We start from the raw sequence: 72,089 nt of genomic DNA on the forward strand, positions 1-72,089 counted from the left end.
AAGTGTCAACCAAAAGGTTGGTGAGTTCATTAGATTAACATAAATAATCATTTCATAATTTTAATAGACCACAAGATTTCATATTTCCATTTCTCATAAACATACGTCCCATACATAGAGACAAAAATCATTCATATGGATTGAACACCTGGTAACCGACATTCACAATATACATATAAGAATATCCCCATCATTCCAGGATCCTCCTTCGGACATGATATAAATTTCGAAGTACTAAAGCATCCGGTATTTTGGATGGGGCTTGTTGGGCCCGATAGATCTATCTTTAGAGTTCGCGTCAATTAGGGTGTCTGTTCCCTAATTCTTAGATTACCAGACTTAATAAAAAGGGGCATATTCGATTTCGATAATTCAACCATAGAATGTAGTTTCACGTACTTGTGTCTATTTCGTAAAACAGTTATAAAAACAGCGCATGTATACTCAGTCCCAAAAATATATATTGCAAAAGCATTTAAAAAGGGATTAATGAAACTCACCTAATGTATTTTGTAGTGAAAATACATATGACAAAATTTAACAATGCAGGGTTGGCCTCGGATTCACGAACCTATATCATTTGTATATATATTAACAAATATAATTGTAATCGAACAAAATTGTATATTTATGTATTATAATATATTATTAAATTGTAGCTTATTGTTATGTATATATGATATTTTAAAACTAATTTTTATATTTTTATATGTGTTAATATTATTATTTATAATATCTTATAATATTTTATGTACTATATATAATTTAGTTATTATTATAATTAATAATGTTTCATATAAAAATATAGTATGTATTATACTTATATATATAAATCTCTTTTGGTGATAAGATTAATAATTATAATACTGTTAAAGTAAAAATGATAATACTAATACTTAGATATAACATTGAAACATGATAGTTTTACTAAAAATGATACTTTAAATAATAATATATTTGTAAAAATAATAGTTTTTAATAATAATAATACTAATAATGATAATATCAATAGTCTTTAATATAATGAAGGATTTAATAATAATGGTGATAAAAATAATAATTTTTGATATTAGTACTTAATATCTAATAATAATAATAATTATAACAATCTTGTTACGAATGGTGTTCTTAATGATAATACTTTTTGTTAATAATAACAATACATCTAAAATGTTACTAATACTAATATTAATGATGATAATAAATTCTTATTACTTTTATAATACTAATAATAATATTATTACTTATAATAATAATAATGATAAAGTTTATAATACTTATACATGTTATAATAATAATAATGTTTATAACTTTAATGACAACTATAATAATAATACCAATAATAATAATAATAATAATAATAATAATAATAATAATAATAATAATAATAATAATAATAATAATAATAATAATAATAACAACAATAATAATAATAATAATAATAATAATAATAATAATAATAAACTCATAATAATAACAATAACAATAATAAAAGAAAAGAGAACTACCTCATAAAGCTTAAAAAAATATTAAACCGTCCAAGCCGGGATTCGATCCCACGACCCCTCGAATACTCGTCAACTTACTAAACCATTACTCCATATTCTGATTTCCTGAAATTGTATCCTACCAATTCTATTTAAACTGTTTTAATTTAAATCTCCTTCTTATCCTCCTCTTTAATCACAACTGGAACAACTCATACCCCAGAATCATAATCACGAAAATACAATTTGAATTAAGACTTGTATTTTAATTATAAATAAATAAATGACCTGTGTTTGTAGTGTTGAATTAATAGATAAAAAAAAATAAAAAATATATATATAAAAGCTGCTGCTTCTGTTTCGTATAAAAAAAATTTTAAAACTCAATCGTCCAGAGTTCAATCCACAATCATACTAACAATTTAATTTGTAGTTTTAAAACGTTAAACTGAAATAGAATTAAATGGTTTTGATCGATTAGATAATACAGTGAAATATATAAAAGAAAATAGCAGCAACATACCTCAAAATACGGTTTTAAACTCCATCATCAATCTCAAAATTTAGGATGTTATAGATCACGATTCCTAAATGGAATATGTCCTAAATCAATCCTATAAACTACCTGGACCATTAATTTAATTCAAAACATCATAACCAGTTCCAATTTCTTCATAAATAAATCGTTTGACTTTTTGCTCAAACACTTTGACTCCAAAATTTATACTCGATTTCAAGAATTGAAAACCAAGATTTTGCAGATAGTATCAATAGAGGATTCCTAATAAGACTACACTTTTGAATTTTGAAATTTAATTCGAATTTGAGTTTTTCAAAAATTGGAACACGAACAGGGCAGTTTTGTGTTCTTCCCTATTTTATTTTTCCAAATCACGAATTGCAGTGGATATTTGTATATAATGTGATAGACAACTAAGGTAGAAAACATGAAGAATCATTTGAGATCGACTTGTAGCAAATTAGACATATAGTACATAATTTTTTTCTCAATCAGACAATTAACTGAGTAAAAAAAATAAAAAGGACGATGGTTTTTCAACAGATTCTGTTTATAATTCCATTTGAAGTCGACTTGTGGATAATTTATAGATAGAAACAAAAATCCCGTACGTTTTGATGTTTACATGAAACTGATTCTTCTTTTGATTTATACATTCTCATTAATAACTAAATAGATATATAAAAAAATAATAATAATAATAATTATCTAAATAATTAATAATTATTTTAACAACTATATTAATAATAATCAAGAATGATATTATTAGTGGTTTATGATAATTTGTATTATCTTTATGATAATATTTATAACAATTTTTACTAATATTTGTAATTATAATCATAAAAGTAATAATATTAATAGTAATGTTATTCATAATGACTAATAACTTTTAACTTGCAACTAAATAATAAATGTAATCATTCTTGTAGTAATATTTATATTTTAAGTATTTATTTTGAATTTGTGATATTCATAACCCTAAAGGAATTTTATTACTTAATATTACGAATATTGGTTGATATTAATAATAATGAAAATAGTAATGATGTCAATAATTTTAATAATTAAATGTATCCAATTGTATGTATGATATTAATAATACTGATATTAATCTTATTAATAAGTAATAGCAACTATCTTTTAATTTGTAAACATATTAATATTACATATTACTAATTATGTAATATTTAATAATCATATAATAAATATAGTATTTATATCTTTCATTTGTATATATATATATATATACATATATATATATATATATATTTTCAATATACATATCGTAATAACTAATTATAGAAATCATATTTATATATAAAGCTTCATTTTAAATTACAACTTAATTATTTGTATCATATTTTATATATTTAATTCTTATGTTTAAATTATATTTTATTATTTTAATTTATTATATAAACTTATATATATATATATATATATATATATATATATATATATATATATATATATATATATATATATATATATATATATATATATATATACATACATATTTATTTACAACAATTGTTCGTGAATCGTCGGAAACAGTCAAAGGTCGAATGGTTTTAGGAAACAAATTCAAAAGTTTTGAAATTCAACATAACAGACTTTGCTTATCGTATCGGAATCATACAAAGATTAAGTTTAAATTTGGTCGGAAATTCCCGGGTCGTCACAGTACCTACCCGTTAAAGAAATTTCGTCCCGAAATTTGAGTGAGGTCGTCATGACTAACAATAGGAATGTTTTCATGACGAATATGAGTTGATAAAAAATAATTTTATCACTGTTGAGTAATATGGATAAGATAATTCGATTATTCTAAAAGTATAAGTGAAGCTATCACTAAATAGTGAAATGAGAAAGACATATTTCATCGTAACTTTTGACTAGTCATTGTTGAATTTAGAAAATAAGGTGCATCTTAACTTTTGTCATTGTTTTGATTGAATTCAAGAATTCAAGGGATTTATAGAAGATCTTCGAAATCGAAAAGATTTGATTCTTCGGTGAGTAAGAAAATTAAGATCTCTATAATTAAATACGGTGATCTGCCTCGATTACTCTGTCTGATATTTCCATTATAAATTAAGCTCTTCCGTTACATTATTCTCACCATTCCTATACTTTCTTTCTTATCTCCTACATCCAAAAGATTGTGAAAATGCTTAATCCAGTTCTAATCCTTGTCCTTATCCTTACTATAGCAACAATCATTCTCCATTTCCAACTTCCACCGGAGGAATCTGTTTTCTTCTACGTCGCCCTTGGGATTATAGTATTTTTACTTCTCCCGTGTCTTTATGTTGCGATAAACATTGACCTACATAGTTTGTAATTTCTGCGTTGTTGTTGATTTTATATATATTCTCTTATATTTCAATGTCCCTGCTTTGGTCTCCTATAATCATTGTCATTCGCTGTTAATGCTCTCTCCTGTTTGCTGCGATTTATACCCCTATTTACACTTCGAAGCTTCATGCTCTGTTTTCTCTTCTATCCAACCAGCACATCAAGTAATTGTTCAGAATTCGCAGGTATGGAGTTTCGAATGAACATGACTATTATTCCAAGAGAGAGCTTGTAATAGCACGATCTTGATTGGTTAAATTACCAGAATATCCGGAAAGATAGATCTATCAAGAAGATATATTCTTAATATGTTTGGAGAATGAGTAGAATGTAAGAGTCGTGTAAATGGAATATGATGACGGTATGTTCTGTGAATCATCACGTTCCATTAGAAACTCAGCATGAATTACTGTAACATAATCACGTTGATCAAGTGTCATTATATTATACTAACTCATGCATCAGTTCCCAACATTACTTCAATAACATTCATATTTTAAGCTCGAAAGTTTACAGAATATAGAACTAACGGCTTCTATATGATGTAATACTGATAGCACGAAGAGATTAATGATTTCAGATAAGAATAGTTATAAAAATATCTCCAGAAATATGGAGGTTATTTATAATGAAAGATACGATAATATCTCGGAATATCTAAGATCAGAGGATGATAGAAACTATTGTCTGCAAGGGTTTAGAGTAAGGAGCAAGATATTCACTAAAGACTTTAGCAGACATTAAATCATTCGAATTCTTTGAAGTTAAACTTATTCTTTGTGATTTGTCCACGGATTTCTTCATAGTTTCGCATAATCTGTTTTTCGGTACTAAATTTTCTATTGAATGTTTCCAATATAATGATACACAGGAAGCACGAAGAGGTATATAATTTCGGACGAGAATATTTATGAAAATATCCTCAGAAATATTGAAGATATTGATGATGATATTTTGGAATTTCTACGTTCGATGGTTGATGGAGAAAGATTTTTCGTAAGATTTTAACATGACTTCGAAGCAAGATATTCTCTAGAGATTTCAACGGATCCAGAATTACCTGGATTCTTTGAATATAGGGTATGGTCCTTGTATTTATCCTTGGTCTCCTTCGTGGTTAGCTCAATCCGTTTTTCAGTTCCAAATTTTCTGAGCTTTACCAACATACTATTCTTTATCATTAAACTTCTGATGATCAAGGTCGTTTACGGTTGTCTACGGTTTCTGCTGCTTCATTCAGCTTTTTCAACATTCAGAGTATTGATTCGTAGACTGAGTGCTTTTCAGAATTTCAGAATGAAAGATCATAATTCTAAGATATAAATGTTATACATATAACTGTTGATGTAGATATGCTGTGAGTTTTCAAAGTACTGATTGCTGATTCCCGGTAATTGGTATGGCAGTTCTCGTTACAAGATGCGGATGAGTATATGATAGGGTTTCTATGAATAAATATAATGATTTATCAGAGAAATTTAAGCCAAGAAGCAACGAGGTTGCTGGTATGTCTGCTGGTAATATGGTGGAATATAAAAGGTTCCCTGATAATAATAAAAGAGCACGCATTTATATCAAGGTTATAATAAGGTTGTTTCGAACGAAAAGTCGAAGTTGACTTGCTGGAGCTGTGACAAAATTTACTACTTTGAAAAGGGATTGTAAAGTTATTTTTGGGTAATAATAATGCTAAAGGAGCTAACACAGATACAGGTTAAACGTTTTACTCAGGTTTCGAGTATTTTCAGGTGCATAACTATATGCGTCAATCTCTTCTTCCGTAGAGGATGTGCGGTTGGTTCACACTCTCGATTGAGGTGTTTTTAAGAATCATGAAAGGTTTGAACGCTGATGGTAATCATCAAGATATAAATGAGGTTTAAGATGAAATCAAGTGGCAACTTGAAGAATTGTTTAGTTTCATATGTTATAATCAATATCTTAATTCATTTTAATTGTCCAATGTCATTAGTCTACAGTCGATAGTCCACAATTAACAGTCCAATAATTTATATATAATTTAATATGTAATATTTGAATTAATTAATACGTATCGTGACCCGTATTCGTCTCAGAACCGATCACAACTCAAAGTATATATATTATTATAGAATCAACCTCAACCCTGTATAGAGAACTCGATCATTACTGCATATAGAGTGTCTATGGTGATTCCAAATAATATATATAGATGCGTCGAAATGATATGTCAAAACCTTGTATACATGTCCCGATATTTAAAGTGCGTAAAATAAATAATAGAAATTAAATAACGATAAATAAAGTGCGTAAAGTAAATAACAGAAATTAAATGACGATAAGTAAAAGTGCAAGAATGTAAATTGCGATAATTAAATTGCGATAAAATAAAATGTAATCAGTTAGCTAGGAACAATTAACTAGGAACAGTTAGCGTGGATTCTTAACAAAATTTCTCATAGTTAATTTGTTTGTTTCTAACAAATTTTATTTTGTCCAATGTTTTCTTCATTATGCCACTTGTCGGATTCTGATAGGTTAAAATTCAAATATGAAATTGAATGAAAATGGTTATTTCGTGGTGAACGGATTTGTATATCGATGGATGTAAGTAGGATAGTAAATGATTGTTGAATCAGCTTCGTCGAATGTACAGTGTAACTTATTAAAGTGAAATCTAAATATTCCTCGGGTATTACCTACCCGTTAAAATATTTTCACCATTAACAGTTTGTACGAAAGAATTTTTAATTACAATCTTTATAAAAATATACTTGTATATATATTTTCTTCAGATGCAATCATGGATTTAATGAGTTAATATGATATTAAACTCATTTGATTTACGTTGGAACAAGAATAATAATCTCTAAAATATTAGAGATTACATATTAGCCATGTTGAATGAAGATAAATGATGCATAACGTCATGTAGAACGATAATTATGCTCGGGGTACCAATTGTGATGTTGAGGCGTGTGTTGTTGCTGGTGGTACAGTTGATACCGTTGATATTGTTGAAGCTGGTACATTTTGCACCATATTTTCCAAAGCTACAACTCGGGCGCAAAACTCGTTGACTTCTTCTATTACTCCGGGATGATTGTTGGTTGGAACGAGTGGATGAATAAGGCCTAAAATGTGAGACAGTATATAATCGTGACGAGATACTCTGAGAGAGAAGATGATGTTTCAAACAGGTTCACCGGTAAGTGTTTCAGGTTCTTCGCCAAGAGCGCAGGTTGGTGAGTGGAAAGGATCTCCTTCTTCTCGTCTCCATTGATTAAGTTGACTATGAACCCATCAGATGAATTGGGGATGGCTGATTGATGGATTCATTCTGATGACACCGCTTTCGAAGCTTAGGTGAATATCCATGTCGGAATAGCTGTCGGAATAACTATCGGAATAGCTATCGAAATCTGAGGGACTCGAATTGGTTGAGGGATTCAACTCGTACGATCAGATGAAGGATTTTTGATACGAAATAGATTATAGGATGTAGATTAGTACTCTGCAATACATAATTTACATATGCATATATAATACTAAAATCTCATAAGTTACGGAGGAATCTACAGAAAATGTCAGACAAAGTTTACAATAACAGATACGCTAAGATATGAATTAGCAGATATGCTAAGATATGAATTTTGTCTATACACTAATCATGCGATCAATGCAATAAGATGTGTCTAGACTAAGGATGATAAGCAAATGATTCTCTAAGAATGATAAGCAGGTAATTTTCGACACGAAATGATAAGCAAAACTTTTGACATGCAGACACGGTCGAAGTCCAGACTCACTAATGCATCCTAACGACTATCAGTTAGACACACTAATGCAAGACCCGATTCGCTAAGACCACCGCTCTGATATCAACTGAAAGGACCCGTCCTAATCCATCTGGACGAAGTCTTCAACAGCAGGTCCCATTGCGAGGTTCTAACCTCTATATGCCATGAACGACTCCATGTAATACGAGCAAATGCACAGCGGAAGATTTCTTTCACACCTGAGAATAAACATGCTTTAAAGTGTCAACCAAAAGGTTGGTGAGTTCATTAGTTTAACATAAATAATCATTTCATAATTTTAATAGACCACAAGATTTCATATTTCCATTTCTCATAAACATACGTCCCATACATAGAGACAAAAATCATTCATATGGATTGAACACCTGGTAACCGACATTCACAATATACATATAATAATATCCCCATCATTCTGGGATCCTCCTTCGGACATGATAAAAATTTTGAAGTACTAAAGTATCCGGTATTTTGGATGGGGCTTGTTGGGCCCGATAGATCTATCTTTAGAGTTCGTGTCAATTAGGGTGTCTGTTCCCTAATTCTTAGATTACCAGACTTAATAAAAAGGGGCATATTCGATTTCGATAATTCAACCATAGAATGTAGTTTCACGTACTTGTGTCTATTTCGTAAAACAGTTATAAAAATAGCGCATGTATTCTCAGTCCCAAAAATATATATTGCAAAAGCATTTAAAAAGGGATTAATGAAACTCACCTAATGTATTTTGTAGTGAAAATACATATGACAAAATTTAACAATGCAGGGTTGGCCTCGGATTCACGAACCTATATCATTTGTATATATATTAACACATATAATTGTAATCGAACAAAATTGTATATTTATGTATTATAATATATTATTAAATTGTAGCTTATTGTTATGTATATATGATATTTTAAAACTAATTTTTATATTTTTATGTGTTAATATTATTATTTATAATATCTTATAATATTTTATGTACTATATGTAATTTAGTTATTATTATAATTAATAATGTTTCATATAAAAATATAGTATGTATTATACTTATATATATAAATCTCTTTTGGTGATAAGATTAATAATTATAATACTGTTAAAGTAAAAATGATAATACTAATACTTAGATATAACATTGAAACATGATAGTTTTACTAAAAATGATTCTTTAAATAATAATATATTTGTAAAAACAATAGTTTTTAATAATAATAATAATACTAATAATGATAATATCAATAGTCTTTAATATAATGAAGGATTTAATAATAATGGTGATAAAAATAATAATTTTTGATATTAGTACTTAATATCTAATAATAATAATAATTATAACAATCTTGTTACGAATGGTGTTCTTAATGATAATACTTTTTGTTAATAATAACAATACATCTAAAATGTTACTAATACCAATATTAATGATGATAATAAATTCTTATTACTTTTATAATACTAATAATAATATTATTACTTATAATAATAATAATGATAAATTTTATAATACTTATACATGTTATAATAATAATAATGTTTATAACTTTAATGACAACTATAATAATAATACCAATAATAATAATAATAATAATAATAATAATAATAATAATAATAATAATAATAATAATAATAATAATAAAAATAATAATAATAATAATAATAATAATAATAATGATAATAATAATAATAATAATAATAATAATAATAATAATAATAATAATAATAATAATAATAATAATAATAATAATAATAATAATAATAATAATAAACTCATAATAATAACAATAACAATAATAAAAGAAAAGAGAACTACCTCATAAAGCTTAAAAAAATATTAAACCGTCCAAGCCGGGATTCGATCCCACGACCCCTAAAATACTCGTCAACTTACTACACCATTACTCCATATTCTGATTTCCTGAAATTGTATCCTACCAATTCTATTTAAACTGTTTTAATTTAAATCTCCTTCTTATCCTCCTCTTTAATCACAACTGGAACAACTCATACCCCAGAATCATAATCACGAAAATACAATTTGAATTAAGACTTGTATTTTAATTATAAATAAATAAACGACCTGTGTTTGTAGTTTTGAATTAATAGATAAAAAAATAAAAATATATATATATATAAAAGCTGCTGCTTCTGTTTCGTATAAAAAAAATTTTTAAAACTCAATCGTCCAGAGTTCAATCCACAATCATACTAACAATTTAATTTGTAGTTTTAAAACGTTAAACTGAAATAGAATTAAATGGTTTTGATCGATTAGATAATACAGTGAAATATATAAAAGAAAATAGCAGCAACATACCTCAAAATACGGTTTTAAACTCCATCATCAATCTCAAAATTTAGGATGTTATAGATCACAATTCCTAAATGGAATATGTCCTAAATCAATCCTAAAAACTGCCTGGACCATTAATTTAATTCAAAACATCATAACCAGTTCCAATTTCTTCATAAATAAATCGTTTGACTTTTTGCTCAAACACTTTGACTCCAAAATTTATACTCGATTTCAAGAATTGAAAACCAAGATTTTGCAGATAGTATCAACAGAGGATTCCTAATAAGACTACACTTTTGAATTTTGAAATTTAATTCGAATTTGAGTTTTTCAAAAATTGGAACACGAACAGGGCAGTTTTGTGTTCTTCCCTATTTTATTTTTCCAAATCACGAATTGCAGTGGATATTTGTATATAATGTAATAGACAACTAAGGTAGAAAACATGAAGAATAATTTGAGATCGACTTGTAGCAAATTAGACATATAGTACATAATTTTTTTCTCAATCAGACAATTAACTGAGTAAAAAAATTAAAAAGGACGATGGTTTTTCAACAGATTCTGTTTATAATTCCATTTGAAGTCGACTTGTGGATAATTTATAGATAGAAACAAAATCCCGTACGTTTTGATGTTTACATGAAACTGATTCTTCTTTTGATTTATACATTCTCATTAATAACTAAATAGATATATAAAATAATAATAATAATAATAATAAGTATCTAAATAATTAATAATTATTTTAACAACTATATTAATAATAATCAAGAATGATATTATTAGTGGTTTATGATAATTTGTATTATCTTTATGATAATATTTATAACGATTTTTACTAATATTTGTAATTATAATCATAAAAGTAATAATATTAATAGTAATGTTATTCATAATGACTAATAACTTTTAACTTGCAACTAAATAATAAATTTAATCATTCTTATAGTAATATTTATATTTTAAGTATTTATTTTGAATTTGTGATATTCATAACCCTAAAGGAATTTTATTACTTAATATTACGAATATTGGTTGATATTAATAATAATGAAAATAGTAATGATGTCAATAATTTTAATAATTAAATGTATCCAATTGTATGTATGATATTAATAATACTGATATTAATCTTATTAATAAGTAATAGTAACTATCTTTTAATTTGTAAACATATTAATATTACATATTACTAATTATGTAATATTTAATAATCATATAATAAATATAGTATTTATATCTTTCATTTATATATATATATATATATATATATATATATATATATATATATATATATATATATATATATATATATATATTCAATATACATATCGTAATAACTAATTATAGAAATCATATTTATATATAAAGCTTCATTTTAAATTACAACTTAATTATTTGTATCATATTTTATATATTTAATTCTTATGTTTAAATTATATTTTATTATTTTAATTTATTATATAAACTTATATATATATATATATATATATATATATATATATATATATATATATATATATATATATATATATATATATATATATATATATATATATATATACATATTTATTTACAACAATTGTTCGTTAATCGTCGGAAACAGTCAAAGGTCGAATGGTTTTAGGAAACAAATTCAAAAGTTTTGAAATTCAACATAACAGACTTTGCTTATCGTATCGGAATCATACAAAGATTAAGTTTAAATTTGGTCAGAAATTCTCGGGTCGTCACAAACATCATCATCTTAGTTAACATCATCATCATCTTAATTAACATCATCATCGTCATAAACGGTCTCGTTCATCTTCTTTATCATTAACTATTGTGAAGTCCAATATCAATTTAATAACCCAAACAAATAAGAGCCCATCATGATTTAAATGGCCCCATGAGTGAAGTCCAATAAGCAATACAGGAGGTTTTCGATCTTTTGTTTATAACCGAATAGAAACCTTAGCAGTAGAAGCAACAAGAAATCGACTAGGGTTGTTTTTGTGGTGACGTTGGAGCTCGTCAAACAGAAACAAGAAAGACATATCGATCGGACCTTAACATCACGTCATTCGTGATTCATCATAGTCGCCATCTCCTTCAACTTCTATCATCATCGTCTAATCACCATATCATCATCATCATCATCGAATACATCATAAACCGTTATCACATCAACATCATCTTAACCTTATTTAACAATCGTAATCATCATTAATCATCAACATCTTTTTCGTTTCTTAAACACCATCTTCATTTAATTAATGATAGAAACAGAAACGTACAACAACCAAAATAGTTTGAGCAGTGGACAGGAATCCTGATTCGAAGGAAAAAGAGAAAAGAAAGAAGAAAAAGGAAATTCGAACTGAACAGTAGCATCGTGTAGCTACTGTTCATCATCTTCTTTGTTTTGTTGTTACTGTATCAGGAAGACAGAAACGAAAAGGAGCAGTAGCAAAGTAGTCTGTTTTGGTAGAAGGTAGTTCATGAAGGGTTTTGACGATTGTTTGATCAAATTAGAAAACAGAAAAAAATTATGACGAGGGTGATGGTGGTTGTGAGTGGTTCATAGTGACGTACAGTAGTAGTAATAGGGTGCTATTTTGGGTCATTTTCTGGACAGAAAAACACTGCGGTATATAGCAGTAGCAGTGCTTTTGTCTTCGTGGTGGATTGTGGTGGCTTTCAAGAATAGAAACAGAAAATTTGGATAGAAAGAAAGAGAAGTAGAGGTGAAGTGGTGTGGTGGTTCCATGATGTTACAGCAGTAAAAATGGTGATGCTTGCAGCAGAAAACAAACTCAATTAGCAATAGCAGTCGAGTAGTAGTAATAAGTTGCTGTTTTGGGTTGTTTTGTGGATAGTAAAACACTACTGTAGCAGCAGTAGTTAATTACGGTGGTGGTTCACTATGATGGTTGTAGGAGGTGGCGGGGAGGTGATCGAGGTGGTGGTTATTCGATGGTTATGGTGTGTGTTTGGTGATTTTTGGACAAGATATAGAGAAAGACGCGAGAGAGAGAGAGAGAGAGAGAGAGAGAGAGAGAAAGATTGATGATGATAGTTATGGTGGTCGTGATTGTAAGTGGTGATGTTAAGGTGGCCGGAGATGATTCTGGTGATGGTGGTTGTGACAGCCGGTGGTGTGGCGGTGACTAGGTGGTAATGGCCGGTGGTGTGTGTGTTCATCTACAAGCTTGTATATGTATATATAGAGATATTTGATAGATTAAAATAATAAATATAATAATAATCAAAATCACAAACATGACCATAAGCAGTCATCTACTATTTCCTCACCGACAGTTTTTACGGGGTGTGTCCATTGCTAAACAGTTACGGATAATTTAATTCAGAAAAATCACATATTTTAAAATTAAGTCCATTTATTTATTTCAGTCATTACCTGTTTGAAACCTGATCAAAAAGATTCGATAATTATTTCTTTTCTGTTTCAATTTATAGGTACGTAGTACAAAAACTTAGATTGAAAAGGTAAAAAAAATATTTATCAAAACTACTATCTTTTTAATCAAATTTTGTAACAACTTTTATTTTAAAACTTCACACACACACACACACACACACACACACACATATATATATATATATATATATATATATATATATATATATATATATATATATATATATATATATATATATATATATATATATATATATATATATATATATATATATATATATATATTAGACCTATTCTAAAAATAATTAAACGTCAACCGAAAGTTACAGACATTTACCATTTAAGCTCAAAATTAATTATATTTAATATACACTATGTATATATATAAATAGTTTTAAATAACAAAATTTACTACGCACATAAATATATATTAAATAATTAAATTAAATATTACAATATATATATACAAGAAATATACATATAAAATAATAGTTTTTATTACAATATATTTTATTGTACATATTTATTTATAAAAATAAATGTATATAATAGTTTATTAATGTTCATGTTATTATATATATTATACATATATTTAAATACACATATTTATATATATCCACATATTTACAAGCAATGGTTCGTGAATCATCGGGGACAGTCGAAGGTCACATGAATATATGAAAATAGTTCAAAATTTTTGAGACTCAACTTTACAGACTTTGCTTATCGTCTCGAAATCATATAAAGATTAAGTTTAAATTTGGTCGGAAATTTCCAGGTCGTCACAAACATCTTGTTTATCTCTACAAATAAGTCCCAAAAGAAAAGAAAACGAGAGTGAATCTGTTGAAAAATCTTGATTAAATAAACCCTGAGCTACCTTGAGACTTAATTGGTTTGAATTTTCTATGATACATAGCTTGTTATGTATCAATCGTAAATAAATGGTTTTAGACCATAACTCATATGTTTATTAAGTGTTATCTTTTATGTACTTCAGATTGTAACTTGTTTGCAGGTAATATAATTTGATTATCTTGCTGAAATATAACTCATTATTTGCTTATCTTTTTTGAAGTTTTAGTATGAATCCTGCTGAAATACAACATCAATTAAATGGTAAAGATCTATGTATTGCCGATAGTGGTAACATACACACTATGATCAAATTTGAGAAATATTTCATTGATTTAAATCAAATGAAGGAATTATAAATACTATATCAGGTATTGCAAACTTGATATAAGGAACGAAAAAGGCAAAAATTCATATTACCAAATGGTACAAATTTTCTGATAAACAATGCTCTGCTTTCTCCCAAATCAAAGAGAAATTTGTTAAGTTTCTCTGATATATATCATAATGGATATGATTATCAGTCAATGATAACCGGAAATGAGAAATACCTATGTAGCACCGAAAAGCGCATATGATGAAAAGCGCAGCGCATACGATAAAAAGCGCATATGATAAAAAGTGCATATGATGAAAAGCGCAGCGCATATGATTAAAAGCGCATATGATAAAAAGCGCATATGATGAAAAGCGCAGTGCATATGATTAAAAGCGCATATGATAAAAAGCGCATATGATGAAAAGCGCAGCGCATATAATTAAAAGCGCATATGATAAAATGATGAAAAGCGCAGCGCATATGATTAAAATCGTATATGATGAAAAGCGCAGCGCATATGATTAAAAGCGCATATGATGAAAAGCGCATATGATTAAAAGCGCAGCGCATATGATTAAAAGCACATATGATGAAAAACGCAGCGCATATGATTAAAAGCGCATATGGTGAAAAGGATATATGATGAAAAGCGCATATGGTGATTAATGAAAAAGCACATATGGTGATTAATGAAAAGCACATATGGTGATTAATGAAAAGCACATATGGTGATTAATGAAAAAGTACATATGATGATTAATGAAAAAGTACATATGGTGATTAATAAAAAGTACATATGGTGATTAATGAAAAGCACATATGGTGATTAATGAAAAAGTACATATGATGATTAATGAAAAAGTACATATGGTGATTAATGAAAAGCACATATGGTGATTAATGAAAAGTATATTGTGAAAAGGAATCACAAATGTTTCTTGAAAGAATTCAAGGTGATATATATGGATCAATACATCCATCATGTGGACCATTTCGATATTTCATGGTTCTAATAGACACATCTAACAGATGGTCTCATATTTGTTTATTATCAAATTGAAATGTGGCATTAGGAAAGTTTTTTGTTTGAATTATTAAATTAAGAGCACATTTCTCGATTACACCATTAAAAGGGTGAGACTTAATAATGTTGGTGAGTCAACATCTCAAGCATTTTATGATTATTATATGTCTAAAGGGATTGTTATTGAACATCCAGTTGCTCATGTGCATAAAAAAATTGGTATAGCTGAATCAATAATTAAAAGCATGCAACTAATAGCTAGACCATTAAAAATGAGTACATAACTCTCAGAATTTATATGAGGACATGCAAATTTACATGATGCGATTTTATTTCACATTCTAAAAAGCGCGACTCATAAATATTCTCCTCTACAACTTGATCTTGGCCAAGAGCCAAATATATGTTGGATATGAAACATATTCAATTATAAGATATATTGAACCCATGACGGGTGATGTTTTTACAGCACATTTTGCTGATTGTCATTATAATGAAAAATTGTTCCCTATATTAGGGGGAGAAATGAAAAATAAAGAAAAAGATGTTTTATGATGTGAACATAAATTAATGTATCATGATCATCGCACAAAAGAATGCGAAAAGAAAGTTCAAAAATAATACATATGCAAGAACTTGAAAATAAATTACCTGATGTATTTACAGATACAAAAAGTAGTGACTAAATCATATATACTAGCAGTAAATGCTTCAGCTAGAATTGAAATTCTAAAAGCTGGCAATAATGTCACTCATGAGTCTTTGCCACGCCAGAAACGTAGGAGACCAATTGGTTCCAAAGATAAAAATCATCGAAAAAGAAAATCAGCTGATAATGAGGTAAAAGAAAGTGTTCAAGAAGAACCACAAATCAATACTCCTTCTGCAGAGTAGATTGATGATGTCAATACGGAAATTGCAATCAATTATGCACATTCAAAAAATATTATGGAACCGAAATGACATGAAAAATATTGATGAGATATTTTCATATAATGTTGCATATGACATCATGAATGATGATGATGATGATCCAGAACTAAAATCTGTCATGAAAAAATAGACATGATTGGGATCATTGGAAAAGAGCAATACGAGCTGAATTTGAATCGCTCAATAAAAGAAAAGTTTTCGGATCTATCGTTCTCACACCTAAAGATGTGAATCATGTGGAGTATAGATGGATTTTTGTGCGAAAAAGAAATGAGAAAAATGAAGTTACAAGGTACAAAGCTAGACTTGTAGCTCAAGGTTTTTCTCAAAGACCAGGAATTGATTATGAGGAAACTTATTCTCCTGTTATGGATGCAATTACTTTTAAATACTTAATCAGCCTGACAGTTTTCTAAAAATTTAGAAATGCATCTCATGGATGTTGTGACTGCTTATCTATATGGATCACTTGATAGTGATATATATATATATATATATATATATATATATATATATATATATATATATATATATATATATATATATATATATATGAAGATACCTGAAGAATTTAAGGTATCAGAAGCAACCAATGCAAAACCCAAAGAAATGTACTCAATCAAGTTACAAAGGTCTTTATATGGGTTGAAACAATCGGGTTGCATGTAGTATAAATGATTAAGTGATTACTTGATAAGCAAAGGGTATACCAATAATCTTATTTGCTCATGTGTTTTCATTAAGAAAACAACATCCGGATATGTGATCATAGCTGTTTATGTTGATGATCTTAACATCATAGGTACAAATAAATAGATCCATGAAGTCATTCAACTTCTAAAGAAAGAATTTGAAATAAAAGATCTCGGAAAAACCAAGCATTGCCTTGGTTTACAAATTGAGCATATGCCTAATGGTTTACTTGTACATCAAACAACATATACTGAAAAGATTTTGAAACGTTTCAATATGGACAAGGCAAAACCATTAAGTATTCCTATGGTTGTTAGATCACTCAATGTTGAAGCTGATCTATTTCGTCGATGTGAAGATCATGAAGATATTCTTGGACCAGAAGTACCATATCTTAGTGCAATTGGAGCTCTTATGTATCTTACAAATTGTACAAGACCTGACATTTCTTTTGCAGTTAATTTGTTGGCAAGGTTCAGCTCTGCTTCTACCAAAAGACACTGGAATGGGATCAAACACATATTTTGATACCTTCGAGGAACTACTGATTTAGGATTATTTTATTCTAACGAATCAAAAAAAGATTTGGTTGGTTATGCAGATGCAGGTTATTTATCTGATCCACATAAAGCTAAATCTCAAAATGGATATTTATTCCTAAATAGAGGTACCACGATATCATGTCGTTCTAAAAAATAAACACTTGTTGCAACATCATCAAATCATGCCGAAGTGATTGCATTACATGAAGCTACTCGGAAATGTTTTTGGTTGAGATCAATGACACAACTCATTACTGATTCTTGTGGACTAGAACGCGATAAAAGTCCAACAACTATCTATGAAGATAATGCAGCTTGCATAGCACAGATGAAAGCAGGGTATATCAAAAGTGACCGAACAAAACAAATACCTCCTAGATTCTTCTCATACACTCAAGATCTCATTAAGGACAACTAGATTGAAATGAGATATGTGCAATCCAGCAAAAACTATGATGATATTTTCATGAAAGCACTTTCAACTGCTATTTTCAAAACACACGTTCATAACATTGGCATGAGACATGTTCAAAAGATGTAACAGCTGAAGCGATGTCTACTTGAGGGAGAGTCAACTCCATGCTGCACTCTTTTTTCTTTAGCTAAAGTTTTTTCCCGCTGGGTTTTCTTTAGCAAGGTTTTTAACGAGGCAGTAACTTATAGTTGATCTTCAATAAAACAAAATTGATATCCAAGGGGGAGTGTTATAATAATAACAATATTATTTATATGTGGATAGTCAATTTTGTACCAATACTTAGTCAATATTGGGTAGCTTTGTTTTTGTATAAATACCCATGTATTGCAAGCTAAAACACTTGCACCATTTCTCACACTTACAAAGTGTTTCTTTCTTTCTCTCCATTATCATCTTTGTTCTTACACTTCATTATTAGTATTCTTAATCAAGAATCAAACCACTAAAGGTAGTTATAAGCCTACTGAATTATAACATAAATCAAACCACTAAAGGTAGTTATAAGCCTACTGAATTATAACAGTTGGGAGTTTTTGTCTGTTTTTGTTTTATCGTTATTTTGTTTTTTGTGTAGTATAATAGTCAATTGGGTTGTTTTAGTTGGTTACAAGATGAACTTGTAATATTTGCGATGTAGTGTTTCTATTCTTTTATTTTATAAAAGTTTGCCGGTATAACCTTTTTTTTTTAACTAACTTTGACCTTAAATACTTTTGTTTATATTATATATTATTCGATAAAATATATATTAATTGATTGGTTTTTGAATATATTTTTAATGATACAATGTTCATCAAATATTATGTAACACATAAAAATAATTTAAAGTTAAAGTTTGAAAGAAAAAACATTTAAAGTAAAAACATCTATTTAGGATGGAGGGAGTATTAATTTTTTATAATGCACGAGAATGTGAAATATTCTTTTGTATGCACTTGCGTTTAGTGAAAAATTCCAGAGTAAATATGGTATTTGATCATGGGAGTTGATATCCGCTAGTAATTTTGATAAACCCATTTATTTTCATACATAACAAAAGATGTACAATATTTTTTTTTTGAAAGACAACAATATTACTAATATGAATAAAGAACATTACATTGTACAAATGAAGGGCATAATTTTATCCCATAACCACGAAATTAAGATAGTAGACAAAAGCTAAAATGAACACGAATAGATATCAGGGATGCAACACAACCCAAAACATCATCAATTGGCCAAGATAAGACCCCGGATTGGTTAACCATGTGTGCCAATCGATTTTGTTTCTTTCAATCTACGTGATACTTATTCAAAAGATATAACTTGAATCTCATTGAGAGCTACCAGAGTATTCCAACAATTTCCTTGAAATACCATATTATTCCCGTTCTTCCGTATTAGATACGCATTGACTCATTCTACCGCTTACATAATCTCGATCTGAAGCTAGACATGACACACGATGAATTGCCCCTTAGGATTTCGTTGATGCTATAACATGAAATTTTACCAAGGTTCCACAATTTATAAACACGACACCATACATCTTGAGCATGCTTGCAAAAAATGAAAATATGATCCACTAATTCCATCGTCACATAATGGACACCTAACACTATTAAACCAATTTCTCTCTTGTCCAATTATATATGTACTGAGAGCCTTGATTTTAATGCTCTCCACACAATAATTTCTAGTTTTTTAGGCACAAGTTTATTTCGAATTGTTTCCTGAGATTGATTGTTAGCGGTCGCCAACAATTGGTCATCAATAATTTTGGAAAGCTTTTTCACCGTAAAGGACCTCTTTAAGTCCAAGCTCCATTTCCAACTATCACGAACCTGTGAGATAAAAAAGATGAAGAATAAGATAATTAGAGCATCAAGCTCACTCAATGTACGACCAGTAGGATTTCTGGTCCACCCCCAATGGAAACAATCAGTAGCAACCATGTCTGAATAATCTCGCCTAACAGCAGCAAAAGCAGAATTGTCTCTAATAGCAGGTACACGAACAACAAGACACAAACAACAGAATGATTTATAGGTACACGAACATCAGTAACATCATAATTTTCTCGGACCAAAGGAGCATGCGCATCAGCAGATACATCAAAGTTGTCAAGAACAGTAGCAGCAGAAGATCCAATACTTGGGTCAGAATTCTCACGGGCAGCAGCAGGAGGAGACACAACAGAAAAGTAATGAAAATTCGTTCTTTAACAACAATATTCTGATTAGATTCTTTCCTAAACAAACAAGGAAATATATTGCGTATCCAATAATTCCTAACACAATGATCATTCCAGAACGACGTGTCTTCACCATTGCCAATTATTCTTGAAAAGGATATCTTGAAAGGAATATGCAAGTCCTCAATGAGATTTCCTGCAAAAATAATGTTATTCCAAACGCTTAAGTCGAAGGGTTAGAAGGCCAATTTTCCGACAATAAGCAACCATTCGAACCATCAGATTAATTTTACCCACAACGAGTTGGTTTCAGTTTTGAACCTCTACCACCATTTGCCTAATAATGCAAGATATTTGCTTCTTAGACTCCGAATGTTAAGCCCCTCGACCCATCAAGAGATATAACACTTTCCCATTTGACCCATGATAATTTGGATCTCGAGCGATCCCCTCCCTAAAAGAACGAATGCCTCACACTCTCAAGAAGTTTTATCACACACGGCGGAGCACGGAAGAGTGAGAAATAATACAAAGGAAGACTACTAAGAACCGACTTGATGTGAACTAATCTTCCACAAACGATAGTTTTTTCTTGAACTTTTTAATTATCGGGTTCCATGCATCTAGTTTATTTCAATACCAATTGGAAGTCCGAGATATATAAAATGAAATTTGCCAACTTGGCATCTCATCTCTCTTGACAACGATTCAATCTCCACACTAGAAGCACCAACACCATACACACAACTTTTGTTGAAATTGACCTTTAGACCCAAATCTAATTCAAAACATTTGAGCATGTTAATAAGGTTGCACGCATTTGATGTACTCCATTCGTCAAAGAAAATGGTATCATCCGCATATTTAAGATGCAAGATTAAAGCTTTTCGTTCCCAACTTCCACGCCTTTAAATAATCCTTTATTTACCACAACTTTTGTCAAAATATTAATACTCACACTCTCTCATATTAATAGTCCCTACTCCCTAGACAAAATATACATATTAATAGTCCCTACTCCCTTTATTCGAACTTTTTTTTTAAATTTTTTTTTTTCAATCACATGTTATTTTCGCACAACATGTTACGCTTTAATTTCAAGCATATTAATGGATAAAGAGATTACAACTCTTCAATATTACATTGTAAATAAGAACAAAATGGGTAAACGGTCATTTTTCTAAATTTCAGAGTATCTACAAATAGCGGGTTTAATAAAAACTTCACGTTATATCACCAACTGTTCCTGATTTTCTTCAACTATTCCGCGATACTACTACGCTTATACGCTATACTATGTATATACTTATATCAAATTTAATCGAAATATTTTTCTGAATATCAAACGTCGACGTTTTAAACGATTTTGTGATGGTTAAACGAAAAAAAAGTTAAAAATCGGTGATAGCAGTAAACTCCACATTCTCGTCACCCTTCCTTTCTCTCTTGAAATATCGTCATATATAACTAGTAGTTTCATTTCACTTTTCAACTACACACTAATTTCCTTCTTCAATTCGCCATGGTTTCTACAGAAGTTGCTCGCACAACAGTCGGCATTATCGGTAATTTTACTTTACATCTCTTCAATTAAATCTTCATGCGCTAGCTTTAATCAATCTTTTCCTAATTTTGATTTCAATGACATGAATGTGATTCACTTATATCATTCTGTTTGTCGATTTCGGTACATATTTGACCTAAATTGCTGTTCGTTTTTCAGGAAATGTGATTGCTTTCATTATGTTCCTTTCTCCTGTGTAAGCTAACTTTATCCGTACAATTAATTCACAACTTTAATTATCTATACATATATGTGTATCTATACTTATGTGTGTGTGTGTGTGCGCGCGTGCCTGTGTGCTGCACTTGATTATAGCAAACAGATATTTTTAGCGTCTTCAACCGTCATGCTATAGGAATTCACACTTCACGAATTCAGTATGTGTTATTGCTAAATGACAAATTTACCCCCTCTCTATTGGAATTCGAATACTTAGGTAAAATGCTAATTTAATTACTTCAGTTGTAGTAAAAGCTAGGGTTAATTCGACCTTACATTTGATGAAGGCGCGAAAGGTGAATTCCAACTACCTAGTTCCCCTTTTAGTCACCTTGTTTTGCATATTTCCTTCCACCTTCAAATGAAATAATACCGTCATATATATACTATTAAAAATAAATATAGTTACTGTAACTCCATTAGTAATAGCTTAATTAGTACTTTGTGAATGTTGTTGTATATAATCCTGACTTGGGCACCCCTCTTGACTTTGACTTGGGCACCCCTCTTGACTTAGTTGGAGAATAACTGGCTGTACTTGTCATTAGAATAGGAATATGTAGGTAGACGCCTTTCGTGCATTACATATCGTTGCCTCTTTTAGGTTAATAAAGTAGGATTTGGCATTTTTGTATTAAAGTAGGATTTGCATTTCTGTCTTTTAATAATGTGATTTCTCTTGTTTTTCATTCGTTAATGTAATCGTCTTTCATTGAAGAAATATAGTCAAATAATTCCCAACTTTGTAGTGCAGTTCATCGTTCCTTTGTAGTTGTTATATGTGTGTGTGTGTTTTGAACCATCACAATCTCATCACCAACAAATATGATCAATCTCTAGATTCCAATAATTTGAAAATTGTCATGATGTCCATTTCTATAGTATGAATTTAGATTATGCTAGTTTATTGGTTTCATCTTATTTTATTGGTTCATTGCAACCTATAATTTCTTGCTAGTTTATAATGCCATTATAATAATAATAGAAAGAACATGATGATCTGACTAGGAAAGTTAAACTAATTTCTATAATATTTGACTAAAAGTCAAAGCTCATATTGGATCAAATTACACGTATATTGCAGGCCAACATTCATAAGAATTGTGAAGAATGGAACAGTGGAGCAATTCTTACCATATCCATACCTAGCCAAATTCATAAACTGTGGGTTATGGGTGTTGTACGGACTACCAATGGTGCACCCACACAGTTTTTTGGTGCTCACAATCAATGGGGCAGGCTTCTTAATAGCCTCTGTATATTTGCTGCTTTTTCTATTATACTCTGACCGGCAACAGAGGCTCAAGGTGATGTCTTATATTCTGGCTGAAATTTTTTCCCTTGGGGTTCTGACTGGTTTGACCTTGACTTATGCTCACACCACTAAGTTCTGGTCAAATCTTGTTGGTTGCTGTGCTACTGTTGCCAATATCATGATGTATGCAGCTCCTTTATGTGTTATGGTATGTATATCTCCCTTACTATACTTTATTTATTAATAATTTCATAATTATAATTAAACTTTATATTTATTTATATAAGAAGTCTTAATGAAGCATCACAAGACAGTAACTGTGACAACATAATGTAGTTGTAACAGCTTTACCTTAGCAAAAGTAGACAACATTTTAGTCATAGATTGTATGGAATTTGAAGTGATCTACTATTTATTGTGAAAGTACAAGTTATGATAAGATAATTTGACCAATAAAGTTTGACAAGATTATGAAAAAAATGGCAATAAAGTACTACATAACTGAGAAGTTTAATCAATGATGAACACACACAATTTGGGAGCAATTACATTTTATTACAACACTTGATTAACTGCTCAACTTATTACGATTGATTATTTACACTAGTCTGAGATTAACAGCTCCTAACCTTCCTAACAGACTTAACAAACTTTTTTCCCTGAAGTTAAATTTATTTTCTACACTCCTTTGACTTCATTTGACCTGCTTTTGACTTGAGTTGACTTTTATAATAAGTTCAGATTTAGAGTTAGAGTTATGGAATTAGAGTTGTTGTTCCTTTGATGTCAAGTTGTTAATACACTGTAAGGACTTTAAATGAGACAGATGTATTTGAGATAAATTGACAGAAGATTTATATACGTATGTGTGTTGTAGAAACAAGTGATTAGTACCAAAAGCGTGGAGTATATGCCCTTTTTACCGTCTCTGTTTTCACTACTCAATGGGATAAGTTGGACTGTGTACGCACTCATTGGCTTTGATATCTACATTGTTGTAAGTCACTGTTTTCCGCCCCCTATTTGACTCGAATTGCAGAATTTGGCCTGTTATATTTTACCTTTTATTATTACTACAACCTTAAACATACTCCATTACATTCAATATTGTAACATCATAGTTATGTGACCATGTGTGTATTTGTTAACAGATACCTAGTGGAATTGGATCACTTTTGGGATTAACCCAGTTGGCACTCTACGCAACCTTTTACAAATCAACAAACCAACAATCGACTGAGAGTAAAGAAGTTGCATAAGTGGGCCTGGCTGAGATGGGGCGATCTGTAAAACACGAATGATACAAAAGATCAAAGCTATGAAATTGTTTGCAACAAATGTAAATGACAAAATAAGACGGAGGTTATTACATGGGATTCTACACGATGATCAGAATCATTAGATTTCACGTATGGTATGTCCTCAGAAACTCAAATACATGATATTCTGGTCAAGATTAAGTCTATAGTTACATATATTCTGGGATGCTAATCAAACTTTTACAGTAACACAACTACCAAGTTGTAAGTAGTTGCATATAATTGAGTTTACAATATAAGAGAAGCTCCACCACATAAACCTGATGCCAAACACACCGAAATAACAATGGACTTAATTGGCATCCTCCCTTTATCGCTCCTTAGTAACATGGCTTCATAAACTGGCCAACTATTCAGAACCCCAAAACCGGCTATAAACAATTGCACAAATGACTTCTTAAAGTCCCCAACACTCGACATTCGAATTACCCCGACGACGAATGCGGATAAGTTAACAATCGATGCAGTTGTCAGGGGTACAAACATGGCGGAATGGACCCCAAATTCCATAAGACCTTGATCATATCTTTTGCTTTGTTCATCATCTTGCACTTTGCTTGTCACATTGAACCCTTGTGTAGCTATCCCTAATTGTTTGCAAAAGTACTCAACAAGTCCAAACAAATAGGGTGAGAGTCCCTTTATTAGCCATATCCTTTGATCATTCCACCATCTCTTGTATGTGCTATAGAATAAGATGAAGTCATAACAATCTTGACCATATGCTCCAAGAAACAGGAATGCATACAACAAGAACCATGGATCTGTCACCTACAAACCACAAAAGTTAAATGGGCTAGCCCTCCTATCCGTTAACGAATTATATCAGAATTAGCATTCGGCCTATTGATACATGTTTAGGCCTGAGCCCGTGTTTTCTTCTATATATTGTAATCCTCGTATGTTTTTTGGGAAAATATATATTATGGTATTAGAGCCGGAATCTAATACATACTGACAAACCCAATATTGTTCTTGAAGTAAAAGAGATAATACCTTTGGGAAGATGTATAATCCTTTCACAAGGGCAGTTTGAGGAATGAGTGAGTAAATTGTGATAGGAATAGACAAGATGGGCCAAAAAGCTGTATGTGCGTAGCATAAACCCATGACAAAGCCCATGTACCGTGATCCATAAACAATAGGAATGTATTTTGAGAAGGCGACCTCGAGGAGCCCAATAGACCATCTCTTTGTTTGGCTAACCGCATCAATGAGGGAGATTGGGACATCGCCCAAAAAGGCTGGCCTACTCGGGTGGCAAAAGATAGACTTCCATCCTTCACATTTCAATCGATATCCGGTGAAATAATCTTCCACAAGTGACCCGTACCGAAAGCCCAACTACAAGAAGAATTCAAATTATTATACATTAAGATCATATACATGTAACAAAGGAATGAGATAGGCTCACTTGAAATCCCCACTTGGTGTCACTTTCATAGTTGCACTCGGCTACACGGTGAGCTAACTCAATAATTGATTGATCTGAAATAGGCTTCTGGACCACGTGGTCCGGTCTCAACTCTTGCATTTCTGGTAGCACCATTGATGTGGGGCCACCAAAGAAAGCTCGACGAAGGAAGAAACAGCCACTTCCAACGTAATTAGGGCCTTGGAAACCGTCCATCCCAACCGGGTTAGCTACAAATAATCGCAAGAACTCACCTCCATAAATGTCATCTTTGTTGAGTCCATGATAACATTGAGGGAACTGAACATAACCTAATGTCGGTCGAAGTATTGGATCCGAAATGTAACACAAAACCCTTTTAGGTGTTTGAGGATCATTAGAGTACATATCGCAATCTTGAGTAAGAACTATAGGTGCATTTGTCATAACACCTGATACTCGAAGCTTCAAAACAATAAATACGGAGTAGTATATTAGTACATTTAGTTGAGTAAAAAATATCTGACTGAACAATGAAGTTTAAAAGTGATCCACTTTGAAAGAGTACTAACATTTTAATATAGTTCTTACCACAACCATCACAAAATAGTTTACTAATTGGCCTACTAATGTTATCATAAAAGGTCTTTGTTTCAAATCTCAATATCAACACAATTAAAAATGAAAGGAGAAAAAGACAGACCGATCAACAGTTCACCCGGTTAGGTTAAGTACATTCGAGTAAAAGTATGAGCTCTTCCCAACAGGGGCGGACCTACATGTTTGTTATCGGTAACATGTCTTACCAGTCAAATACGGGATCTAGTGAATTTTTTTTTTGAGTTTTTAACTAATAACACCAGTGGATAGTGTAACTTTATTTGAGTGACACCGAAATAAGAAATAATTTGGGTTTCTAACTAATAACTACCATTACCAGAGGCGGATCCAGTGTATAAGGGAGGGGGGCGCCCGCCCCCGGTGGATTTCGAAATTTTAGTGCAAATTTTTTCGGTTTTTCGATTTTGCCCCCGGTGGAATTTTTTTTTTCTTCCCCGAATCCTTCATATTTTGCCCCAAAACATTCGTATTTTTCCCAAAAACTCCAAATTTTGCTCAAAAAACTCTATATTTTGCCAAAAAAAAAATTCCTACGTTTTAGAAAAAATTTCGCCCCCGGTGAAAATTTTTGCTGGATCCGCCACTGACCATTAACATTCATAAATCCACCACCGTTTCCACTAACTTAAATAAAAAAAACCTCATTAATTTGCTCAATAACCTTATGGAAGTCTTAGATTCAAATTATCACTACCAGTATAAAGATAATCCGATTAAATCGGGTACATCAAATATTTCTCCTCTACAAATAACCTAAACGAAGAAAATCTCATTCATATGAAGTTCTTACATTAGCGTTTTAGATATGTACTCGCATTTAAAATTCAGTAAATTTTAATTGGACCATAACAACATATATATATATATATATATATATATATATATATATATATATATATATATATATATATATATAATAGAAATTTTGGAATGTTACCAGTGAATTGAGAGCACCAGCCTTGAAATGGTGTGGCGTATTCTTGTTTTTTTGTCGTGATACGTAGACAAGATTTGGTATCACGTGCCCCCTGTTGTCCTTCTCTTTTGCACTTTCGATCAATACCTATCTCCATATATATATATATTTATAATTTTTCAAACATAAAATTTTGACTCTATTTATTGAAGCAACAACAAGCGTTTTTTTAGGACGAAGGTCTTCACGGAAGCAATCTCTCTACCCTGGAGTAGAGAGAGGGATGACTTTCTCTTCCTGTGGGTGGAGAAATTTTCTCGACTCGTGGTTAGACAAACGACCTCTTTTCTACGCTAGGGTAGAGGAAGGATTGTCTACATCTCACCCCCTCATACCAGGTGCGGGATTGTGTTTTTGTTGTTGTTGTTGTTGTTGTTGTTGTTGTGTTTTCAATCATAAAATATACTATAATCCATGTCCGAACTAGCCCTTAGCCCCTTATAGTCTAGTGGAACAACTTGTGTGTTGGAAAGGTGGAAGGTCTCAAGTTAAAGGTACCTCTTTAAACATTTAAGGTATTTACCCGATTTACGGAGTAATTTCGAGGAGGTTTTACCGATCTATATTTAAGGATTTCGGCCCGCTCGATCCGCCTGGCCCTCGTGATGGTTTAAGGATCGGGTCCCTATAATGCGGTTCGGGTTTCCCTCCGAAAGTGCGTGTGTGCGTGAAAAATGATCGAGTGAGTGGATCATTCTCCGTCAGTGATTCCAATTACTTGTCTTTAAAAAAAAAATATAATGTCCAAAATATATAAATAACTAATACATCTAAATAATTAGATAAGTCTTAAAATCAACATAATCGAATCATTAGTTACACTTACACATAATGAGAATAAATGAAAATAGAGTACACTAGGTGTTTTGCAAAACTAGTTAGTCTCTTCTTGATCCGTTTCGTGTTGAATCTATGTGTGAGTAATTTTTCTTTTAAATTCGCTTGTTTTTTTATTTGTATGTCCGGTGGAATTCTCTCAATTTAGGATCTGAACATGTTTACAAAAGAAAGAAATTTGGTGTGATATTAATTTGTTATAGCGAAAAGTAAGTGGTGTAATCTTGAAGGTGATTATTTCATGGTAAACATGTATTATCCTCAAGACCTAGAAGTTGTAATGTGGTCAACGGTTGGTGGTCTGTCTCTTTTGAGGAGGTCAGGAGTCCGACCTCCGTTGGCTACAAATTAACCCACAATTTTATCCCTACCATAAAGCACTACTACAAAAATGTGATTGCAAACCCCTTATACAAACCGGTTTCTAATATGATGGATTAAAACAGGTTCCATAAATGAATGCAAGCCGGTTTTTAAAATGAAGGAAATTCGGAACCGGTTTTTTAAAAGAACCGGTCTCCAAAGTATAGTTTCTAAACCTGTTTTTTAAGAAAACCCCTCTCACCCCTTTGAAACCCCTTTTTTAAGAAAACCGGTTTGACCTCTACACCTTTGAAACCCCTTGTTAAAAAAAACAGGTTTCAAATCTCTTCATATACTCACGCATTTAAAAAACTTACATCAAAGCTGAATATAAAACAAGTGGGAAACGAAATTTACGAAATTTCTCAAATTCCTTTGGAGAGGGAAATGAAAAAAATTAAAGCTCATTATCTCGATCTGTACATATATCACCAAGTAAACTGATTATCCTTCACCATTTCACTAGTCTCCATGGACTTCTTTCTTAATTAAGGTACATTCTTTAAATCTTTTATATTTCATTTAAGAAATGAGACATTATATATCAAGTTTCAAGTTTTCATCTTTAATCTTTTCATTTCTCCTGTTAATGTAAAAGAATGTGTTTTGTTTTACTAATTAAGGAATTTTATATGTTGAAGGTGATGATGAGAAACGCAAAATGAATAATTCTGAACCATAACATCAATCGAACTTGAATGACGACATTGAATCACCACTGAGCTAGAATTCATGTTCAACAGGGAGTTGTGGAGCTTGGATTGGAAGTTCAACAGGGAGATGTGGGACTTGGATTGGAAGCTAGAATTCAAGTTCAACAAGCTAGTTTTGTTTTTATGTAGTTTTAGTTTTACAAGTTAATTTGATTTAAGATTTGCAGCTCAGAAGCAATGAATGTATAAGCATTGTTCATGTTGATTTATAGAAATATTAACGTATGAATGTAAAAGCATTGTTCGTGTTGATTTAAGCATTGTTCGAATTGATTTAATCAGTTTTTTGAGCTTTATCTATAACTATAATAAGTTGATTTAAGCATTGTTCGAATTGTTTGTTATGTTGTTTATGTTCCAGCAAAGAGAATAGCCAAGGATGAAGATGAAGATTACAATTAAAAAAAAAAAGAATCGAAACCGGTTTTTTTAAAAAACAGGTTCCGAAACCCCCTTTTGCAAACCTGTTTTTTTTTTTTTAAACAGGTTCCAAAACTCCCCTTTGCAAACCTCTTTTTTTTTAAAACAGGTTCCGAAACCCCCTTTGCAAACCTTTTTTTTAAAAAAACCGGTTCCGAAGCCTCACTTTGCAAACCGGTTTTAAAACCGGTCTCGACTTTGCAAACCCCTCCCTTTGCAAACCGGTTTTAAAACCGGTTTGCAAAGTCCTTAAAACCGGTTTGGAATGTCATTTTGTGTAGTAGTGAAGTACCACCCATGGCACCTTTCTCACATCGCGTTGGAAGGGTAAAAGAGAGGGGTTTTACCGTCCATGCCCCGTATGAGATTGGTACGGGTTTCCTTCTGGGCACACAATTGAGGGGCGGGTGTAGCAAATGCGGGAAATGATCGCGTGAGTGTTTAAGTTCCCCTAGGTGATCTTTAACTAACTGTTGTCCGAAAAAAAAAATATCCTCAAGACCTGGTTAAGGTTATGATCGAGACTTTCCGAATTTAATAATTAAATGTCACGTTGGGTACTATATCTATTTTTTTATTTTTAGAGATTATATGAAGTCATGGATGATGGTCACATGTTTGGTAATGTTGTTAATCTTTTTTTAGAACTGCAATTTTTAGTAAAGCTTCTAATAAGAAACTAGAAGCAACAACAAGAACAATACACGACTACAACGACTTTAATAGCTATTTGTTTCAAGAATTATTATCTTTACTTCTAATAGCCAATTGGTAATGTCGTTAATGCAAATGGGGCTTCTACTTTTATTTGGATAATATTTTACATAGTTTTCCGACAAGGATTTAATGTATCAATAAAGGGGCTTGAAATCATTAGCTGTCCTTTATGCGATTTTGCGATAGAATCAGCGGATCACCTGATGTTTACATGTAACCTTCTGAGCCAATTATGGTCTTTGATCTGAATTTGGAGTGGTAAACATTGGCATTCCTGGCTATGCCAAATTGTTCAAAAGGGAGTGTGACTAGAGGGTGCACATAATGTGCAATTAACCCGGTACCAGGTTTCGCGCTCGGAGGCTTCACCCGAGGTTTTACCTTCCATGGGGGGAGCCAATGTGCTCGTTCATAGGAGGGTTTCCTCGCTTACAAAAAAAGTTATTATTGCTGCTTTATTTTGGTGCATTTGGAAATTACGAAATAGTTTACTTTTATTTTTTTCCAAATCTGGTGAAGAATTGTATGTTATTTGATGATATTAAATGTTTTCTTACCAGGCTTGACTGAATGATCACTGGGTTGCCCAATGAAGCACATCACTCGGGGTCGATTTTTGGCTATGTCAAATCGTTCAGAAAGGAAATGTGACCAAAGGGTGCGCGTAATGCACAATTCACCCGGTATCAGGTCTCGCACTTGGGAGGCTTGATTACACGAGGTTTACCCTCTATGGAGAAGCCAATGTGCTCGTTCATATGGGGTTTTCTCGTTAATCCAAACAATATACAATATTAGTTGGAAAGATTGACTTGAAATGCCATTGTAATTATTTTTGGTTTTAGCCCTTTAGTGTCATGCTCAAGGTTGACGGGAACACAACGGGGACGCGACGGACGTTGACCAACGTTGACTTTTTAAAATAGTTTTATTAAATATATATTTACATATAATATTATATAGAAATCGAATCTTAATATATAAACAACATTTACAAAAAAAACATGAACAATTAACAATATTACAATTTCTATATACTATTATATATAAATTAATTGACTTTGACCATCTTTGACCGACTTTTTTCGACTTAATCGACTTTTTCCGACTCTGACCGACTTTTTATCGTTGACCGACTTTTTAACACTGACGCGTCAGTCATGCCTAAAAACGACGTGTTAGTCGGCCGACTGACTTTTGCAACACTGGTCATGCATGCTAGAGTGTGCTTGGTTTATATATATAAAATTTAGTTGTTAAAAAATCGTGAGACTTATATTTTTAGTTTGAAGTTGAAGATTATATTTTATAAACGTTTGACAAAGTTGACGTTAAAGATGTAAAATAACTATAACTAATAAGAATAAAAGGTAAATAATACTCCGTAATAAGGTCCTATTTTGGCATTAAGAGTTACATCAAGTAATTGATTTTTTACAAAAAAAATTTATTATGATTAATATAGTATCGAAAATTTAATCTTCCATATAATATCATAAGTAAAAGGTTCTAACAAAAAAAAAAAAAAAAAAAAAAAAAAAAAAAAATTAAATTCCATAAACCTCCAAATCAAACACGCCCTTAAAACATAATTTCGCTTGATCAAATTCTATGTACCTTGTTTCAAATTCTGATATCACTAAATAAGCACGTGAAGGTTTAAGAAAGGTACCTGAATAATGGGAGGGTGGTTTGAACGAGTGAACCCTTGAGTTCGATAGTTGTCGAGAATCAGACGTTGTGCTTCGCTAGTAATGTAGTCGGGCCATACTTCACCTTTTTCGACCACATTTTCGACTTTTATCTTCATGCTTTCATATATCGCCTAAACACCAAAAGGGTAACTTTTTTTTTTGAAAGACAAGTAAATTTTATAAATATAAAAAAACACGAAATACACTAGCAAGCAGCTAGAAGAGACACAAGACCGAACTAACGCACAAAACGCACAAGAGGCCACACACGCAACACGATACAAACACACTAAACAAAACAGCTCGACACACTAAATAGTCACAAGCACGAAACATTAAAAAGCACCCGACGACAAGTTATGTAGACTGTGAGTCCGAATCCGAGGACGCACAGGAGGAACAACATGAGCAACATTCAACTTCATCATCGTCCTCATCCGAATCATTCATCACGTTCTCGATAAAATATCTTTCGTGCCAACGAAAATTATCCCGACGTTGTCTACGCTTCATATTTCTTCTTCCCCAAACGTGTTTAATGAAATGACTTTTTATCTAATTAGCATGGCCAAATCTAGCTACAAGTCTATGGGATCACGAGATACCATTTGTTTAAATTTTTTTAGTAGAAAATACCTTTTAAATAGCATTTAACGCTACTAAATTTAACCGTAGGACCTCATATTGTTTTCAAATTTATGTTTTTTTCTTCTTTAAATTGTATAAGATACCACTAAAACTTAAAATAACGCATCGAGCTAAATACAAACCACAAGATCAACCTACTAACTAAACAAAACACATGACCAAACAAGCTCGTCTACCCGACCACGGCTTTGCCCTTCCGATTCTTGGTAATCGGCTAACCACCTTGCCATTAATTTAATTCGACTAATTTCCTTACCCGAGCGAGAATTAAATGAATACGATAACACATTAGACAAACCGCTAGCTAGTCGCATTATTCGACCCATCTTAAATGTTTTGCCACCAAACAGAGAACTAAAGTATAGGTAGCTTTAAGGAAGGCCACAATTAAAGAGGAGCTCGCGTTGCGAGATGAAGATGATGTAGTCGAGCCGGATGTTAACATTGGCTTTATTTACAGAACATTATAAATATACTCCATCCGTCCCATATTAATAGTCCACAGACAAAAAACACACAGTTTAAAGAAATGTTATAAAAGTATTGTACTTTCTGTTTACTTTCCAGTTTTACTTTTACCTTTTTTTTCTTCTTTAATCCTATCCACATACATTGACGGCATAATAGAACTTAAGTTTCTTATTCTTTTCGATTTATGAAAATAGACTATTAATTTGAGACATCCTAAAATGGAATAATGAACTATTAATATGAGACGGATGGAGTATCAATTAAGACTTACTTAACATGTGGCCTTAAATTACAAGTATAAAAAAACTTAGTAAAATTTAAATTAAATAATGAGATTAAGTTAGTACTCCGTACTATATTTATTCGTTTAAAAATAATCGAGGTCTCAAATTAATCGTCCATATCCATAAATAGAAAAGAATAATGTGATAAAAGTCTTTTGTGCCCCTACTTTATGCATGTATGACAAAAAGATAGGTAAAAAGTTAGGGGTAAAACTGAAAAGTAAACAGAAAAGTACATGTGACAGACACTTTTTCTTAAACTGTGTATTTTTTTTCTGAGGACAATAGATTTGGAAAGGAGGAGTAAGAAAAAATATACTCTGTATCAATACATCATCAATATCAATCATCAATCAATATCAATACATTATTATAAATCGCGTGCCAAAAATTCTACATGTCAGTCTGTTATTAATTCTGGTTAAATTTGTTTATGTGGCGATTTGCGGTTAACTTATAGTTTATAGTAACTAGAAAAAATTTGACCGCGCGTTGCTGCGGTTGTATTCGGCGCGCGGTCGAATTTGAATATACCTTGTTTGGTACTTAATATATCTAATAGGTTGGGTTGTTTGTTGGACGTGTATGTATATGTATGTAATTTAGCCTGAAATATTTAATTATTTTAACGATATCCGTTTCGCGTATAGTTAGTCATGTTGTGTTCGTAAAATTAATTCGAGTTGAAAGGTGGTCTCGGAAAAATTTAACTCGCACTGAGCGTGAATATAGGGCTCGTTATTTAGTGTTTTTTTAACGATGTCCATTTCGCATATAGTTAGTCCCGTTGGGTTCGTGAGATTTTTTCGAGTTGAACGGTGGCCTTGGAAAAATTTAACTCGCACCGAGTAAGAAGATGGGGCCCGTTATAAATTTGGGTGGAATAAGTTTTTTTTATTTTAATAAAATTATATATTTATATTTTTTAAAGTTGAGGGGGCGATGTGTAAATTGTGCGAAAGTTTGGGGGCTCTTTGTAGTGTGAACGCAAACTCAAAACGAAATCGCGTTATAACTAAAACGACAAAAAACCCCATGACATTTAGTATGTAGAGGTAATAATAATTATCTTGTACACTATATTTAAAGAGATTCCAAATCAATCAAAACTTATCTATAAATTTATTTATTATTAATTAAAAATGGTACAAAATTAACAATACAATTAGTAAATTCAAACGGAACCAAGTAGAATAATGAGTAATCCTGAAATTAGTTTTCTAGGAATAATGACACTTAAAAAAATCAAATACCGTAAATAATAATGGTATTCTGAAATTAATAATGAACCAATTAATAATGAATTAGTTTTATAGTAATTATAATAATGACATCCTGAAACGGAACCAATTAGTTGTCTAATAATGAATAATGGTGTTCTGAAATATATAATGAGTAAATTCAAATATATATAAGTTTTTTAGGAACAAAATTTTAAAAATTTAATTTGCAAAAAAAAAATTTAATTGTGATGGAGAATTAGTGATTAATATATAAGGAGTATCACATAAGTATTATTATACAGCACATAATATATTTGATAAAAATTATTACGGAGTATATAAATAAATAATATAGCATTTTTCTACTTGATTATTAATATTATATCTGTAACGACCCGACCAAAACCGTTATTGACGGCGCCGTTAACTTAGGTCCCGTTGCGTGGTCGTAGTCCCTATATGAGACTCGTTTGACCAAAATTATGTCGCATTCATTTGAAACGTACAAGACTTGCAAAGTTTAGTTTACAAACAATTCGACAACAAGTTTAAGATTACAAAAAAATTGTAAAGTATAAATGAAATAACTTGCGACATAATATAAGTTGAAAATCACAGTTGCTATAAATAGCGTAAGTATGTATGCTTTAAGGTTTAATCCAAAAGTGCTATCACTAGCGTATGCATGTATGCTTGACCTCAAGCAAGAAATCAAAGTGTGCGGAAGCATGTATCAAGTAGCCGAGTATGAACCTGAGAAACATATAGAAAACTGTCAACGAAAAACGTTGGTGAAATCATAGATGTATTTGTAAACGTTGTTTTTGAACCACAAGATTTAGTATTCCCATAGTTGATTATCAAAATCGTTTGCATTCCAAAAGTATTGTTCGCGAGCACCCAATTATCAAGACTTAACGTTTCCTTCCATAGAACCCCATCACAATAGTGTTAGAACATACACTGTTTCTCGAAAATATATTTCATCCGTAGACGGTAGCGAACCGTCCGTAATGAGGGTTTGTCAAACCCGTATGGCCACACAATATAAGTTCTCGCTTACACCCTGCAAGTGTAACTAATGATAATCGAATTGAGGATTTTTGTTCTAACTCGCTGTGGAATGTTTGTTTTCCTTGTACTTGTGTTCAAAGTATAAAAGTAAGTAGTACAAAATGTAACAAAATATATGTTTCTCAGCCCACAATTTAAAAGTATAAAAAGTTGTTGAAAAGGTGGGACTATGATCTCACCTCGAGTGCACGAGTATAAAAGTACTTCACAAAGTAACGTATGCATGAAAGTTGCTTAGCCTTGACCTAAACAAGTAAGTTGTGTCAATTAACCGGTTACGATACAAGGTCGGGTGAAATGTGTTCAATTAGTCCTATGGCTCGTTACGACTCGATTAAGTATAGCATGTGAATCACGTTGTCAAGTTTCATACAAGAAACAAGTATAAAAACATGTTAGAATGATTGTATAAAAGTTTGGTTAAGTTTGACTAAAAGTCAAACTTGGTCAAAGTCAACGAAAAAGTCAACGCGTCCGGGTCGGGTCCCGAACTATTTTTCTATGCTAGTTATTCATATATAAGCATATTAGAACAAGTTTCATGTGAATCGGAGGTCGATAGCTAGTCAAACATTTCGCGTGAAAAGTGACAAAGTGAGCAGAATCTGGCCAGACCCATTTGCGCGCCGCGCGGGGTGAGGTGCGCGCCGCGCACCATGCTGTTCAGCTATTTTCTGCAGTTTTCAACTTATGCACGAATCCAACTTCAAATACCCATAAATCCTAAACCGTAAACATCCAAAACAAGTATCTTATATCGTTGGAAAGGTATTTTGACAAGGAATACAACTAACCACTTTTCATCAAGCAAAAACATCATTTACAATAACCGAAAACTCGTCAATTGATCAAGAAAGGTTTATTTTCAAAGTTTCAAGTTCGTAAAACGTATTTTATGATTCGGGAATCCAATTTACACATACGATATGCCGTTTTGAAGGTAATGAAGCATACATTACTACTAAACACTAACAATTAACATTTCATGGCATTCAAGCATCAAAAGTTCATGTCAAGAACTATCAAACCCTAGTCAAACATCACAAAATCATTAATCGGGTTTTTGAAGTTTTCTTAATCAACCTACACATCAAAATGTGGCTAATGATACTAGTAACACAATTAAAACATGCACTTTAACAATTAAACAACATTTAATCATCCAAAATCAAAGATTAAGCACACCCATTTCAAAGTTCATACTAGTTACTCTAAATCAACAAATCGAGCAAACAAAACATATATTCATATTATACACGAGCCATAGACACTAACTAACACAATTTCAAGTCAAAAACACGAATTTAAAGAAAATTAGTGATTTTAGAAAGTTACCCAAAATGGATGAAATTGGTACCAAATCGAAGAGGATGATGAGAGGATCACGAATATGTAATTTGTTTTGAAGTTTGCTTCCCGATCCGGATTTAGATGATGATTTATGTTTGTGTTCTTGAGAGAAAAAAAGAAAGAAAGAAAAAAAAAAGAAATGGATGAATGAGTGGGGGGAGGTGGTGAGTGGTTGACTAGTCAACTACTAGCCACCTCTTTGGTCAAGTGGCGGAACTAGTCCCTCAAGTTTCAGAGCGGGTGCGGGAATAAGCCAAACGAATATTTTTAAAAAAAAAAACGCTCGAGTAAACGGGTGACGTTAAAATTAAATAACGGGATTATTATGAACGTTACTCAACGGAACTACGAATTTAAATAACGAAAGGTATTATTAAAAAAAAAAAGACGGTGTTAAAAATAAATTTAACGGAAAAAGGCGGGATGTTACATTACCTACACCTTAAAAGAAATTTCGTCCCGAAATTTAGTTGGAAGTAGTAGTTGTTGAATCTTCCTCGAGATCTTGCGTTGCCAATTCTACGAGTGAGGGAGAAGTACGTCCTAGGGTATTTCAACGAATTTTGACGGTCGGGATCATATGTTGTTTTAAGGTTTGGCTTCACGATTTATGGTTTCGACCGGTCCTCCTAGGAAGTGAGGGTTATCGTCGATAGTGAGTTCATCAAAGGAGATAACAAGTTCTCGTTTCGCAAAACACGTCTTTGAGTTGATACATCGAATGTAGGATAAACGGAGACCCAAAATGAGTCGGAAAAGTCTAAACGGCTAGCGACGGGTCCAAAACACCCCAAGAATTTAAAGGATCAAAATATCGCGGATTTAGCTTCCTACGTTTTCCCGAAACGGATTGCACCTTTCCAAGGTGCTACTCTTAACGTGACGCGGTTTCCCACGTGGAATTTGAAATGTTTACGTCTAACATCGGCGTAGCTCTTGGTGATTACGAGTCGCGTAGGGTTTTTCTTGGATATGGATAAGTTTTCTCGGTCGTTCATGCATAATCCCGGTCCCGGTGAATTGGTCATCGTTTACTTGGTTCGACAAAGGAGAATGACGTTTCCGGTCACATGTGGTTTCAAAAGAAGTGACGTTAAAACTCGAATGAAAATCATTGCAGTACGAGGATTCGGTTAAAGGAAAATACTTTTCTCAAGTAAATTTGAAGTTAGTAATACAAACTTGTATTATGGTTTCCAAGGTTTAAATCGCATGTTTGTTCGGTCCGTCGGGTTGTGGATGGTACGCGGTACTCATGTCTAAACGCGGTCCCGAGGCTTTTTGTAAGGTACTCCAAAATCTAGAAGTGAAACGAGGATCTCGATCCGAAACGGGGTACATTTCCCTAAGGCATATTGAACAAGTTTGCTAGGAATTGAAAACGTTAGCTAGGACAAGTTTCTCAAGAAAATTCGCGTCGTGGAAGATTTATCGGTTTCCAAAAACGTTCGTCGGGGCAAGTTCTTATCGGGTTTTGAAAACGATTGTTAGGACTATCCACCCTCGCGGCGAATACTTGTATGACGTGAAGAGTCGCTCTCCATTGAGAATTTAGAATAAGGACCTCCTGAACCGGAAGTACGAGGGTGATGCAAGAGAATTTTCCGCCCCGATGTGAGCATAACGAGTAAATTGTAGTTAGTCAATAAGACTGCGCGAGGACGAGCTAGTATACCCGTGTGACATACGGTTGAAGTCGAATGGAATCGGTAATTCATTCGGAAGCATAAATATAATTTGACAGTAATTGAAGGTGTGTCCCCGGTATGGTTGTTATAAATATTCTCGGAGTTTTCGGATGTCCAAACCTGAAAAGATGAAGTCATGTACATGGCACATGGTGGTGTTTAGGTTGATCGAGTCTAACCACCATCACGCGTCACTAGAACTTTGGTATGTCTTACCGTAATATAACCACGTTGATCGAGTGTCGTTATATTACGCTAACTCATACCTCCATTCCCACATCACTCTATAGATTCAAGTTCGTGTAATCGTGAAGTTTAAAATAAACAAAGTGTAACAACGTCTCTAACGTAACTCGTATTGAATCGAAAGAATTAGTGCAACTATAAAGAAGCGTTCCCCGAGGGAAGTGTATAAATGATTGTTCACGTCAATGTGGTTCGAGTCAGACAATAAGGTATTCAGGTATGAAAAGAGTAACGAGTCATGATAACGAGTAGCACGCAACCGTAGTGATAAATGTTGATGACGATACTCACCTAGAGTAGTGATGGTAGTAACACCAAAAAGTAGATAGTGAGAAACACCAGTGGGAAACCGAGAGTAAGTTGAAACGGTGGAAAATAACAATCCGGGAGACAGAGTTCCCGAACAAGTGTGACTAATGAAGTCGTCGTCATCCATACGTGTATGAATCATGAATTTACGTGTGTTACCAAAAAGTGGCGGAATACGAGTTCGTATGATGAAGGTTGGGTACCATTAAAAAGTTTGCCTAAGAATGATTCAAGTATAATGCACAAGTAGTCAAGTAAGTGCTATCTATAGCAAATGTATGTCAGAATGCAAATGCTAACTATCCGGTTGTAGTCTAGACTCACTAATGCGTCCTAACGACTCTGTTAGACACACTAATGCACGTCCTAGTTCCCTACAACCAACGCTCTGATACCACTTGTAACGACCCGACCAAAACCGTTATTGACGGCGCCGTTAACTTAGGTCCCGTTGCGTGGTCGTAGTCCCTATATGAGACTCGTTTGACCAAAATTATGTCGCATTCATTTGAAACGTACAAGACTTGCAAAGTTTAGTTTACAAACAATTCGACAACAAGTTTAAGATTACAAAAAAATTGTAAAGTATAAATGAAATAACTTGCGACATAATATAAGTTGAAAATCACAGTTGCTATAAATAGCGTAAGTATGTATGCTTTAAGGTTTAATCCAAAAGTGCTATCACTAGCGTATGCATGTATGCTTGACCTCAAGCAAGAAATCAAAGTGTGCGGAAGCATGTATCAAGTAGCCGAGTATGAACCTGAGAAACATATAGAAAACTGTCAACGAAAAACGTTGGTGAAATCATAGATGTATTTGTAAACGTTGTTTTTGAACCACAAGATTTAGTATTCCCATAGTTGATTATCAAAATCGTTTGCATTCCAAAAGTATTGTTCGCGAGCACCCAATTATCAAGACTTAACGTTTCCTTCCATAGAACCCCATCACAATAGTGTTAGAACATACACTGTTTCTCGAAAATATATTTCATCCGTAGACGGTAGCGAACCGTCCGTAATGAGGGTTTGTCAAACCCGTATGGCCACACAATATAAGTTCTCGCTTACACCCTGCAAGTGTAACTAATGATAATCGAATTGAGGATTTTTGTTCTAACTCGCTGTGGAATGTTTGTTTTCCTTGTACTTGTGTTCAAAGTATAAAAGTAAGTAGTACAAAATGTAACAAAATATATGTTTCTCAGCCCACAATTTAAAAGTATAAAAAGTTGTTGAAAAGGTGGGACTATGATCTCACCTCGAGTGCACGAGTATAAAAGTACTTCACAAAGTAACGTATGCATGAAAGTTGCTTAGCCTTGACCTAAACAAGTAAGTTGTGTCAATTAACCGGTTACGATACAAGGTCGGGTGAAATGTGTTCAATTAGTCCTATGGCTCGTTACGACTCGATTAAGTATAGCATGTGAATCACGTTGTCAAGTTTCATACAAGAAACAAGTATAAAAACATGTTAGAATGATTGTATAAAAGTTTGGTTAAGTTTGACTAAAAGTCAAACTTGGTCAAAGTCAACGAAAAAGTCAACGCGTCCGGGTCGGGTCCCGAACTATTTTTCTATGCTAGTTATTCATATATAAGCATATTAGAACAAGTTTCATGTGAATCGGAGGTCGATAGCTAGTCAAACATTTCGCGTGAAAAGTGACAAAGTGAGCAGAATCTGGCCAGACCCATTTGCGCGCCGCGCGGGGTGAGGTGCGCGCCGCGCACCATGCTGTTCAGCTATTTTCTGCAGTTTTCAACTTATGCACGAATCCAACTTCAAATACCCATAAATCCTAAACCGTAAACATCCAAAACAAGTATCTTATATCGTTGGAAAGGTATTTTGACAAGGAATACAACTAACCACTTTTCATCAAGCAAAAACATCATTTACAATAACCGAAAACTCGTCAATTGATCAAGAAAGGTTTATTTTCAAAGTTTCAAGTTCGTAAAACGTATTTTATGATTCGGGAATCCAATTTACACATACGATATGCCGTTTTGAAGGTAATGAAGCATACATTACTACTAAACACTAACAATTAACATTTCATGGCATTCAAGCATCAAAAGTTCATGTCAAGAACTATCAAACCCTAGTCAAACATCACAAAATCATTAATCGGGTTTTTGAAGTTTTCTTAATCAACCTACACATCAAAATGTGGCTAATGATACTAGTAACACAATTAAAACATGCACTTTAACAATTAAACAACATTTAATCATCCAAAATCAAAGATTAAGCACACCCATTTCAAAGTTCATACTAGTTACTCTAAATCAACAAATCGAGCAAACAAAACATATATTCATATTATACACGAGCCATAGACACTAACTAACACAATTTCAAGTCAAAAACACGAATTTAAAGAAAATTAGTGATTTTAGAAAGTTACCCAAAATGGATGAAATTGGTACCAAATCGAAGAGGATGATGAGAGGATCACGAATATGTAATTTGTTTTGAAGTTTGCTTCCCGATCCGAATTTAGATGATGATTTATGTTTGTGTTCTTGAGAGAAAAAAAGAAAGAAAGAAAAAAAAAGAAATGGATGAATGAGTGGGGGGAGGTGGTGAGTGGTTGACTAGTCAACTACTAGCCACCTCTTTGGTCAAGTGGCGGAACTAGTCCCTCAAGTTTCAGAGCGGGTGCGGGAATAAGCCAAACGAATATTTTTTAAAAAAAAAAAAACGCTCGAGTAAACGGGTGACGTTAAAATTAAATAACGGGATTATTATGAACGTTACTCAACGGAACTACGAATTTAAATAACGAAAGGTATTATTAAAAAAAAAAGACGGTGTTAAAAATAAATTTAACGGAAAAAGGCGGGATGTTACAATATCCATCCATATAATCTTATGATTACAGGGCTCAAAACCTATCATTATCATTATTTTTATTCTATATATCTAATAACATAATAATTTTATATTTTAAATTACTTAAATAATAAATAATAATAATAATAATAATAATAATAATAATAATAATAATAATAATAATAATAATAATAATAATAATAATAATAATAATAATAATAATATACTTAATAAGAAAATATTAAATTTTAATTGGTTAATTGGATTTCAATTTTGAAATTGAAGCCTTAAAATCCGCTTGCTTATTATATTAAAGATAAGATTTAAAAATTATTATTTATTTAATATTAAAATAACAGGCAAAGCACGGGCTCTTCCATATATGTTTATCATGTAACAATTTTATTTTATTTACGTTTTCATGTTTCTAATTATAATCTACATTTGATCGATAACATCTGTAATTGTCATCACTGTTAACGATTTTTAAAAACTAATATTTACAATTTCCGTCCAACGGACGAACTCATAAAACTAGTATATATATATATATATATATATATATATATATATATATATATATATATATATATATATATATATATATATATATATATATATATATATATATATAAAAGAGTAGATAAAGCTTTGCTGACCACAAGAATATATCATTGGAATTTACATGGCCATTTGCTGTAGTTGCAGAAAATGTTAAAATTGCTGTGTTGACTGTTGAGTTATTATTTTCTCGAAGTTATTAACATACATGTCACTTGTTGCAAAAGACCCCGTTTCGAACCGTTGCGAAGCTCGTTGCAAAAGTTTGGTGACTAGCCCGTCATGTTTCAAAGAAAACCCTCTAATATGACAGTCAATGGTCAAAATTCGGGTCAAAGTTAAAAAAATCTGGTCAAAGTCGGTCAAAATTCAGAAAAGCCAGAAAGTCTGTAAAATCGGTCAAATTTATCGTATTTTAGTTTGAATTTTTTGTATTAAATTAACGGTGATAGCGATTACGGGTACAAATTAATCAATTAAAGTTTTTGGTTATAAAAGTGTATACATATATAAATTTATACACTTATATATTTAAAAGTCAACTTTTGTCAACTTTCGTTTCGACCCCGCCTCGAACGTCTTGATCTTTTTAGGACCGACCGTCTCGACAACGTTTCACGTCTTTTGCAACCTTGCTTACATATATACTCCGTATCATAGATGTAAAGGGTAAAAGGGACGTCCAATAATTGTGTGTACCATAATAGATTTTATTATTATTATTATCGTTGTCTTATTCACGTACATGTAGATCAAAATTTGAAACTATCAATGAATTGAAACCATAGTAGGTTAACGCTCAAAATTATTACTTTCTGACTGTATGTTTGTTATTAAACGTGTTTGAATTTGCGTTTAGATTGTAATTTTTATTTATTACTTCAACCATCTCATATTAATTATAGTTTACAGAAAATAGTAATACTATAAGCGTGTTTTTAATTCTGCCTGTGAGATGGAGTCAGATTTTACATTTTTTGGTGAAAAATGAGTTTTTTTACTGTTACGTATCAATGTTATAAAGTGAAGTTAAATAAAAATAAAAAAGAGTATTAAATTTGGGTGTTAAATTTTTGTTGGATAATGTGATAAAATATGATTTGAAGTTTGATGATAAAAAATAAGTTAAAAACAAAAGAAATGAAGTGCGAGTTTGTGATTGGGTATTAAAAGTCTAACAGTACATCGGAATTTGTCACATTTCTTACTCATGTCTCAAAGCTTTAGCATTTCACGAGTCACGCCCCACTCGGGCTTGACATTTCGTCACATGGTGACGATGGGTTAAATACCAGCCTAAAAGTAAGAGAGGTTGTTAATCTTCATGCATATACATGCACAACAATAAGTTAGTTACAACTTCATAAAAAAATTAGAAAAACTCAAACTTTACTTAAGATGTTACCTTAATCTTTTCACTATCAAGCTCGGCCGTTAATCCATGGTGGTCGGAGCTAAAATACACTTCAGGACACCGATCCATAATCTTATTATCCCTACAAAACGGAAGCCAAATCTTTGCAAACTTTGCAGCCTCCATGAAAGCAAAAAGAGTAAGCTGGGACCCACCATCATCAGAAATATACACCGAAACTTTCTCCGGTGGGTAGTCATAAGCCATCAACGATAACGCCGTGTTAACAACGTTCATAGGCGGTTCTTTATACGGATCAGCCGTACATATAAATATGTCAATGGCCGGAAAGTCTTTTTTGTCCAAGATTTTGTCTAGGTTTTCGGGGTACTCGTGTCTAGTAATAGGGCGGAGACGGAATGAAGTGGTGGTGGCCCACATGAAGGCTAAGATGACGTCAGAGATTAAGAGGAAGGTGGTGGCGGTGATGGTGGTGGAGTGGTGGATAAGGGTGAGGAAATGATGGTAGATAAGTGCGAGAATGGCAAAAGTGTAAATAATTGCAAAGATACGATTGAAGAACGTGCATCGCATGTGCTTGTTTGAGTGAAGAAGTGTTCCCATATCTGTGCTTGTTTTGTGTCCTTAGGTTTGGTTATTATATATATATATATATATATATATATATATATATATATATATATATATATATATATATATATATATATATATATATATATATATATATATATATATATATATAGGGCAGGATCAATGAGGAAGTAATCAATCGGGGGGAAGCGGGGGGAAGCAAAATATTTTTTATTTTCGTTTTTTTTTGGAATTTTTTTTCCCGGCATCAAGATCACACGAAAATATGAACATTTAGAAGAGACACTTCGTGATGAATGTTATTATTTAGGCGGGAAAACGATCGACAAAAATAACATTCAAGATAATATTGTTCGTGAAGAATATGAACGTTTTTTTTTCATGTTTTGTGAAGTAAAATTTAGCCCGATTTAGAGTTTAGGGTTTAGGGTTTGTTGTTTTGGGTTTATTCCATAAACTCAAAACACCAAACCCTAAACCCTAAACCCTAAACTCTAAACCGTTCGTGTTAAAAATTCAATCTAAATCCTAAATCTAAACCCTAAATCTAAACCCTAAACCCTAAATTTCTAAACCCTAATATCTAACCCTATAAGCCCTAATATCTAAACCCTAATATCTAAACCCCAATAGCTAAAACCTCAACATACGCTCGAAAAACACGATAATTGTTATATATTACTTCTTCGAGCGTTTTCCCGCCAAAATAAAAACATTTATCACAAAGTGTCTCTACTAAATGTTCATATTTTCATCCCATCTATAATGTTCGTGAAAAGGTTTTTTTCAAAAATCGAAAGAAAAAAAAAGTTTTTGCTACCACTATATATATATATATATATATATATATATATATATATATATATATATATATATATATATATATATATATATATATATATATATATATATATATATATATATATATATAAGACCCTGTTTCCATTTCAGTTGATCGGGACGCCGTCCAGGATTCGGGACGCCGTCCAGCAAAGAAGAGCTGGACGCCGTCCAATATTTGGGACGCCGTCCAGTTGGTCTGTCGGGCCAGCTGTTTTACTTTAAGATATTTAGAGGGGTATGTTGGTCTTTTCACTTGGTGGCCGGTTTTAAGCCACAAATGGGCAAAGGTTGGGCTCATTCAACCTTATCTTCACCAACACAAACACTCTCATTCATATCTAGTGAGAGAGTAAGGGTTTAGAGAGAGAGAGAGCTTGATTTGGAGAAGAAGGAGTCGGATTCTCACCAAAGCTCGGGTTCTAAAGTTGTTCATCTCGCTCCTAGCTACGTTGTGGTAGTATTGGTAAGTTCAAACTCCGAATTTCATTTGTTAGATTTGATATTCAAGTTAGGGTTTGAGCTTGATTTGTTGTGAAACCCTCTTAGATGATGAAATGAGTTTATGGTGACTAGTTATTCTTGTCACTTGGCGGGTTTTGGGTTGGTTGACGTTTTGGCCATGATTAGGCTTTGATAATGGGTTTAATCACTAGGTTTAGTGATTATGGAAGTGTTGGAACACTTTTGGGTGTATTTGGTTGACTAATTTTGAAATGAGTCAAAATTAGGGTTTGGTGTTAATTTGGGTGAGACACGTGTTTAACACTTGTGTTTGAGTTTGTTTGGCGTATTAGGACCATTTTCACTCGTGTTAGTGATTATTGGTTAGTTTGGGCACGGTTTGTGCTTGGAAGTGCATTTGGGCCGAATTTGCACTAAGTATCAATTGGGTTGGTTTGTAAATCCTCCCTAACTGTGTTGTTGTATTGTGATAATGGAATAGGTACATTCCATCGGCGAGTTGCAGATTATTTCGGTGGCATTCATCAAGGCGACAAGGTGAGTGTTAATATCCTATGTGCATATGTATGTGTAGGATGGGTGCGGGTCGGGTGAAGTGGTTCTCGGTTATAGAGCTCAATTCACATATAGGTGGATTTGATGGACTTGTGTATAGGTCCAATTGGCACAGTTGTGCGTTTTGGTTGACCACCTTTGGCGAAGTGCACCCTTGTGTGTACGTTATCACACGTGTTTGTGATGTGGATGATATAACCCCAATGGCGAAGGGTTTTGATGTTGAGAAGTGAGTCGCGTGTGGATGCGGATTCACGATGACGCGTGTAGTTTCGGCCATCTTATTGAATTGTGGAAGTGGATCACGTGTGTATGCGGATTCACGATGGTGCGTGTAGTTCGGTCAACTTATTGAGGTAGTGATCTCGTGTAGTTCGGATTCACTAAGGCTCGTGTAGTTCGGCCAACCTCGATGTTGTGGTGTTAGTGAAGATAGTAGTCTCGTGTGGATGCGGATTTACTAAGGCTCGTGTAGTTCGGCCAATCTTCATTGTGGTATTTGGTTTTCGGTATTGGGTTAAGGGGTTAACCTTGGACGTTTATTTATATATTAATGTATTGTTGTGATGTAGCTAGCCCTCCGGGTGTAGCTATTTGGCGTTGTTCACATCGTCGTGGGTGGACTTATATTTGTCGTTGTATCTTATCTTGTTGCTTAGTGATCGTACGGTATGCTTAGACTAGTTTGCCTTTATGCTTGGATGCTCCGGTATGCGGTATTTGATTATTTGTGTGGCGTGTCCATTTTATGCATATATATATGTATGTAGTATATTATCACTCACTAAGCTTTCGCTTACCCTCTCGTTGTTTACATTTTTATAGATTGCATGGATGCGGTGGCTCGGGTAAGCGTGGGGACTAGTGAGCTTGCGTAGTTTGCTTTAGAAGACTTGATTTTGGTTCGATTAGGATTGGGTAGCGTATCTCGAATCCCATGCTCGGTCTATGTTTTGTATAAACTAAATTGGGTCGAAATGGTCACTTTGTGTTAATTTGGGTCGATGTGGGCCCGGTGTTGTAAAACTCGGTTTTATTATGGAAAACTCTTAGTTTTAATTATTATAACATATTGTGAATGTGTTTTGGTTTAAAAGTGTCGGGAAGTGGGTTTTCCGCTCGCGTGTGTTTGAAAAACTGATCAGAACTTTTTAGTGCAACTGGACACCGTCCCAGATGGCTGGACGCCGTCCTGGTCTTCACAACTGGACGCCGTCCAGATTACTGGACGCCGTCCAGATGAACTGTCCCAGAATTTTTTTTTTATTGGCACGTTTTTGGATGGATAACGGGTTGGGTCGTTACAAGTGGTATCAGAGCATATTTGATATCGGGCAAAAAGTCACGTTTTTACCCCCTAAATTAAGCCCTAAAACAATAAAGATTAAAACTTTGTCTACAAAATTATCGCTTTTTCGTTTGATTTTGTAGATTAAGTAATTACAAAGGCGATGCAAAAAGAATCGAGTTAAACGGATCTTAAACGAAGATTCTAGAGCGAAAACGGTGAAAGACAAGAAATCAAGTTACGATCCAGTGAATCATGGCTGACCAGCATCAAATCCGGCCTGCCATACGGCCTGCCTGTATGGGTACGGCCTGCCAAATACGCCCCACCAAGTGCCTTCATCAAACGACCTGCCAGCGAAACGGGCTGCCAAATACGCCCCACCATACGGCCTGCCATACGCCCTGCCAGGCGTATTTGGCAAAATTCTGGTCTATTTAAAGGGCCTTCTCCATTCATTCCATGACACACTCAACTTACAATTCAATTTACATTTTCAATTTTTAGTTAGTTTTTAGTTAGTAGTTAGCTTAGCTTTTATTTTCCGGAGGATATCCCGGCGAGTTCCTGCGATCCCGGGCAGATTAGTTCGGCTTTTTCAGGTTTTTATCCGAAACGCTTGTCTTTTGTATTAAACATGTATTCTTATCTTTTATGTTTAATAATGCGTTCCGATATTGCCATGATAGCTTAATTTATCTGTATGTTGCCATGATAGAAGTTTGGGTTAGCTTAATTATGTTAATATAGTACGGTTACTGTTATAATGCTGAACTAGGAAGTCTGATAGATTTGTATGCTAGCATCTTAAGGATTGACCAACTTAGGTTGTGATCAGGACTTGTCCACCTATATGAAATTAGCTACTTCATAGGATTAATACCCCTGGTTATACTGTATCTGAAGATTCTATGAACTCGGTATGGCCGGAGATCCCGAGAGGCATCTGATGCACTTTTAGGACACATAACCTAGGAATTGAGACATGAATGACCTAGTATGCCTATTGACTTTTCCGAAGAGACCTCTTAGGAGCTGTTAAGATCTAGTTAGTGCCTTTACTGTATGACCCAAGCCTATTGCATGTTCTTGTCTGATTGTTGCCCTAGGTCTTAGTCATATCAACTGTTCAGGTACTCATTAGGTTTCTATCTGCTTTACTATCAGTATATTAACTGTGATGCTGTATAATGTTTGATTTGTTGTGATCTCACTAGTACGATGAAATGGTTGTTAGTTTTCATTTAAAGTTTTGCCAACTTAAACCGACGAACTCCTTCCGTTTGTGATCAGTGTTCAATCAACACGGCACATTGTTATTCAGTTATCTAAACTGATAACGAGGGTTAGGATTAGAGCTTAACTCACTAATAAACCTAGTACTTTACTGAGGATAACCCCCGAGGTATTGTTACACTTCAGTTATAAGGCCACGTGACATACTTCTCACTGCTCAAAGAGAACTCCGAGAGTTCAGAGATAAGTAGGTCTGTGTAATTGGCTCATCCAACCAGATCTACAACAATCCAAGCATAGTCTTAACATAAGCATAATTACCTTTCCCTAACCCAATACTGATATCTTGGCCAACATTTCCTTGATCTGCATACTCCAGATATCCTCCCACTTTATTTACTTTTCTTGCATTTAGGACCTTTAGCTAAAATCAACTACTATCTTCTATCCAGGTAATTTAACTAAAAGACAATTATCCACTTGATCTTCAATTCGTTAATCAGCATAAAATTCGACACTAGGTTAACTTACACCTTCTACACCTTAGAAAGTAAAAGTAAATTTAGGCCCCGCATAATATAAATAAACGAAGACACAGTGTGCTATCGAATCGGACATCCTGCGACCTAACGACACCGTAGAAATAAAACCTTCCGTTAGTGGCATATCATTGCTGTTCTATCTTCTTTGGCGCCGCTGCCGGGGATTCGAATATTTTGATCGAGAAAGATTTAAACAGACAAAGTATTGTTTGGTGGTGTCTAAGAAAGACACTTATACACGGACTTGGTTATTGGATTTTCCGAACAGTCTCCAATTATATTGGAACCAAAAGGATCCTGCCTCTCCGTAGTCGGCCTGGCCACCTAGATACAAGTAATCTGTGAGAAGTCCTATCAGTTAAGATATCCGATCTGGTTAGCGACCGAATTTCAAGAATAATTGTTTTTATTAAATTTTCGATCCTTTTAGTAAATTAATATTTTCTAAAGGTAACTTTTAAGTCTTTTTATAAACAGAAAGACTAAAAAAATGGAACAACAAGACGCCCTTGCTTCTATGCATAAGTCATGCTTAGAGGAAAGAGGAGGACCAATCACCTTAGGAACCGAAGGGATTCCTGAAATCAGTTCACACATGATTAAACTAGTCAGAATGATCTGTCAATTTCAAGGATTACCGACTGACGATCCTAACTTTAACATAAACAAATTTATCAGTATGGTTGACTCTTTTAAGAAGGAATCACACGAGAAAAACATTTTAAAACTTCATCTTTTTCAATATTCACTTTCTGCACACGCTTCAGCATGGTTTGACGCACTTAATCCAAATTCGATTCATACATGGGAGGATTTAGTCACTAAATTTCTAAACAAATTTTATCCACCCTCCCTGCAAACCTGTTTAAGAAATGACATCACTAACTTTTCTCAAAAAGAAAATGAGTCATTGCGTCTAGCATGGAATAGAGTAAAGATGATGCTTAAAAGATGTCCGAATCATTTGTTAAGTCGGGCAGACATAGTCTGTACGCTTTACAATGGTTTGACCAAGGATGATAAGTCTCTCCTAGACATGGCTTCGCAAGGCAATTTCATGTCTCGAACGACGGATGAAGCATGAGATCTCTTGGACACGATAGCTGCATAACAGGAGGATTGGAACAATGAAGCTGCTGAGAAGGATGACGTCTTCACTCACACGGTAAAAATGCTGGAAACCAGGTTACAAGATCTCACCCTCACTCTTCAAAGTTTACAAATTCCTAATAACTCTGATGCTACTAGAACCAATCTAAGGTATCCTTACCCTAGATGGGCACACAAACAGCAAAATAGCTCGGATTATAATATAATTTTTCCATTGCACAAACCTACTCTCCACTCTAAGAAAATTTTAGCTGAATTTATGAAAAAGCAATATATGATAAACCTTCAAGTCATAGAATGCCAGAATAAGTTTGACACTTTGATGAAGACTTTTGAAGAATTAATCACTAATTTTCAGCTTACGCTTAAACGATTAACCACTAAAATTGATATAGAGTGTAGTGAGTTTGATGCCCTAGTAATTACTAGAGGAGAAAAAGAAACAACTGTCAACATACCCATACAAGATTTTTTCGATAAGGAACCTGTGCCAATTGACCCAGTCGTCAATCCACCAGAACCTATCTCTCCTAAGGCCCCGGAAATTATTCCGTGTGCCCGCATACCTTTCCCAGGTAGGCTTAGGAAGGAAAAACAAGAAGCACAATTTGCTAAGTATTGGGATATTATTAAGAATTTGCATTTGAATGTACGTCTAGTAGATGCTTTAGTAGAGATGCCAAACTGCGCTAAATTTTTCAAAGAACTGCTTTCTAACAAAGAGAGATTAAGAGAGATAGTTAGCTTGCCCTTAAGTGAAGAATGCTCGTTAGTGTTACAACATGGAATTCCCCCTAAGTTAGGAGATACAGGAAGATTTACGGTACATTGCTACTTGCAAGAAGTCCAAATTAGAAATGCGTTAGCAGACTTAGGAGCCAGTGTAAACCTAATGCCCTATTCATTATTCAAGAAGCTAGGATTAAATGACTTAAGGCCAACCAGAATGACTATCTAACTTGCGGACAGATCAGTTAAGATTCCCATGGGAATAGCTGAGGATGTCCTAGTTAGAGTGGATAAGTTCGCGTTTCCCGTTGATTTCGTCATTATGGATATTAAGGAAGACACGAAGGTCCCACTCATTCTTGGCAGACCATTCCTAAATACTGCCAAGGCCGTAATCGACGTTCACGAGAAATCTCTAAAGTTAAGGGTTGGAGGAGAAGAAATCACATTCAATGTTGATCGCCTCATGAACCATCCTGTGGAAGAAGATGTGAATCTCTCTGATTCTTTTCAAGAACTCGTCAACGAATACCTGGAAGAGAGTATGGCTATTTGCAGTCAAGATCAAATTTCTAAGGATCTGTTCTTTACACCTCCTGAAGGAAATCTCGACAACCATTCAGCCATAGACCTTAGTCATCCCATATCTCCCCTCTCTGAAAGTAACTTTCTTGGCAATACTATTCAAATAGCACCGCTAGGACAATGCACTCCTTTACCTCTATTAAGTAGAAGACTGGATGAAGAAACAGATTTCATTCCGGTATATCAGGAACCCCAATCAAGGGAAGAATGTGAGGAGTTTCCCGAACCTACCTTCGAAACTAAAGAAGACGTTTCTGAAGAGGAAGCATTAAGAAGGACAATTTCCAAAAATGAAGAACAGATAGCATCAGTGACCGCTACTGAAAAATCAGAATTCCAGGAGAGAAACGACTCGTTAGACCGAAAGGAGATAGGTAGGATGAAACCATCTATCGAGGAGCCTCCGGAGTTAGAATTGAAGAAGTTAATCGACAATCTGGAGTATGCATTCTTAGAAGGAGAATCGCAACTCCCTGTGATCATATTGAAAGACCTCGCGCCACAAGAGAAGGCGAATTTGATTCAAGTTTTGAAGTCACATAAGAAGGCAATTGCTTGGAAGATCTCCAACATCAAAGGAATCAGCCCCAACTATTGCACCCACAAGATCTTCATGGAGGATGATTTCAAACCATCAGTTCAGAGGCAAAGAAGGGTCAACCCTATGATTCAAGAAGTCATCAAAAAAGAAGTAATCAAACTTCTGGACGTTGGTCTGATCTATCCCATCTCCGATTCACCATGGTTCAGTCCTGTTCAAGTGGTACCCAAAAAGGGAGGGACGACCGTAATTCAAAATGAGAATAATGAGTTTATTCCAACTCGGGAAGTCACCGGTTGGAGGGTTTGCATATATTATCGTAAATTAAACGATGCAACCCGGAAGGATCATTTTCCATTACCTTTCATTGATCAAATGTTGGAACGTCTATCAGGAAATGAGTACTACTATTTCCTAGACGGTTTTTCCGGCTACTTTCAAATCCCCCTCGATCCAAAGGACCAAGAGAAAACAACCTTTACATGTCCTTATGGAACGTTTGCTTATCGACGTATGCCCTTTGGGTTATGCAATGCACCAGCTACATTCCAGCGATGCATGGTAGCAATATTCCACGACATGATTGAGCGTTGTATGGAAGTCTTCATGGACGACTTCTCAGTCTTTGGTAGTACCTTTGATTTGTGCCTTTCAAACCTTGACAAGATGCTCACCCGGTGTGAAGAGTCAAATCTAGTTCTAAATTGGGAAAATGTCACTTCATGGTAAAAGAAGGGATAGTTTTAGGACATAAGATCTCTAAAGCAGGAATAGAAGTTGATAAGGCTAAGATTGAGACTATCACTAAACTTCCAGAACCTACCACAGTAAGAGCAATAAGGAGTTTCCTAGGACACGCCGGTTTTTACTGACGTTTCATTAAGGATTTTTCAAAGGTCACACGACCTCTCACTCATCTCTTAGGAAAGGAAGTCCCGTTTGTCTTCAATGAAGAATGTCAAAAAGCATTCAACTATCTGAAAGAGCAGCTAACACATGCACCGATCATGATAGCTCCTGATTGGAGTCTACCATTTGAGATCATGTGTGATGCGAGCGATTTCGCAGTTGGGTCAGTACTTGGACAACGGTTAGATAAACACTTTCATCCAATCTATTACGCAAGCAAAACCTTAATCGGAGCTCAAGAGAATTACACTACCACGGAGAAGGAGCTGCTAGCCGTAGTATTCACCTTCGACAAATTCCGTTCCTATGTTATCCTGTCCAAGACTATAGTCTATACAGATCATTCAGCCCTCAAATATCTGTTCAAAAAGCAGGACGCAAAGCCAAGACTCCTACGATGGATCTTACTCCTTCAAGAATTCGACATTGAGATTAAAGACAAGAAAGGAGCAGAGAACATCGCAGCAGATCATCTTAGTCGTTTGGAGAACCCAATGATGGAAAAACTTGCAGAACAAGATATCAGAGATAAATTTTCGGAAAAACAGCTTATAAGTTTAGGACAAACTCACATAGGATCACAGTTTGCTGACACTCCTTGGTATGCCGACATGGCTAACTACCTAGTTGTCGGAGTAGTACAAAAGGGGATGAGTACCTTCCGAAGAAGGAAGTTCTTCAGGGATGCCAAGTACTACTACTGGGAAGATCCCTACCTGTTTAGAATTTGCCCTGATAAGATAATTAGGAGATGCGTAGATGAAAAGCAAGAAGCAGGGATTCTTCACCAATGTCACCATGGACCAACTGGAGGTCATCATGGAGCAAACTTAACCGCGAGGAAAGTCTACGAATCAGGATTTATTGGCCGTCTATATTTCGAGATGCGCAAGAGCTTGTAAAGCGTTGCGACGCATGCCAAAGACAAGGCAATATCTCTATGAAGAATGAGATGCCTCGGACTAATATCCAAGCTTGCGAAATCTTCGATATATGGGGTTTAGACTTCATGGGCCCATTCCCAAAGTCTAACGGGAAAGAATATGTCCTCGTAGCAGTAGATTACATCTCCAGATGGGTCGAAGCTCAAGCATTTCCAACTAATGATGCCAAAGTCGTCATAAACTTCCTGAAGAGACTATTCTGCAGATTTGGAGCTCCCCGTGCGATAATAAGTGATAGAGGCACACACTTCTGTAACACTCAGTTTATGAAGGTGATGCAACAATACGGAGTTACCCACAAGATGTCCACTGCCTATCATCCGCAGACCAACAGACAAGCAGAGGTCACGAATATAGCACTCAAAAGAATCTTAGAATGAACTGTCGGCCATCATGGAAATAAATGGGCCGAGAAGCTAGATGATGCTCTGTGGGCATTCCGGACTGCTTACAAGAATCCTCTAGGAACTACACCTTACCGAATGATCTATGGAAAAGCTTGTCACCTTCCGCTAGAACTCGAATATAAAGCTCTCTGGGCTCTGAAGACCTGCAACCTCGATCCCTCAGTTACCGGAAGACATAGAAAAATGCAAATGAACGAACTCGCCGAATTGAGAGACCAAGCATATGAAACGTCATACATCTACAAGGAACGAACGAAGCTTACGCATGATGCAAAATTAATCCCTACGAAGTTCGCCCCTGGAGATAAAGTTCTTCTCTTCAATTCTCGGTTCAAGAAGTTCGCGGGAAAATTTAGATCAAGATGGAGTGACCCATACAAAGTTGTACACGCTTTTCCACACGGAGCCGTGGAATTGGAAGTACCTACTGGTAATTTCAAGGTCAATGGTCACCGGTTGAAAGCATATTTTGAAGACCACGATAAGGAGGAGAACCTCTTCTCCTTTGATCCATTCTGAAGATCTGGCAAGGAAAAGTCGAGCTGTAACGACTTGATAAACAAAGCGCTCTTGGGAGGCACCCCTTGCTTATCCTTTTTATCACTTATTTTTACTTTTATTTTCAGTCTTAAGATATTATTTCTGTACTAACAACTAAGCGCCATACTTACGCTTAGTACTTACAAGTTTGTTGAATGTGTTTAGGCGAAATGACAAGTTCAGGAGCATCAGTTTACATTCCAGTTCGCAAGAGGAGGACTCCTGTAGTTTACTCATCTGGAAGCAGTACTGATCAGAACAGGCCATCAACAGGGCAATTAGGCCCAAGGCGATTGATATTAGCGAGTGTAGAGGAGGATATCGGCACAGCACCGCCAGCTCCTCCCGTCCGACGATCTAGACATCTAGCCAGGAGACCAGCCGAGCACACACAGTTGCCAGATACGCATGAGCCAGAGATAGTGATACATTACGGAGCTACGTTGAGTGACCCTGATGTTGCATGGGCACTACTCAGAGATCAGCAGAGACTTTACAAGGCTGTGAGAGCATACCTCCAGCGTGAGGGGATGCCACGCAGCACTCTGGGCCCATCTTCATTTAGGCTAGCACGCCGTGTTCATCCGACACGACAAGCTACGCCAAGGCGCTCCACACCAGCTTCAGTTCACTCCGTTGCCTCAGCTGCTATGCCTGCACACGCTACTCCTATCCCCATCACACCGCCTGCCCCAGTCATAGAGCCAGTTCCAGTCACTGAGTTACCAGAGGGTTGTCACCTAGTCACTATTCCTATTTCAGTGGAGCCGCCAACGGCCCAGGCATTTGAGATCACTGGGAGCATACCTGACGAGGAGCCTTTCCCAGACTTATCCCACCTAGAGATGCCGACAGACTTATGTCTAGATTCATTACTTGGCCCTGAGTTGGATATAGGGCAGCCTCTCGAGAACGTGCCAAACCTAGAGGATGACGAGATCTTCAGATACTTCGCAGAGCCGACACACATTGACCAGGATAGTATCCCATAGACTACTTTATTTTATTTTATTTTTAGTTTTTATCTTTTTGAAGCATTGTACTAAAAATTATATATAGTGGAAATGCTGCCTTTCTCTTTTTGTTCTTCATGCAGAAATATTATTAAAAGAGACTGGTACGTAGGAGATTGACCGTAGGAAGGACCAGCGCTAGGAAAGTAACACGACCATAGGGAAGTAATCCTTCCTCAAACCTATTTCAATTATAACGCACTAAAATTTCTAAGTGTGGGATAACCCCCGCAACTAACTTAGAATTTTAGAAGTCATGTCCTTAACCTATATAGTATCAAAATATTCTTTCTAGGGAACATTAGGGATAATGTTCTTCTAAGTGTGGGATAATGGGTAAGGTTTTTAAAGGTCAAAAGTTTTAATAGTCAAGTAACCATAAAACGCCAGGTTTTGAAAAATTCTTTTGTCCAAAAGTAATTAAGCAATGTATATTGGGTAATTTTGAAGAATTCTTGCTTTGTTTTCACCCAAAAGATACAATAAAATTGCTAGAAATCGGTTTTCGAAACATTTATTAGAATGGAACGATTAAGCTCAAACTAATGTTTTGTGTCAAAAGATTTCTTTTAAGAAAATATGTTAAAGGCTACGCATGATCAAGCACGACCCCTACTCTAAAAAGTGAGGAATCTTGGACCCAAAGTATCTGTATGACCCATCAAATCTACAGTACTTTGTTATTTCAATTGATGAGCGTTCCAGTGAGGGTTCAAATTAGAACTTGGTCCAGTCATACGTTTCAAGACCAATGGTTAATAAGCACCATACGTGGTGCAGGTGCGATACTCCTTCCGAAATTACTCTGAATAGAGAAGACAAAAAGCCATCCATTTCCATTTTCACTCCACGCAATTTAAACCGACCAACTCACATCAAAGAGTTGATGAATCAGAAATATTCACCCTAAATTCACTCCTAAAATACACCATTCATTCCCCTTTCCATTCATCCAAAGATCCAGAGATAAATGAAGAGATAGATCGATCAAAATTCGCTTCAAAAGCACTAGTCGAAAGATTCCGAACCCTTGATTGTTTTTGATAGGTCAAAAACCTATTTTCAGTGGATTATCACTTCCTCTCTGGGCACCAGGAACGAAAGACAAAAGTTATGAAGAAAGGGTATGCAAAAAAAAAAAAAAAAAATTTGTGTTTATGAAAGAGCAAAGTCTCTAAGAGCAAAGTCTCTAAGAGCAAAGTCTCTAATAATGCAAAAAGAAATCCGAGAAGATGCCGATAAGAAGAATGCTGGAAGAGCAAAAGAAAATTCTAGACAAAGTCTTAGCAACATCCGCCTCTTCCGAAGAAAACCTTTACGGAATTATCAGCCGTTATCTATCCAAAATGAATACTCTGAAGAATCAAAGTCTATCAATTCTCTCAAATCAAAAGATCTGGATACCTTTCACCAAATTCATAAATTTCCATCCAAACCCTATAACCCGTCTTCCTCTTGAAATAATGCTTAGGAAGAAGATCAGTGCCGTCCTTACTTAACCGGTGGAGATATCGATGCTTTACCAAGCCTATGATGAGAACTGTTACACGACTGGCTTCTGAGCGACAATACAATTAGAATAAGATACCCTAAACACTTGAGTGATATGAGTGATCCGTCAGTGAGGAGCCTGATCATGTATACTCTACATCCGAGAGTTGAAAAGTACGCCTTTTTCACTATGGACGCAATTGAAATCTAGCGGCCAAATCATCGAAGCTCGAAACTTTTTCTAATACTTTCGAAAGATGTGCCGACTTCTGATGAAGGCATAATAAAATGATCTACGGGTGGGGCAAGGGAGAATCTAGTAAAAAGATCCTGATATTCCCACTTTCTTGCTTGAGGACAAGCAAAACTAACTGTGGGGTATTTGATATCGGGCAAAAAGTCACGTTTTTACCCCCTAAATTAAGCCCTAAAACAATAAAGATTAAAACTTTGTCGGAAAAATTATTGCTTTTTCATTTGATTTTGTAGATTAAGTAATTACAAAGGCGATGCAAAAAGAATCGAGTAAAACGGAGCTAAAACGAAGATTCTAGAGCGAAAACGGTGAAAGACAAGAAATCAAGTTACGATCTAGTGAATCATGGCTGACCAGCATCAAATCCGGCCTGCCATATGTAGTGACCCGAACTTTTTCATGTTTATATATATTAATTGAGATTGACATTTACATGACTAAATGTTTCCAACGTGTTAAGTAATCAAACTTGTTAAGACTTGATTAAATGAAATAAGTTTCATATAGACAATTGATCACCCAAGTTGAGCGGCGATTCACGAACGTTACAAATTTGTAAAAACTACATGTTGTGGTGTATATATATATATATATATATATATATATATATATATATATATATATATATGGTTGACATGAGATTATGATGAGTAATTATCTCACTAAGTATATTAACAATGTGTAATATACATAAGAAATGAGATTACTAAGTTAAGAAACTCGAAATGATATATATAACGATTATCGTTATGATAACGTCTACTAAATACATATGTATCATATTAAGATATTGATACACTATATTTAACATGATAAAATGATATTTAAATATATCATTAATTGTGTTAACAATGAACTACATATGTAAAAACAAGACTACTAACTTAAGAATTACGAAACGAGACTTATATGTAACGATTATCGTTGTAACGATATTTTAATGTATATATCATATTAAGAGATATTCATACATTATAATATCATGATAATATAATAATTTAACATCTCATTTGATATAATAAACATTGGGTTAACAACATTAATTGAGATCGTTAACTTAAAGGTTTCAAAACAACACTTACATGTAACGACTAACGAAGACTTAACGACTCCATTAGAATGTATATACATGTTGTGTTTTGATATGTATTCTTACACTTTTGAAAGACTTCAAGACACATATCAAAGTACTTCTACTTAACAAAAATGCTTACAATTACATCCTCGTTCAGTTTTATCAATAATTCTACTTGTATGCACCTGTATTCGTACTTGTACAATACACAGCTTTTAGATGTATGTACTATTAGTATATACACTCCAATGATCAGCTCTTAGCAGCCCATGTGAGTCACCTAACACATGTGGGAACCATCATTTGGCAACTAGCATGAAATATCTCATAAAATTACAAAAATATTAGTGATCATTCATGACTTATTTACATGAAAACAAAATTACATATCCTTTATATCTAATCCATATACCAACAACTAAAAACATCTACAAACACTTTCATTCCTCAATTTTCTTCATCTAATTGATCTCTCTCAAGTTCCATCTTCAAGTTCTAAGTGTTCTTCATAAATTCCATAAGTATAGTTTCATAAAAATCAAGAATACTTCCAAGTTTACAAGTCTACTTCCAAGCTTTCTAATCCATTCCAAGTAATCATCTAAGATCAAGGAACCATTGTTATTACAGTAGGTTATCTTTCTAATTCAAGGTAATATTCATATTCAAACTTTGATTCAATTTCTACAACTATAACAATCTTATTTCGAGTGAAAATCTTACTTGAACTGTTTTCGTGTCATGATTCTGCTTCAAGAACTTTCAAGCCATCCAAGGATCCTTTGAAGCTAGATCCATTTTTTTCATTTCCAGTAGTTTTATCCAGAAAACTTGAGGTAGTAATGATGTTCATAACATCATTCGATTCATACATATAAAGCTATCTTATTCGAAGGTTTAAACTTGTAATCACTAGAACATAGTTTAGTTAATTCTAAACTTGTTCGCAAACAAAAGTTAATCCTTCTAACTTGACTTTTAAAATCAACTAAACACATGTTCTATATCTATATGATATGCTAACTTAATGATTTAAAACCTGGAAACACGATGAACACCATAAAATCGGATATACGCCATCGTAGTGAAACCGGTGGCGGTTTTGGTTTGGATAATGAAAAACTATGATAAACTTTGATTTAAAAGTTGTTCTTCTGGGAAAATGATTTTTCATATAAGCACGAAACTATATCCAAAAATCTTGGTTAAACTCAAAGTGAAAGTATGTTTTTCAAAATGGTCATCAAGATGTCGTTATTTCGACGGAAATGACTACCTCTTTAGTAATTGATATGTAACTTAAATTTTCGACTATAAACCTATACTTTTTATGTTTGAATTCTTAAATTAGAGTTCAATATGAAATCATAGCAATTTGATTCACTTAAAACGGATTTAAAATGAAGAAGTTATGGGTAAAACAAGATTGGATATTTTTGATCTTTTTAGCTACGGGAAATGTTTAACAAATCTATACAAATCATATCCTAGCTAACTTATATTGTATTATACATGTATTCTAATATATTATGTAATTTTGGGATACCATAGACACGTATGCAAATGTTTTGACATATCATATCGACCCATGTATATATATTATTTGGAACAACCATAGACACTCTATATGCAGTAATGTTGGAGCTAGCTATACAGGGTTGAGGTTGATTCCAAAAATATATATACTTTGAGTTGTGATCTAGCCTGAGACGTGTATACACTGGGTCATGGATTGATTCAATATAATATAAATCGATTTATTTTCTGTACATCTAACTGTGGACAACTAGTTGTAGGTTACTAACGAGGACAGCTGACTTAATACACTCAAATCTTTAAAACATAATAAAAATGGTTGTAATTATATTTTGATCATACTTTGATATATATGTACATATTTGTATAGGTTCGTGAATCTATCCGTGGCCAAGTCTTATTTCCGAGGAAGGAAATATCTGTGAAAGTGAGTTATAGTCCCACTTTTAAAATCTAATATTTTTGGGATGAGAATACATGCAGGTTTTATAAATGATTTACAAAATAGACACAAGTACGTGAAACTACATTCTATGGTTGAATTATCGAAATCGAATATGCCCCTTTTTATTAAGTCCGGTAATCTAAAAATTAGGGAACAGACACCCTAATTGACGCGAATCCTAAAGATAGATCTATTGGGCCTAACAAACCCCATCCAAAGTACCGGATGCTTTAGTACTTCGAAATTTATATCATATCCGAAGGGTGTCCCAGAATGATGGGGATACTCTTATATATGCATCTTGTTAATGTCGGTTACTAGGTGTTCACCATATGAATGATTTTTATATCTATGTATGGGATGTGTATTGAAATATGAAATCTTGTGGTCTATTGTTACGATTTGATATATATAGGTTAAACCTATAACTCACCAACATTTTTGTTGACGTTTAAAGCATGTTTATTCTCAGGTGAATACTAAGAGCTTCCGCTGTTGCATACTAAAATAAGGACAAGATTTGGAGTCCATGATTGTATGATATTGTGTAAAAACTGCATTCAAGAAACATATGTCGATGTAATATATTTCTTTTGTAAACCATTATGTAATGGTCGTGTGTAAACAGTATATTTTAGATTTTCATTATTTGATAATATACGTAATATTTTTTTAAAACCTTTATTGATAAAATAAAGGTTATGGTTGTTTTAAAAATGAATGCAGTCTTTGAAAAACGTCTCATATCGAGGTCAAAACCTCGCAACGAAAACAATTAATATGGAACGTTTATAATCAATATGAACGGGACATTTCAGTTGGTATCCGAGCGTTGGTCTTAGAGAACCAGAAAATTTGCATTAGTGTGTCTTATCGAGTTTGTTAGGATGCATTAGTGAGTCTGGACTTCGACCGTGTTTTCTTTAAAAATGATTGCTTAACATTTTTGTTGGAAACTATATATTATTAACATGTAAATATTATGTGATATATTAATCTCTTAACATGTTTGATATTGTGTGATAGATGTCTACCTCTAACTCAAATCCCATTGACTCACCTAATAATAACGAAGAGTCAAATATATATTGGCAAGATTCACAAGTTCCCGAAGAACCGGAAGAAGAGGAAACGGAACCGGAAGAAGAGGAACTGGAAGAAGAGGAACCAGAAGAAGAGGTTTCGGAGGGGGGAATAGTAGGAACCACAGAAAACCGGTCAAATAAAAGAAAATCCTCAACCAATGGACCAAAGTTAATAATGGTCAATGGTGTTTCCGCTAAGGAAGCAAAATATTGGGAAAAATACCAATTTTTCGATGAATCAGATCCTGATGAGGATTCCGATGATGTTATAGAAATTACCCCGACCCAATTTAATGAGGCAAAAGAAAATAATAAGGGAAAAAGCATCAAAATAGAGAAATCTGATTCCGACCCCGATGAACTTTATATGTACCGTCAACACCCGTATTTTCAACATCGTGACAATAACCCGGGAACCTCTAAACCCCCAGGTTTTTCTAAACCAATGTGAAAAACGACAACTCGTATTAGAGGAACATCATATATCCCTAGAAGATTAGGAAAAAGAACCAAGTCCGAAGAAGAAGAAACCAGTGATTCAGATTAGAGGGGTGTGAGCATGTTGTGTAATAAATGTATTGTAGTGTGCTTATACTTTTATGTTCTATGTAAAAATTGCTTGTATTGTTTGTTATTACGAATCTAATCCTTGTCTATTTTACAGTATAAAAACAAAATGGACGTTAAGGGTAGACAACCGAATATTTTAGAAGACCTACCGGAGGATATGATTGAGGAAATCTTGTCTAGAGTAGGTCAGAATTCATCAGCACATTTAGTTATGGCGAAATTAACTTGTTAAACATTTGAAAGACTTTCCAGAAATGCCTTAGTTTATAAAAGGCTTTCCTTTGATAGGTGGGGTATATCACATTGGGGAGACCGTAAGTTATGTCGTGTTTTCTTTAAAGCATTAAATGTGGGGAACCCAAATGCAATTTTACGCTATGGGTTAAGAACCTATTTTGACTCAACATATCCCAACATAGGATTTCGTGAATTAGAAAGAGCTTCTAACATGCAACATAAAGAAGCATGTTATGCTTACGGGTTAGTGATGTTCGCTTCTTACCAAGGTGAGAAAAAGAACATCGGATTGCAGCTTTTAAATAAAACTTTCCCACAAGTGACGGATTCAGTAGTTGGGGTGAGAAACAAGGTTTTTAGATTATTATGGGGCTGTTGGACATTACGAAACCCTCGTCCTTTTGATGACATTACAACATGCTGCCTAGCCAATGGTCATAACGGTTATTTTCCACAAGACCAAGGATGGGAAGTCGTCTTAGTAAGACCAGAATGCATGACTTGTTTCTGGACTTATGAATTACGTGTCTTTATTTTCTTTACTGAACAACTTGCGTATTAACTAGATTTATCTTCAAAACTGTCCTGTATCATAGTGTACTATATTTCATGTTATATGTAATATAGCAAAGTTGTAAGTTTGAAGAATATTTGTATGTGATATATTATTATAATCAGTTTTTTATATGAAATTGTAGTAGTTGAATTGTATATTAGCTACTAAGTATGAACTTAACGGGTAGGTAGTACCCGAATTTAAACTTATAAAACGCTAATATGAAGAAAAAGCTTTTATAAATGAGTTCATATTATGCTACGAGATACTATTGACTACTCTTAATATTCTGTATGATTAACTTGTTTCATTTGACTATTTTGAAGGAAATGGCACCGACTACTCGACACACCTTGAATATGAGCGAAGAGGAATTTCGTGCCTTTCTTGCTTCAAACATAGCCACAGTACAGGCCACGCTACATACCAACAATAACTCTGAATCTAGCAATACAGCTAATGGCGCAAGAAATTGTGTAGGATGCTCCTACAAGGAATTCACTGCCTGCAAACCTTCAGAATTTGATGGGACCGAAGGACCAATCGGATTGAAACGGTGGACCGAGAAAGTTGAATTGGTGTTTGCCATAAGTAAGTGTGCTGAAGGAGACAAAGTGAAGTACGCTACGCATACCTTCACAGGTATTGCGTTAACATGGTGGAATACCTATCTAGAGCAAGTGGGACAAGATGCTACTTACGCGCTACCGTGGTTAGCATTCAAGCACTTGATGAACGAGAAGTACCGTCCCAGAACCGAGATCAATAAGCTCAAGTCAGAACTTAGAGGGTTACGAACACAGGGATTCGATATTACTTCGTACGAAAGACGATTCACAGAATTGTGCCTATTGTGTCCGAGAGCGTTCGAAGATGAGGAAGAGAAGATCGATGCATTTGTGAAAGGGTTACCGGAGAGAATCCAAGAAGATATAAGTTCACACGAACCTGCCTCCATACAAAAGGCATGTAGAATGGCTCACAAACTAGTGAACCAGATTGAGGGAAGAATTAAAGAACAGGCGACCGAAGAGGCTAACGTGAAGCTAGTCAAAAGAAAGTGGGAGGAAAACGGTGATAAGAGTCACCAATACAACAACAACAACTATCCTAACAATCGCAAAATCAATCGCAACTACAACAAATGGCACAGCAACAACAACAATAACTACAACAATCATCCCAACAACAATAACAACTGCAACAACAACAACAATCAGAAGTAGTTATGCCAAAGGTGTGAAAAGTATCACTCGGGGTTCTGCACCAAATTTTGCAACAAGTGTAAAAGAAATGGTCATAGCGCGGTGAAGTGGGAGGTCTACGGACCAGGGGTTAACAGAACGAAAGGAACTAATGGTGTCGGAACGAGTAATGGCGGAGCAAGTAGTGTCGGAGCAAGTTATGCCAATGTAGTTTGTTATAAATGTGGAAAACCGGGCCACATTATTAGAAATTTCTCGAACAAGGAGAACACGAATGGACAAAGCTGCGGAAGAGTTTTCAATATTAATGCGGCAGAGGCACAGGAAGATCCGGAGCTTGTTACGGGTACGTTTCTTATTGACAAAAAATCTGCTTACGTTTTATTTGATTCGGGTGCGGATAGAGGCTATATGAGTAGATATTTTTGTGCTAAATTAAGTTGTCCATTGACGCCGTTGGATAGTAAATTTTTACTCGAATTAGCAAACGGTAAATTAATTTCAGCAGATTATATATGCCGGAATCGAGAAATTAAACTGGGTAGTGAAATATTTAAGATTGATTTGATACCAGTAGAGTTAGGGAGTTTTGATGTAACAGTTGGCATGGACTGGCTGAAGGAGATGAAAGCAGAGATCGTATGTTACAAAAATGCAATTCGCATTGTACGAGAAGAAGAAGAACCCTTAATGGTGTACGGAGAAAAGGGTAACATGAATCTACATCTTATTAGTAATTTGAAGGCACAAAAACTAATAAGAAAAGGTTACTATGCTGTTCTATTACACGTTGAGAAAGTACAAACTGAAGAAAAGAGCATCAATGATGTACCCGTCGCAAAAGAATTTCCCGATGTATTTCCGAAAGAATCACCGGGACTACCTCCACATCGATCTGTTGAATTTCAAATAGATCTTGTACCAGGAGCTGCACCAATAGCTCGTGCTCCTTACAGACTCGCACCCAGCGAGATGAAAGAACTGCAAAGCCAACTCCAAAAACTATTAGAACGTGGTTTTATTCGACCAAGCACATCACCATGGGGAGCTCCTGTTTTGTTTGTCAAGAAGAAGGATGGTACATTTAGGTTATGTATTGACTACAGAGAGTTGAATAAACTTACCATAAAAAACCGTTATCCACTGCCGAGAATTGACGACTTCTTTGATCAACTACAAGGCTCGTCGGTTTATTCAAAAATCGATTTACATTCTAGATATCATCAAATGCGAGTAAAGGAGGATGATATTCCAAAAACTGCTTTTAGGACGCGTTATGGTCATTACGAGTTTATGGTTATGCCGTTTGGATTGACTAATGCACCAGCTGTGTTCATGGACCTTATGAACCGTGTGTGTGGGCCATATCTTGACAAGTTTGTCATTGTTTTCATCGATGACATACTTATTTACTCAAAGAATGATCAAGAGCACGAAGAACATTTGAGAAAAGTGCTAGAAGTATTGAGGAAAGAAAAACTGTATGCTAAGTTTTCAAAGTGTGCATTTTGGTTGGAAGAAGTTCAATTCCTCGGTCACATAGTGAATAAAGAAGGTATCCAGGTGGACCCGACAAAGATCGAAACCGTTGAAAAGTGGGAAACCCCAAAAACTCCGAAGCATATACGTCAATTTTTAGGATTGGCTGGTTACTACAGAAGATTCATCCAAGATTTCTCCAAAATAGCAAAACCCTTGACTGCATTAACACATAAAGGGAAGAAATTTGAATGGAAGGATGAACAAGAGAAGGCGTTTCAGTTATTGAAGAAAAAGCTAACTACGGCACCTATATTGTCATTGCCTAAAGGGAATGATGATTTTGTGATTTATTGTGACGCATCAAAGCAAGGTCTCGGTTGTGTATTAATGCAACGAACGAAGGTGATTGTTTATGCGTCTAGACAATTGAAGATTCACGAGCAAAATTATACAACTCATGATTTGGAATTGGGTGCTGTTGTTTTTGCATTAAAGACTTGGAGGCATTATTTATATGGGGTCAAAAGTATTATATATACCGAACACAAAAGTCTCCAACATATATTTAATCAGAAGCAACTGAATATGAGACAACGCAGGTGGATTGAACTGTTGAATGATTATGATTTTGAGATTCGATACCACCCGGGGAAGGCGAATGTGGTAGCCGACGCTTTGAGTAGAAAGGAGAGAGAACCTATACGGGTAAAAGCTATGAATATAATTATTCGTACTAACCTTACTACTCAAATAAAGGAGGCGCAACATGGGGTTGTAAAAGAAGGAAAGTTGAAGAATGAGATACCCAAAGGATCAGAGAAACATCTTAATATTTGATAAAACGGAACCCGATATAGGGCTGATAGAATTTGAGTACCAAGGTTTGGAGATGTGAGAGAAATGGTACTTAAAGAAGCACATAAAACCAGATATTCAATACATCCCGGAGCGGGGAAGATGTATAAAGATCTCAAGAAATACTTTTGGTGGCCGGGTATGAAAGCCGATATTGCTAAATATGTAGGAGAATGTTTGACGTGTTCTAAGGTCAAAGCTGAACATCAGAAACCATCAGGTCTACTACAACAACCTGAAATCCCGGAATGGAAATGGGAAAACATTACCATGGATTTCATTACTAAATTGCCAAGGACTGCAAGTGGTTATGATCCTATTTGGGTAATAGTTGATCGTCTCACCAAGTCAGCACACTTCCTGCCAATGAGAGAAGATGACAAAATGGAGAAATTGGCGCGATTGTATTTGAAGGAGGTTGTCTCCAGACATGGAATACCCGTCTCTATTATCTCTGATAGGGATGGTAGATTTGTTTCAAGGTTCTGGCAGACGTTGCAACAAGCATTGGGGACTCGTCTAGACATGAGTACTGCCTATCATTCACAAACTGATGGGCAGAGCAAAAGGACGATACAAACGCCTGAAGATATGCTACGAGCATGTGTTATTGATTTCGAAAATAGTTGGGATTGACACCTACCGTTAGCAGAATTTTCCTACAACAACAGTTATCATTCTAGTATTGAGATGGCGCCGTTTGAGGCCCTTTATGGTAGAAAGTGCAGGTCTCCGATTTGTTGGAATGAAGTGGGGAATAGACAGATTATAGGTCCGGAGATAACACAAGAAACTACCGAGAAAATCATCCAAATTCAACAATGATTGAAAACCGCCCAGAGTCGACAAAAGAGCTACGCGGACAGTAAAAGAAAAGATATAGAGTTTGTAATTGGAGAAATGGTCATGCTTAAGGTTTCACCTTGGAAAGGCGTTGTTCGATTTGGTAAACGGGGGAAACTAAATCCAAGGTACATTGGACCATTCAAGATTATAGATCGTGTCGGACCAGTAACTTACCAACTGGAGCTACCTCAACAACTCGCGGCTGTACATAACACTTTCCACGTCTCGAATTTGAAGAAATATTTTGCTAAAGAAGATCTCACTATTCCGTTGGACGAAATCCAAATCAATGAAAAACTTCAATTCATTGAAGAACCCGTCGAAATAATGGATCGTGAGGTTAAGAGACTTAAGCAAAACAAGATACCGATTGTTAAGGTTTGATGGAATGCTCGTAGAGGACCCGAGTTCACTTGGGAGCATGAAGATCAGATGAAGAAGAAATACCCGCATCTATTTCCAGAAGATTCGTCAACACCTTCAACAGCTTAAAATTTCGGGACGAAATTTATTTAACGGGTAGGTACTGTAGTGACTCGAACTTTTCCATGTTTATATATATTAATTGAGATTGACATTTACATGACTAAATGTTTCCAACATTTTAAGCAATCAAACTTGTTAAGACTTGATTAAATGAAATAAGTTTCATATAGACAATTGATCACCCAAGTTGACCAGCGATTCACGAACGTTACAAATTTGTAAAAACTACATGTTGTGGTATATATAGACATATATATATATGGTTGACATGAGATTATGATGAGTAAGAATCTCACTAAGTATATTAACAATGTGTGATATACATAAAAAATGAGATTACTAAGTTAAGAAACTCGAAATGATATATATAACGATTATCGTTATGATAACGTCTACTAAATACATATGTATCATATTAAGATATTGATACACTATATTTAACATGATAAAATGATATTAAATATATCATTAAGTGTGTTAACAATGAACTACATATGTAAAAACAAGACTACTAACTCAAGAATTACTACACGAGACTTATATGTAACGATTATCGTTGTAATGATTTTTTAATGTATATATCTTATTAAGAGATATTCATACATCATAATATCATGATAATATAATAATTTAACATCTCATTTGATATAATAAACATTGGGTTAACAACATTAATTGAGATCGTTAACTTAAAGGTTTCAAAACAACACTTACATGTAACGACTAACGAAGACTTAACGACTCCATTAGAATGTATATACATGTTGTGTTTTGATATATATTCTTACACTTTTGAAAGACTTCAATACACATATCAAAGTACTTATACTTAACAAAAATGCTTATAATTACATCCTCGTTCAGTTTCATCAACAATTCTACTTGTATGCACCCGTATTCGTACTCGTACAATACACAACTTTTAGATGTATGTACTATTGGTATATACACTCCAATGATCAGCTCTTAGCAACCCATGTGAGTCACCTAACACATGTGGGAACCATCATTTGGCAACTAGCATGAAATATCTCATAAAATTACAAAAATATTAGTAATCATTCATGACTTATTTACATGAAAACAAAATTACATATCCTTTATATTTAATCCATATACCAACGACCAAAAACACCTACAAACACTTTCATTCCTCAATTTTCCTCATCTAATTGATCTCTCTCATGTTCCATCTTCAAGTTCTAAGTGTTCTTCATAAATTCCATAAGTATAGTTTCATAAAAATCAAGAATACTTTCAAGTTTGCAAGTCTACTTCCAAGCTTTCTAATCCATTCCAAGTAATCATCTAAGATCAAGGAACCATTGTTATTTACAGTAGGTTATCTTTCTAATTCATGGTAATATTCATATTCAAACTTTGATTCAATTTCTACAACTATAACAATCTTATTTCGAGTGAAAATCTTACTTGAACTGTTTTCGTGTCATGATTCTGCTTCAAGAACTTTCAAGCCATCCAAGGATCCTTTGAAGCTAGATCCATTTTTCTCATTTCCAGTAGTTTTATCCAGAAAACTTGAGGTAGTAATGTTGTTCATAACATCATTCGATTCATACATATAAAGCTATCTTATTCGAAGGTTTAAACTTGTAATCACTAGAACATAGTTTAGTTAATTCTAAACTTGTTCACAAACAAAAGTTAATCCTTCTAACTTGACTTTTAAAATAAACTAAACACATGTTCTATATCTATATGATATGCTAACTTAATGATTTAAAACCTGGAAACACGATGAACACCATAAAATAGGATATACGCCGTCGTAGTGAAACCGGTGGCTGTTTTGGTTTGGATAATGAAAAACTACGATAAACTTTGATTTAAAAGTTGTTCTTCTGGGAAAATAATTTTTCATATGAACATGAAACTATATCCAAAAATCTTGGTTAAACTCAAAGTGAAAGTATGTTTTTCAAAATGGTCATCAAGATGTCGTTCTTTCGACGGAAATGACTACCTCTTTAGTAATTGACATGTAACTTAAATTTCCGACTATAAACATATTCTTTTTCCGTTTGAAACCAAAGCAATTTGATTCACTCAAAATAGATTTAAAATGAAGAAGTTATGGGTAAAACAAGATTGGATATTTTTGATCTTTTTAGCTACGGAAAATGTTTAACAAATCTATACAAATCATATCCTAGCTAACTTATATTGTATTATACATGTATTCTAATATATTATGTAATCTTGGGATACCATAGACACGTATGCAAATGTTTTAACATATCATATCAACCCATGTATATATATTATTTGGAACAACCATAGACACTCTATATGCAGTAATGTTGGAGTTAGCTATACAGGGTTGAGGTTAATTCCAAAAATATATATACTTTGATTTGTGATCTAGATTGAGACGTGTATACACTGGGTCGTGGATTGATTCAAGATAATATAAATCGATTTATTTTCTGTACATCTAACTGTGGACAACTAGTTGTAGGTTACTAACGAGGACAGCTGACTTAATACACTCAAATCTTTAAAACATAATAAAAATGGTTGTAATTATATTTTGATCATACTTTGATATATATGTACATATTTGTATAGGTTCGTGAATTGAT

The 72,089-nt window shown here is 33.8% G+C and overlaps 2 protein-coding genes across 2 annotated transcripts; one reads left to right on the top strand and one right to left on the bottom strand.

Annotated features, from left to right (window-relative positions):
- Window positions 1-22,418: 22,418 nt before the first annotated feature.
- LOC139902076 (bidirectional sugar transporter SWEET4-like) lies at window positions 22,419-25,193 on the top strand. The gene is made up of 5 exons (XM_071884733.1): window positions 22,419-22,461; window positions 22,620-22,656; window positions 23,764-24,142; window positions 24,812-24,931; window positions 25,086-25,193. The coding sequence occupies exons 1-5, from the start codon at window positions 22,419-22,421 to the stop codon at window positions 25,191-25,193; spliced, it is 687 nt and encodes a 228-aa protein (XP_071740834.1).
- A 116-nt stretch (window positions 25,194-25,309) lies between these two features.
- Window positions 25,310-45,669, bottom strand: LOC139902077 (cellulose synthase-like protein G3). The gene is made up of 6 exons (XM_071884734.1): window positions 45,097-45,669; window positions 32,966-33,118; window positions 28,205-28,330; window positions 26,668-27,111; window positions 26,250-26,597; window positions 25,310-26,024 (listed from the first exon to the last, which is right to left on the bottom strand). The coding sequence occupies exons 1-6, from the start codon at window positions 45,667-45,669 to the stop codon at window positions 25,482-25,484; spliced, it is 2,187 nt and encodes a 728-aa protein (XP_071740835.1). The 3' UTR covers window positions 25,310-25,481.
- Between the last annotated feature and the right edge of the window lie 26,420 nt (window positions 45,670-72,089).

Source organism: Rutidosis leptorrhynchoides, chromosome 3 (genome assembly GCF_046630445.1).
Source record: "Rutidosis leptorrhynchoides isolate AG116_Rl617_1_P2 chromosome 3, CSIRO_AGI_Rlap_v1, whole genome shotgun sequence".
Lineage (NCBI taxonomy): Eukaryota > Viridiplantae > Streptophyta > Magnoliopsida > Asterales > Asteraceae > Rutidosis > Rutidosis leptorrhynchoides.

Bases quoted from the DNA above. Each gene is read 5' to 3' on its own strand.
- LOC139902076 (XM_071884733.1), top strand. From the start codon at position 22,419: ATGGTTTCTACAGAAGTTGCTCGCACAACAGTCGGCATTATCG. The intron at 22,462-22,619 runs GTAATTTTACTT...TTCGTTTTTCAG, and splicing joins CACAACAGTCGGCATTATCG to GAAATGTGATTGCTTTCATT. The intron at 24,143-24,811 runs GTATGTATATCT...TGTGTGTTGTAG, and splicing joins CAGCTCCTTTATGTGTTATG to AAACAAGTGATTAGTACCAA.
- LOC139902077 (XM_071884734.1), bottom strand. From the start codon at position 45,669: ATGGGAACACTTCTTCACTCAAACAAGCACATGCGATGCACGTTCTTC. The intron at 33,119-45,096 runs GTAACATCTTAA...TTTGGTGTTTAG, and splicing joins TTGATAGTGAAAAGATTAAG to GCGATATATGAAAGCATGAA. The intron at 28,331-32,965 runs GTACCTTTCTTA...ATATGGAGATAG, and splicing joins ACCACCCTCCCATTATTCAG to GTATTGATCGAAAGTGCAAA.